Source organism: Dipodomys merriami, unplaced genomic scaffold, assembly GCF_024711535.1.
Source record: "Dipodomys merriami isolate MVZ:Mamm:240054 unplaced genomic scaffold, mDipMer1.0.p SCAF_44, whole genome shotgun sequence".
NCBI classification, from domain to species: domain Eukaryota; kingdom Metazoa; phylum Chordata; class Mammalia; order Rodentia; family Heteromyidae; genus Dipodomys; species Dipodomys merriami.
In genome coordinates this window covers 6,292,481-6,363,010 of record NW_027206002.1, presented here as the reverse complement: position 1 = coordinate 6,363,010, position 70,530 = coordinate 6,292,481, and the positions used below count along the sequence as shown (strand labels likewise).

The following is a 70,530-nucleotide window of genomic DNA, read 5'->3' as shown; positions in this document are numbered from 1 at the left end:
AAATCAACAATCAGTGGCTCCCACTCTGCTTCCCCTCTGAGAGGCTCTGGAAGCCCAGCTCTATCTGCACACGAAGGCCCTGGCAAGTAAACCGGAACACCCCGTTAACTTGCGTGGAATTTTCTACCCAGATTAGTTATTAGATGACCCCCCCCCCGTCGATACTACAGGACTGTGTAATGAATAAGCCCCAAGTTAGGGTTACTGTGATTGGGTTATCAGTCATTGCACAGATTAATTATTTAGGAAAGCACTTTTTACAGTGGGGTTTCATTGAAGTTTTGCCCCTTGATGTATGGATATAAAAATGCCTCATCCATTGGACACTGCTATTGTACCAATGCATCTATTACTGGTGGGCCTTTTTCCCCCCTTAATTGGTTTATTAATTATAACCTCTTAATGATCTGTTTAAAATAAATAAACCATTTGCACCATTTCAAAGGTATTTTGTGAGGCTCAGCTGATATTAAAATAGCACCAGCCGTATGTGCTCTTTCAGCAAGTGACCTAATTAGTTAATAAAGTAATTGAATATTAAAAAGGATGTTGCAAGTGATTAAAATTTAAGAGCCTTCAGAATGTTATTAAAGCTATAAATCATACATCACTGTTTTAATTTGCATAGCTACGGAATTACTAATGGTCCCACATGCACACGGAGCTTGGCAATTAGTCCTTTAACAAAATGTTGGTGATGTAGAGGTACTGAGTTCTTTCAACCTCTTTTGATAGCTACACAGAATCCTGGCTTTTGCCATATTAAATATCTTGCTTGCTGGCCATGACAAACGAATATGTGCATCCATCCAACAAATATTTATGAAAGCCTGCTGGGGTGCACTGGGTACCTGCGTGGGCCTAACAGGGAGCAAAACATGTAGGGTCTCTTAATCATGGAGGTTATATTCTGGAGCTAGACAGACACCAGTCCTGCACAGCCCAGATTTACATATAATTACAGCAAGGGATCACGTCTGTGAAGGGAAAGGGTCAGAGGCTGTAGGAGAATTTTGCTGGCAATATGTGACCCTGTTTTGCCAGAAGAGAGACTGAGCACCTCACTGCAGGTGAAAGGGACTGAAGCTTTACCCTGTTGGCTGTGTAGGAGTCTTGTTCAATCAGGAAATGCAGCCGCGAGGATCTGCCAACGTGTGTAAGAACTGAACTTGCTGGCTGTCTACCCTATAGCCATCATATCTTCTTGGCTATGGAATCCCATAGCCAGGAAGTGGGTATAAGGCTAAGTACTATGTTCAAAGAATGCTGGTCCAGGTGTAGAGCTAAGCAATGAAGCACATCAATCAATTGTAATCCCATTATTACGCCTGTGCTTTAGATGAAAGGAGATGCATTCTGAGAACGTCTACGGGGCTTCTGGAATAATTTTCCTCTCTGAGAGATACAAGGAGATGCTGTTCTCCTCCATGCCCTTGCCTGTCATCATGAGGAGAGGTGATATTTGGAGCTATAGCAGCCATACTGAGACCAATGGGGGGAGGGCAGAACAAAGATAATCTCTGTCTCTGTATCTCTCTTTCTCTCCTCTCTCTTTCTCATAACACTTGGTTACTGCCAACCATGAAAACTTTGTAGGTGCTAATGTGTGAAACATTTTTTAGCGTGGGCCTTGCGACTTGAAGTCTACAGCACCTTAATTGGCCCAGATGAGTCAGTAATGAAGAAGCGGGAGGTTAACTAGTTCATACAATTGTCCAGGTGAGCTATGGCGTCGAGTAGGACTGAGACCTTGTGGACACAGACTGTCACCATTTTGGTCTCCAAACACTGGGTAACAGGGATAATCATTCGCGGCGTATTTCCTGTGAGCCAGAAGTCTTTGTTTGGGGTGCTTTTCATGCAGTATCTCATGTCATCCTTCCCACAGCTCACTGAAGTGCTGCCGGTTGACCGCATGATGGATTTTTTTTCAGTCAAGGTTTGCTTTCCCAAGTAAACCCCCAGCCACTTGACCAACGCCCAGGAGTCTCCCCACAGGCTCCAAGCTCTGAGAGCTGCTGCCTAGCTTGCCTCCAACACTTGGCTGCAGAGGAAGCGTGGAAAGCGATAATATTTATAGTTCAACCCGGGGTAAGTTGGAGGGAACTTGAAGTACCTACAGGAAACTTGGCAGAAGCCGTCATTACTCTTTGCATTACATAGAAAATAAAATAGCCAGATGTGGTGGTTCATGCCTGTCATCCTAGCTCTTGGGAGTCAGGAAGAAGATTGTGAGTTCAAAGCTAGCCTAGACCGCATAAACAAAACCCAAAACCCAAACCTCAATTTCCATTGGCTCAGATAGGTCTATTGCTAAAGTAGGATGCACTGTTTTTTCTTTTCAGGAGTATTGGGGTATGAACTTAAATTAGCTTTTAAAACGAAGAGTAAGCCTGGTGCTGTGATTCAAGCCTGTAATGCTAGCTACTTGGGAGTAGAGAAGGGAGACAGAGAAGTCAACCACAGAAAAAAAAAGTTTGAGACATTGCATCTCAACCAATGGCTAGGTGCAGTGGCACAGATGTTATCCCAGCCGCAGGCAAAGCATAATGGCTGGGTGCTGTAGCACACGCCTATCACCCCAGTGATAAGGGGATGCACAAATAGGAGGATCACAGTCCAGGCTTGCCTATGCATAAGAACCTACCTCAAAAATAACCACAGCAAAGGTGGGGTGGGAGGGCTACCAAATGAACTCAAGTGACAGAGCCTCCTGTACGTGTGAGGCCCTGGATTCAAAAAAACAAAAATAAGATTAAAGTATAAAATCAATCATAGGGACTGGGTCTTGAGTACCTGCTCTGTAAGAGGCTGGATCACTGAGGGCTGTATCTGAAGGGGCAGGCAGAGCTGAAAGCAATCACTGAATCCTTCTGGATTCTTCTTCTGAGCATGTAAGGCTTAAAGTCAACTTTTTTTTTTTTAAGTGGAATCGCTACTGTTTTACTGTTGTTGGTTGGGTGTCATTCACATTGCTCTTTATTAAGATCACACACACACACACACACACACACACACACATGTCCTTACAGACTTTAAAGGAGAATAGTTCTAAGCAAGAACAGTTCTAAGCTATTAGCGGACAGGTGAGTGCTGGCCCAAGGGAAGGCCTGGCATCCCTGCTCTGCATCATCTTCACAGGGCTCTGCGACAAGGAGACGGCAGGAGAAGACTGGGGCTGAGGCGTAAGTGAACCTGGCCAAGGGTGGAGATGGCAAGAGCAGCAAACCTCCCTCACAGCTCCCGTAAGCACCGTATACCTTCGGAGACTGGAATCAGCGTTGGCAGCCATCTTGCCACAAGACCACACTGGCAAGACCCCCACAGATTTGGCCAGTAAGCTTTATTTTATTTATCTATTTATATTTTTTGGTCAGTCATGGGGCTTGAACTGAGGGCCTGGGCACTGTCCCAGAGCTCTTTTTGCTCAAGGCTAGCACTCTACCACTTTGAGCCACAGCACCACTTCTGGTTTTCTGGTGGTTTATTAGAAATCAAAGTCTCACGGACTTTCTTGCCCAGGCTGGCTTTGAACGGTGATCCTCAGATCTCATCGTCCTGAGTAGCCAGGATTACAGGCATGAGCCACCAGTACCCGGCCAGTAAACTTTATTTTAAATACAAAAAACTCCACAATTGCACAGTCTTGTTCCAGGAAGTATTGCACAAAGAAAACTTGGTAGCTACTAAGATTGTGGAGTCCTTTGCCTGTTCTGTGTGTGTGTGTGTGTGTGTGTGTGTGTGTGTGTGTGTGTACATGTAAATTTCCATAATTGGATTAGATGTAACTCAGCTATCCTGTTTATTGTGAACACCATTGTCTCACTCAGGATTTGCACAAGAAACTGGCCAGCCAGAGCGCAGAAACTGGTCTGCTGAGAGGGAACAAAGATCACAGGCCACCAGCACCTCCACTTTGCATATTAGTGCTTTGTTTATTTTGAGGCAGGAGATGAGTTACCGAAGTACTTTTAGTGATAGCTACTTGGTGGCCCATGAAAACAAAGCCCTGACTCTAGAGCACAAAGGTAGATGTAAATTAAGGCCTGGATCTGCTCACTTTAAATTTAATAGCTGTGCCTTTATGGCTGCTAGAAAGGTCCTCTCCACGGAAATTCCTCTAAGAATAATTAAGTTGCTTCAAGTATGAACCTTCCCAGCCATTGATCAAGACTCTTCCCACTGAAGGAATTGTTTTATATAATTGCTCTTGCTGATGGGTGGCCATTTTAGAACAGTGTGTGTTACCTAATCCCACACAACCTGCAACATTTATTAACACATAGTATACTGATCACTGTTTGTAGATGTCAGGAGGACAGATGTTTTAATTTCAATAGCTACACCATTTGTTTTAGGTGTTACTAGGTTTGAAGTCAGACTACTGGTTCACCTGGTTGGTGTGTTACCATGTGAACCAAGCCTCCCGCCTGGTTTTTATTCATCATTGTAGACATGGAATGCCATAGACTTTTCTACCTGGGTTGGCTTTGAATCCTGATCCTTTCAGATCTCAGCCTCTTGACTAGCTAGCATTTATAGACATGAGCCATCAAAACCCAGCCTTATTTTATTCCATTTTTTATTTATTATTTTCCCCCGTTGTGTGGCCTGAACTCTGTGCCTGGTGCTGTCCCTCAGCTCCAGCTCAAGGCTGGCACTCTACCACTTGAGCCACAATGCCACTTCTGACCTTTTCTGCTTATGTGGTGCTGAGGAATCGAACCCAGGGCCTCATGCATGCAAGGCAAGCACTCTACCACTGAGCCACCTTCCCAGCCCCTTACTTATTTTTTAAATGTTATTTTTATTTTCTTTTTGAAAGCTTGAGCAAGGGTCTATTTTAGTATTTGAGGGAGAGAAACATTTTCTTCTCCCCATGCAGGAAGTGGGAAATAAAGATTCAAAATGGCAGCTGCTCTCTGCTGCCTTTATTCCCTCTGAGCTGGTAGGATAGTCATGGTTGTGTCATGGTCGTACTGGCTAGTAACCCCAGCCACTAACATTGGTTCTGTTGCCCTAAATGGGAGAGGCCCAGCCCACAACAGGACTTCCATTGGTGTCAGGTGTACCTTTAGTTCTTTCTGTTTTTACATGTCTGAGGAAGAGTTCCCGGCTCTTGACCATTTCAAAGAAAGCAGATTTAGTTAGTCGCCCCTATGCCTTCCTCTCTCGGAGTGTGGCATTACAAAGGAGGTGCGGTGGGAGAGGAGTGTGATTTATTTGTGGTCATATATTTTAATGTCTTCTGACGGAGGGCAAATCTCTCGATTTTTCTACTGATGGTAGCGAAGTACAGCTTCCTTTTGAAGTGTGGAGTTTGGAAGTGAGTCAATTCATGGGAAAAATACTAAATGAACCGACGCGTTCAAGGTACGGTCACAAAAAACCAAATGTGGCAAAAGTACCATTCTACATAGAGGACTGGCGAGCCCCGGGACACACAATCCTAGAAAAGAAGAGCCAGGTTTCGTGCTGGCTTGTCTGAGCGTGAACACAGCCGCAGTGACCGGGCCACCGTAGCAACCCAGTGACACACACGTGTGCGAGGTGCCGCCTGCCAGCTCAGGAGTGAACTTCCCACCTGACACTAATTGGCCCACACAGGAGGCAAACCGTGACCTCTCCCTCATTAGCCACGAGCTCCGACCAGCTGAGCCGCTGCTCTGGGTGGCTGAGGTCCCTTGTAGGAAATTACCATCCCCGTGCTCCGTGGCCCTGGTGTAACCCCAACTAATGAATGTCCCGTGGAGCCCGGCATCCTTCCTAGGGAACACGCGGCCGTGAAGATGATCTGTTGAAATGTTAACCCAGGCCCAGCCAACTGAGAGAGCACGGGGAACATGGAAGGCCAAGGGACTGGCCATTTTCTTGACAGATCTGGTCTCAGAGCCCAGAAGGGAAACACGGGGTGGTTAAGGAAGCCGCTGCGCATCACACAGGAGTTCACCAAGCACCAAGGACACCCAGGGTGCGCCGTATGGACGGAGGCATGTGGAGCAGTTCCTCTGAGAGATCCGGAAACTGAGGCTCAGAGGTGCGAGGGACGGAGGGAGCGCCCCCTCCCATGGCTGCTTCTCTCCCCACGCCACACCCCGTCCCCATTTGTTTCCTGGCCTTGAGCTGAGTGGCTTCATGCACACTTCACCACAGGCCTAAAGCAACAGGGCCAGCCGATGGTAGAAGGAACCTCCCCAGTGTGAATCCAAATAACCCTTTTCTCTTTATAAGTTGATCATGTCAAGTGTTTCATTATTGTGCTGGAAAGATGATGAGCACACGTGCTCTTCATGTTCAGTTATCCCTTTGAAGATGAGCTTTGTTGCTTTCCATACTGCATCCCTCTTCACCCTAGGATGATGGGAAACGATGCTTCAGAAAAGGAGGGGAAGGCCTCTTGTTTTATTTTTCATGCCAGAACTAGGGCTCGAACTCAGGGCTCTTGTGCGTTTGCTTGGCATTTTTGCGCATCAGGTCATGTAGCCACGGGGCTGACTCAAGCTGAGTTTTCTTCAATGGCAGCAGGAACTGGAGCCGAAGCTCAGAGCCTTCAGGGAACCGCTAGGTGAGCAGTATTCTTTAACCTACTGCCACCTAGTGGTCACGGGGCAGACAACAACGCTTCACCCTATCCCAGAAGGACACACGGAAGAAATAGACATGTCCCACTCCCTTGGCCCTATCACTGGGCGTTCTAAATCAAGCGAGCCCATTCTTGTGCCTTTATTTTGGTCACTGAGGACCTTCTTTAATCCTAAATATCTGAGATTCGAGACAAACAAGTGAAGATCAGATCTAGGGCCTGTGTAATCTGGCCTCTCCCTCCACATGGTTAGAAACTTCACGGATGTGGGCTGCGCCCGGTCTTCCTCCCTAGAGAGTCACTGTAGTTGCTTGTTTTCATGGTCCTGGGGATCAAACGCAGGGCTCTGTGCACCCTAGGGAAGCACTCCACTTCCTGACTGCAGCCCCAGTCCTCTGTGTTCTGAAACACAGACTTGCTACGTTAGCCCAGGCCGTCCTGGAACTTGGGGTGCTCCTGCCTCTGCTGGGATTACAGGCATGCCCCACCACACCAGATGTGGTTGTCTCCCCAGGTACCTTAGTTCTAGAATCACACGAATGAGATCAAGTAATAAACGTGGCAGCTCCTCGGGTGGGTCAGCTTCCTGTCTACACGGAGGGGCAATGCTGGGGACAGACTGCATTACTCCTGGAAGCAGGTGCGGATGGCAGATGAGTGTCGTGACCACAGACTCAGAATATAACTAGTGCAGATCTCAGCAGAGGGAAGAGGATGGGTTCCACAAAATGGGACATAAGGCAGAATAATTACATGGGACAAATACTCTTGTTTGGGGCTTGGGTGAGAGAAGTCGCAATAGGAACTAGTTCCTTTGCTAAGCATAAACTGCAAATAAACCTGGGCAGGAAAAGTAACCTCAAAAATGAGATCTAGACAGGCACCGGTGGCTCACGCCTGTAATCCTAGCTACTCAGGAGGCTGAGATTTGAGGATTGAGGTTCAAAGCCAGCCAGGACAGGAAAATCCGTGAGACTCTTATTCCCAATAAACCACTAGAAAACCGGAAGTGGCGCTGTGGCTCAACTGGTAGAGTACTCGCCTTGAGCTGAAGAGCGCAGGGACAGCGCCCAGGCCCAGAGTTCAAGCCCCACGACCAACCCCCCTTCTCCCCCGCCTCCCCCCCCCAGCCAAAAAAAAAAAAAAAAAGAGATCTAGATGTGTGTGTGCGGTGAGTGCTTTGGTACTCAAAAGAATCACCAAAGTAATCACAATAAGGAGACTGGACATAGCAATTGGCTTGCACTTCCTTTTTTTTTTTTTTCCCAATACTGGGGCCTGGGACTTGAACTCAGGGACTTGTGCTTGCTCGGCTTGTTTGCTCAGTTGATGCTGTACCACTTGGGCCAAGCCTCCAGCCCAGCCTTTGCTGGTTATTTTGGAGATGGAATCTCATGGACTTTTCTGCTGGGTTGGCTGCAAACCAGAGATCCTCTAGATCTCAGGCTCCTGAGTGGTTAGGATGATAGGCACGAGCGACTGGTACCCAGCAGACGTTTGAACTTTTTACACAGGTGTCCTCTCTTGGTAATGGACTCCTCAGATTCTTCCTGGACACTTCCCCCAAATCAGCAGAGACAAAGAGGTCAGTACATGGATACAGTTTATTACAGTTTCCAGACTTCCGTAAGACACATATCTACAAGCAGAACAACACAGATGGAAGTTACTAGCAGCAGTCTTCCCTGAACAGGAAGTTCGGTTACAATTAGGAGGAAGATAAAGATGAGTTACAGTCATAGTTTTTCATTCAGCAGCTGGTGTACGAATACAGAAACTCCGGATACACAGTCACCCAGCGTGAGCCCCGTCTGAGAAAACATAAGCAAGTCACGGCGTGGCAGGGTCTCCCCAGGGTGGCCAGGCTAATGTCTTCGATGACTGTTTAAGACATGGCATACGATCTGCTTTACTGTCAGGACAAAAGGGAGAAGGGGACCTTGCCCTAGCGCCGAGCTCGACGCAACGCAGCCAGTCACCATTTAAACTATAATGCTGGAAAATTTCAAGACATTTCCTTCCCAGCTCCCCAAAACAGAACGTCAGACACAACATCAGACATTGACACCAAAGGACTAAGAATCAGAAGCAATTGCCACGTACTGCCGAGCATTCACCGCTTTCCTGAGGGAGAGGGCCCGGGATTTCGGAGTTGTTTTAAAGAAGCACTAACCCTGGCAGCTTACCAAACTACTTTTTATTCTCAATAAATAAAAGACCCACTGGCGGTCTCAGGTGTACTTATTTTTCTTTCCCCAGATCTTCAAACCATCTGAAGCCATTTTTCTAAACAGAAAGCTTTCGTGTTTATTCTGAGTGTGGAGAACTAAGGGAAATTTGTGAAGTGCTCGAACCCCGGAGAGTAAAGGAGGCCCAACCTTGCTTCAGAGCCACGGAACCTGACGGGAAGCCAAAGGCTCAGCTCAAACTCATCAGCTCAGTGTGCCCGAAGTTAGGGACAAACTATGTATTTTTGCAGTGCAGGCCAGAAAAGATCTTTTTGTTTTGCAAATGGCTAAGAAAAGCCTTCAGGAGGGCAAGAATCCCGGGCCAGTGAACCTAAGACCCTGAATTGGAGCTGGATATACTTCATCTGGGTCAGGAAAAGAGAAAACAGTGGCAAACCAATACATCCTGCTTATCCCATGATCCCATGATCCTCTTCTATGAACTTTGACCTCAAAGCAACCATTCTTTAAAAAAAAAAAAAAGACAATTGCCCATGAAATTGTAACCCCTCTATATGGTATTTTCACAATTAAAAAAAAAAAAAGACAAGAGAATTGAATGCTTTTAGAAGCACCAGTAATAGCTAGCTCACTTTAAATAGTTTTGATTTTTTTCTCCCAAAGGCAAAATGTAGAGAAAATACCAAGAAGCAATTCATGAAACCAGTTCTTTTTTTTGCTGGTCGTGGGGCCTGAACTCTGGACCTGGGCACTGTCCCTCAGCTCTTCAGCTCAAGGCTAGCACTCTACCACTTGAGCCATAGCGCCACTTCCAGCTTTTTCTGCTTATGTGGTGCTGAGGAATCGAACCCAGGGCCTCATGCGTGCAAGGCAAGCTCTCTACCACTGAGCCACCTTCCCAGCCCCTCATGAAACCAGTTCTATCCCACATTTTTTGCCCATCCCTGCAGTGGAGACAGAAATACTACTGTCCATTGGAAGTAGTGCTGTGGCTCAAGTGGTGGAGTGCTAGCCTTGAGTAAAAGCTCAGGGACAGTGTCCAGGCCCTGAGTTCAAGTCCCAGGACTGGCAAAAAAAAAGAAAAAAGAAATACCACAGTCCATTTTACAACCAGGCAGGTTTCTATTTCCTGTGGCGGGGGGGGGGGGGGGGGGACAGACCCCGGCTCATGGCTTATGACCAGAAAACCGCTGGGTGTTTCTTCAGGATCCACCAGCGACTCCCAGCGGGGGATGTGCCGGGCTCTCCCGCTGGCGTTGTGCAGCGTCCTGCCTGGACACCCACCATGCCCAGCCAGCTGGGTGCCGGCTGCTGCGCCAGTGACCCTGGATCCCCTGCCTCCACAATGCACCTGTGGAGAATCGCTTTGCACACGGCCCCCTCCGCTCCTGCCTGGGCCTCTGAGAAGCAAGCGGTGTAGAGGCTTTGTGGACACTACCACAGATAGGCTAAGCTTGAGCTGTATTTAGGGAGCAGGCGAATCACTCCCCTGTACAAATGGCAGGCGATCCTGCGGATGAGCCTGCTTCGCTGGGCACCTGGGCCGCACCGCCAGGCCTCTGTGCTCCAGCGTTGTTCTGTAGAGGGCTCCCCGGCCCTTTGTGCGGGTGGCCTGGGATCTCCTACCTCTCCCGCCCTCCCAGATGGCGTTCCAGGCCCGGCCTGAGCTTCCATTTCTGAAGAAGGCCTTGAGGCGCAGCTGGGAGCGCCTTCGGGTCCGCCCACCACCCAGCCTTCCCACCCAGGACAGGCTGCTTCCGAAAATCACATTTCCATCCTAGACCTCGGGGACCCTCCTGGGATGGCGGTGCGAGTCCTTGGGGTCTTCTGTGCGCTGAGCACAGATAAACCCAGCCACGGAAGCAGCAGCTCACGTCAGCCGAGCAGGGACGGGACGGGGGTGTGCGTGGCCGGCCGTGGGCCTGCACGCCACCCTGAGCGCTCAGACAGCAGCCCCTGCCTCCAGCCTCTGCTCACAAAAGCCTACTTCGGCTGGTCCTGCTTGCCCCCGGGATTTCCATCACACACTGAGCCAAAGAACCCAAGGCTGGGCTGGGAAGGTGGCTCAGTGGTAGAGTGCTTGCCTTGCATGCATGAGGCCCTGGGTTCGATTCCTCAGCACCACACATAAGCAGAAAAAGCCGGAAATGGTACTGTGGCTCAAGTGGTAGAGTGCTAGCCTTGAGCTGAAGAGCTGAGGGACAACCTCCAGGCCCAGAGTTCAGGCCCCATGACTGACCAAAAACAAAAAACAAAAAAAAAACACCAAAAACCCAAGGCTGAGCTGCTGAGAGCGAAGGGCTGAGAGCTGGCGTGGCTGGCAACATTCTCATCTGACAAAGCCAGGTTCTTCCAGGGCCGCCATGTTCCTGTGCCTAGAGGTGATGCTGAAGAACCCAAGCTGCATGCTCAGAGCAAGTCCTATTCACAGCTTCCCCGGCCTGAGGCCCTGGATGCCTCCACTCATCTGCAGCTGCTCCTCCGGGAAGGGGGCCCCCAAATCTCTACTATCCCTCCCCCCTTCCCTCCCTTCTCCCCAAGAAATCTCCAGCTACTTCCACTGCGGCTTGCCGTTCATTTACTCATTCATTTGTTTCTCTATTGTTGACCTAATTCTCAGCCACTGCAGCCAACAATCAAAAAATGTTTTTCTGTGCAACAATATATTATTAGGACCTGTATTCTCATTCTTTTTGAAAATTTTCTCCAATAACAAAAGGCAATAATTTTTTAAGTTTTACTTCTCTGAAATAATTATCATTCTTCTTTAGAAAAAAAAAAAAAGAACATTTACTAGATGGTATTCATTCCAGGATCATTATGCAAACCAAACAAGGAAGCAAACCAAACAAGGAAATGGGGGGCATAAGACAGATCACATACAGCCTAAAAATAATTTTTGTGGCCAGAATTGTCACATTAGAGAGAGAATTGCCAACTGATCCCTGAAGGAGAACAGAGTATGTGAAAGTTGTATGTAAACCTGAATATGGCACGGGTGTAAAATCAGTCAGGCCAGAGTTCACCAGGCACTGGCTTGAATGGAAATTCACTGAATTCCTGATTGCACAGGTCTGTATTATTGGGAGAATTCAGCATCTGTTACAGCTTCTGGCTGAGGGACAACTGGACAGACATAAGGACAGACACAAAGGGAGACTGGTAAAGGGATGTAGGCACTGCCTGACTATCAAACAACTATTCGTCTGAGAACTGAGATTTTCGGGGCACACCAGACAGAAGAGACTTAAGACTGGCAGATTCCCAAGCTAATTTGCCAACCTGGGCTTGTAGCCTAGAACCCCTTCAACTGTAGTGCATTGGCGCGTGCTCGCTCTCTTTCTCTCTCTCTCCAGTAGACTTTGAAATTAATCTTAAATAAAAAAAACAAGTAAACAGAAAACAAAATGAACTCAACAAATTCCCCCATAGGGATAATGCCATTGTACTCGCCCTTTGGTGCTATCGTATAAACCCGTGGAAAAGTTCAAGGCAGTTCCTTCTGGTACGTACTAGAAAAAGGTGGGGATTAGGAGATAGAGGGATCAGCGAAAAAATGTCACTCTCCTCTTATTGAAGATTTGTTTTTTCTGGGAACTTGCACAGTCCCTTTAGAGGAAGAAATCGATATGGAATATTGATCCTGAAGTTTCCACCAGTTTCTGATGATAGTTACACGGCAATGAGACGCCCAGGGACATGCCTGTCCGAATAGCACCAGCCCTGTTCGTGAGACAGATTCACATAGAGCTATGAAATCGAGTAGTAAACGGTACTCGTGGCACTTAAATATGTCTAGGCTGCACGATGCCTTCCGAGAGTTCTGTGACAGGCCACTGTGAGGTAGGCGTATCACGGGGGAACAGAGGCACAGAGGGGTTCATCTGCTCAACCTCCACCGGCTGATGAGCCAGAGTCCCAGGTCCCGAAACCTGGCTCACCCCGCTTCTCAGAGGCCTATCCACGTCACCCCACCCATGCAGCAGGAGAAAGTTTTCAGATGTTTTGGTCATATATATTTCTTATTCTCCCTTTGAAAATAAGGTATGGAAAACAAACAGAAAGGAACAAAAACAAGTCACCAATGCTGCCTAACAGTCTGTGTCACGACGCAGCCGATGCTATATGAGAGCCGTCTAAGAGGATTCAAGTAGGAGTGTGCGGGTTCCAGGCTGTGGGCGAAGCGGCCATTCCGGCCCCCCAGTCCACTTGCTAAGAAACCACTTTGGCCTGACCCAAGGGACATAGAACGACCACCCGTTTCCTGGTGAAGCCATTCTGAGAAAGACACAGGTCAGGCCTGCCACGGGGACTCCCCGCCGTGGGATGTACACATCATGGAGTTCCACAGGACTCCTAAGACATGACGCTCACAGGACGGTTCACGCCACACACGGAGGGTTCGCACCACAGATCCATGCACTAGCACCATGCCACACAAGCCAGAGAGGACAAGGAGCCGCCCCGCAGCGCGGGCCAGGCCCACCCGTCCGCGTCCAGCAGAGGACACCTCGGGAGAGGGAGAGACGGGCCAGGTCCCGCCTTCCTGCCAACCAGAGCAGGCCGCTGCTCTCTTTTCCCCCCAGGGAAGTTGGCAACTTTCCTATACTTTAGTCACAGGGAGGTTCCAAGACAAATTCCATTTCCTCAGCAAGACAGAACACTATAGAGCAAACTCCAAGGTGATGCAGGCCCCAGGGCACAGCAGCTACATTATTATCGCATGCATGCATGCAGGTACTGGGGCTTGAACTCAGAACCTTGTGCTCTTGCTTAGGTTTTTTTTGTTGTTGTTTGCTTAAGGCTGGTGCGCTACCATTTGAGCCACACCTCCAGTGCTGCCTTTTTTTTGGTGGTTAATTGGGTTTGTCTCCCTTGGCTGGCTTTGAACTATGATCCTCAGATCTCAGCCTCCTGAGTAGCTAGGATGACAGGCGTGAGCGACCAGCGCTAGAGCTTTTTTACTCTTGGAATCAAATTCAGGGTACTTCTGCAAGCTAGTGCTTTCGGAAATACAATGATTCCTATTGAGACTTTTTTTTCCTGTAGTCTCAGAGAAATAAATTCCACACAAATGGAAGAACTTATTTTGGCTGGAGAGTCTGAAGCAGCCAGGGACACCCAATTTGATACAGGGACCTAGCAATTGTTTTTGCCTTGGAACTGACTCCACTGCGCATGCTCCCAGGGCCTGGCCTCGCTCGAGCTCCTCTTCCAGAGGCCCGAGCCTGCTCTGTCCTCTGCACGTGCAGGACCAGAGGGGAACATTCAGGTTTCATCGGGGTACTAGGATGTGGTAGAGGAGAGACACATGCACTTTATCTCTAACACCCAAAGCTCAGGCAGAGGCTGAGCTGTGGTCACTGTGCGAGGTGAACGAGCAGGACGTTCTCGCCCCGAATGAAGATCTGATTGATGTGTCGGGTGAACACCTGCTGGTAATCCACCTTGGGCTTTCGCTTTTTCTTCCGGGACTGGCCCCGGGACAGGGTGGTGGCCCTGGAGACCGTACCTCCGGCACTGGACCCTTCGGTCCGGGTAGTCCTCGCTGACAGCTCCGACCTCGACTCCTCCCTCCCAGAAGCCTGCAGGGAGGAAGGGACGGAGCGTGACCGCCTGCGGGCGCTCCGGTCGGTGTCTCCTCGGCCCCACACCGACGCCACCTTCCAGGTGGACGTCTGTGAGTGCCTAGACAGCGTGGAGTCTTCCACCGCAGACTTGGAATCAGCGTCCTTCTTGGAGGAATCCTGGAGCTTCAGCCGGTCAAACAGCTGGGAGGAAAGTGAGAAAGCATCAGCCTTCTCATTCACCCCTCTTTCAACACCCCCTACCCCCCAAAAGAAGACCGGAATCCTCCACAAGCCTGTATTACCACCTCTGAAAAGTCAGCAATGGCTTGTGTATTTCTAGCCCAAACTCAGGAATCCGTCAGCACCATGCCAAGGGAAAAGGCACCCGCTTGTTTCTGTGGTGTAGAACTGGAAGACGTTCAGAGCCTTCTAAGAGGTAATCTGGCCAGGTGCCAGTGGCTCACACCTGTAATCCTAGCTACTCAGGAGGCTGAGATCTGAGGTTGGAGGTTCAAAGCCAACCTGGGCAGGAAAGTCTGTGAGACTCTTATTTTCAATTAACCAGCAAAAAGCTGGAAGTAGAGCTGTGGCTCAAGTGGTAGAGCACTAGCCTTGAGCACAAAGCCAGGTGAGAGAGCTCAAAGTCCGAGTTCAGGCCACAGTACTGGCACCACACACACACACACACACACACACACACACACACACACACACACACACACAAACACACACACACAAAGATTATCTTGCACGAATTTGCAGGTGAAGATTCACACATGCATTTGAGATCAACTGGACACAGACGGAGACCAGTGAAGGGCCTTTGCGGGCACACTGGCGTAACAGGGCCGGGCCAGCCTGGGCAGTAGCTCAGTGACCCCTGACCTTGCAAGGTGGAAAGTGCACCCAGGAGGGCAGGGGACACTGCTTACCCTCGTGAGAGTCAGCGAAGAATCCCGCTCGTATGCCCTGCCCAGAGCAGGTTTGCGGTAGGTCTCATCCACATCTGTAAGTGCCTAGAGGAAGAGCCCAAAGGGGGAAAAAAGAAGAATTGAAAACATTATTGTAATAGCATTTGTAATACCCAGCAGAACTAACCATAAAGATAACTCAGCTCTTGGGCAGGAGAAAAACGGTGAAGGAAAGGATGGTTGGGAGAAAATAAATGTACTAAATAGATAGGATAATTATTCTTCAAGGCTCAGTGTTTTCCCCTTAGTAAAATTAATACACAACAAGCAGTTCTCTAAATGAATGACAGGAAAGTAAAACCGACTCAATTGCGTGTGGGAGGGAAACCCCAGGGAAGAGGCGGGTGTACGGGAGAGAGTGAATGAAGGTGAATATGGTTGAAGTGGTTCATTTTCACGTATGAAAATACAATAATGCAGCCTGATGAAATTGGTTTTTAAGAATGAAGACTGAAACCAGGCGCCGGTGGCTCACGCCTGTAATCCTACTCAGAAGGCCGAGATCTGAGGGTCATGGTTCAGAGCCAGCCGTGAGACTCTTATCTCCAATAATACGCCAGAAAAACCAGAAGAGGCGCTGTGGCTCAAGTGGTAGAGCGCTTGCCTTGAGCTGAAGAGCTGAAGGACAGTGCCCAGGCCCAGGGTTCAAGCTCCATGATGAACAAAAAAAAAAAAAAAAAAAATGAAGACAGAGGTAAGGGAGGGAGGGAGTTTGACTGGCTACAGAATAAGATATATGGAAATGCCACAATGAATTAATGTGTGCTAATAAACAACATGTATTTGTAGAAAGGGCTGTTTCTCAATCTTGGCACAGGTGACATCTGGACTGCGTAATTTTTGCGTTACTGGACATTGCCCTTTACCTGGGGAGGCCAGCAGCCCTGCCTCCCAGATGTGACAGAAGAGAAACCCTCAGACATTGCCAGATGTTTGTTGGAGGGGGCGGGGCAGAGCAAGACTGCACTGGCTGATTGATGTCTGCTCTAAGAAAGCCCGGAAGTAGTAACTTATTGGTGTTCTTGCCCAAGACTGCATACAAATTCCGGTTCTTCTGAGAAGCTACTCTACAGGTTTTCATGAATAAAAATGGCTCAGGCGCTTTCACCGTACAGAAGCCGAAATATCAAGCGAGGTTAGTTACCATATTCCAGAACTTGTCGAAGGCCACGAGGAAGCCAGTGCAGACGCCCCGGAGCCCCTTGAAAGTGCGGATGTGAACGTTGACCTTCACCCCCTCCCGGATGCAGCGGTGGAGCTCACCCAGGGGGCTGCCCTCGTGCACTGCAACGAGAAGACGCCAGAACACCGTGAATGTCCGCCCAAACGCCCGCAGGCAGCGCTGGAGACGCAGGAGCAACACCCCGATGGTGGAGAACCTGCGCCGTCTTCACGGTCCCCCACCTGCACCCCACCACGGGGGAATGTGCCTTTAAACCTTCTGCAGGCAAAAATATCACACGCAGTGTATGCGTAACAGAACAGCTAGCTTCCTGTGTGGGCCTTAAACCAACTTTAATCACCGTAATTCTCATGCGCCACAGACTGAACGGGAGCATCCCCGGGTGGCCTTCCCCTCGGCCACACCCACCGGCTACTTCAGCCCAGTTTGCAGTTGCTGGGTCAACAAGCAGCAGCCTCTCTGCACAGGGAGGAGAAGGGCCAGGGACTCCAATGCAGATTCTGAAGTGCACCTGCTGAGCACCAGGCTCCCGAGGATGCTTTAAAGCATCTTGTGCAAAGAGCAGCAAGACAACTTCTAGTAAGAGCCAGGGCCAGACCGCCAGCCTTCACTGGGAGAGCCACTTTCCCTCAGTGCTTGCCAGCAGTGCTGGAATCTTCCCTCATCTCCTGTTAACGGTCCCTCTCCCAACAGAGATCCTTCCGGAAGAACCGGACACAGCCACAGACATAACCTGATTTTCGCTCTCCAATTTGCTCTGGAGACTTTGTCATAAATAACAAATCTTTGGCTGCCTGGGCATGGGTGACTTGCGTCTGTAATCCTAGCTACTCAGGAGGTAGAGAGCTGAGGAAAATCCCAAGTCTTTCTCTTCAATTAGCCAGCAAAAGAAAAGTTGGAAGCAGAGGTGTTGCTCAATGGGGCTAGGCCAACCTTGGAGCAAAAAACCCCCGAACATCTAAAGTAGAGACTCCATACCAGTGCATGCATACACACACACACACACACACACACACACACACACACACACACACACACACACACACACACACACACACACACACACACACACACACATCTGTCTCCGGGTAAGTAAGCTTGTTATTCTTGACTTCCATATCCCTCCTTCATGAGCTGGTGCGGACACAACTCATGGAAGAGAATGCCCTTGGAGGAAGAGGAATGGGCAGATGAGAAGTAGGAGTTTATGTCAGATGGGGAAATGGCAGGAAGGCAGAGTGGGAGGAAAATGGCAGGAACAGTGGACTTAGGAAGGAACAGGAGGTTCCTTGGTCTGACCACTCCATTTAACTCTCTTCTAGCCATCTTCCAAAGTCCTTTGATAGATAACTACGTGTCCATATTCCTGCATATCTGTTATAGGCTATGCTAAACAAAGAGCTGGAAACAACTTATAGGTCATTACAACTAGAACAGAACGTCAGTGAGTGACTACACATCCAGCTTCCTCATTCATAAAGTAAGGTTGGAATAGTTTGGTTCTAAGTTAAGCTCAGGGATAAGCTGCTATAATCCTCTCACAGGAACCGATGACAATGTTTTGAATCACTCCTTTTGCCTGTACATTACACTGCTGCCTGCCTCTCAGACACATGTTTCTACAGAGTAGACCAACCATTCTCTTTCCAACTATGGGGACGGGGGGGGGGGGAGGGGGAGGTAAGGGCATTACTATATTCCTCCCCTTACACCCGTAAAATGGAGAACAGGGCCAAACAGGTAGTATCTTAACAACAGCTCCTTAAATAAATGGCAAGCTAAATCATTTCAACTCTCACGTCTGTCATTTTTCTCTTGATCTTTTTTTTTTTGCTTCCAAAGATTGAACCAAGTGCAATTCAAGTGAGTATTTCTTGCCTGGAGGGATCAAAATACAAACTCTAGTATGGGTTACTACACAAGTGGTAGAGAGCCCGCCTAATGAGCTCAAGGCCATGAGTTCAAATCCCAGTACAGCCAAAATAATAACCTATAACAATAATAGCAATTATAACAATAATTGTTATTGTAATAACAATAACAATAGTGTACTAGTACCATCCATAAGTGTCAAGGTATCGAGGGGAAAATGAGGTTCCCACTCAAAATGAGCACATGAACTCCTCCGGCCACCTTGGTTACCTCAGTGACCTCGGTGACCTCGGTGACAGGCTCCAGTGGCAGAGAGCCACGTTTCTAAACCACAGTGACAAAAAGCCTTGTCCCTGTCCTTGCAGAAAGCCGTTCTTCCAGACCCCGGCCTCGGCTGTTCCCAGGCCACGCGGACCAAATCCAGGTCAGCGCCATCTCCTCTCCCTTTCTCCGAGGTCTAACAATAGCTGCTCGGGAGGGAAGAGCGCTCCGGGCCTTTCTTCTTCCACAGCCCAAGTCAGTCCTGAGCCCGGTCAGACAGCTGGCTCGCTCTCTGCGAGTCCCTGGGTCCCCTTCACACATCCACGGCCGTCACCACTGCCAGCGTCACCACCATCGCCAGGATTCTCCAAGGAGCGGGGCCCTCTGGTAAGTTTAACTTCACCCTCATCCCTGACATGGCGCCATCCGAGTGGAAATGGTGGCTGAGCCTAGTGCACCTCCCTTGGCACCAGCAGCTCCAGGCTGCAAGGCCGAGGCCCCAGCACCCAGCAGCTGGCAGGTGCACGGCGTGGAGACCCTTAGCTCTCAGTGGCACTGCCCCTCGGCAGCCAGGCCCAGGAGCTTTGGAACATCTGGAAAACTCTTAACTTGGCCATCAGAGATTTGCAGCCCAGGCTCTTCCCAGCCTTCACTTGAGCCACAGATTCACACCTGTGGCTTTTAGGTGGTTAACTGAAGGTAAGAGTCTCACAGACTTTCCTACCCTGGCTGGCTTTGAACCCAAATCCTCAAATCTCAGCCTCCTGAGAAACTAGGATTTTAGGTGTGAGTCGGTGATACCTGGTTTTTTGTTTTTGCTTTTGTCAGTCCTGGGGCTGAACTCTGGGCCTGGGCGCTGTCCCTCGGCTCTTCAGCTCCAGGCGAGCGCTCGACCACTTGAGCCAAACAGTGCTTCCAGCTTTTTGGTGGTTAATTGGAGGTAAGAGTCTAATGGAGGGGCTGGAAAAGTGGCTCAGTGGTAGAGCACTTGCCTTGGGGCTCTGGGTTCGATTCCTCAGTACCACATACACAGAAAAAAAAAAGTGTCTCATGGACTTTCTTGCGCAGGCTGGCTTTGAACGGCGATCCTTAGATCTCAGCCTCCTGAGTAGCTAGATGACAAAGCGTGAACCACCAGCACCTGGCTCTGGCTTTCTTTTTAAGCTCTTTTTAAGCTCTCTCTCTCTCTCTCTCTCTCTCTCTCTCTCTCTCTCTCTCTCTCTCTCTCTGTCTCCTTCCTTCTTTCTTTTTCTTTTCTGTGCTGGGGTTTGGTCCTGGCGCCCTGAGCTGTCTGGGCACGCTGTCTACCGATTGAGCTACACCTCCAGCCATTCCCCGCTTTCTGAAGGTCACCAACGCTCTGTAATGTCAACTCACCTCAGTCATGGAGCCCTCAACTTGTTTCCTCTGCCACAAGCAACATGCCCAGTGACAAGGGCACATGGAAAGTCTGTGACCAACACAATAAAGCCACGGTCGCCCACCCACAAAGTAACTGATAAAAATATCAGACTCGGAGTGCATTTCAACAACCGCATTAGGATAAAGACATATAGGCAACATGGGCCCTCCCTTCCCCGCCCATGCTCTTATTTTAGGAACATTCACACTTTGTGTTTCTGCAGGGCAAGCAAGCGGGCCCTTGCCTGGGCAGTGGTGCCCCAGGACAGTAAATCACCCGGCCAACAGAGGCACCCACACCTGCCCAGGGCTTTTCAGGATCTCTCTCTTAATAAATACATTGTAAAAATGAAATAAAATAACCTCTTGCTCCGTGCACCCTCCCGCTGGAAAGGGAGTCATCTGACAATGTAACAAGGTAATGACCAGGCTATAGATTCTTTGTAAGCTAAGTAGGTCACTGCCATCGCCGGGCAGATGTTAGGACTGTTGCTATCTATGACAGAAGATAGAAGCCTGGGCTGCTTGGCTTTTCTTTTCTTTTTTAGATAAAATTCCATTTATACAAGACCTGCCTCACCCATCAGAACCTCCGCCGTTTTCAGCTTTACTCCAAGTCTATTAAGAAGCTCTAAGAATCTCCCTCGAGCCATTCACAACCTTCAGATCTTAAAATAACCCGCATTTAGGGTAACAGGGAGCGTGACAGACACGGTCCTCCGCAGCCCCTGGGTGCCTGAGACCCGGCCCGCGCCGGTGCCACCTCGCGCCCGCTCCATTCCAACACTAGTGAGTTAGTTAATTCTGGGGACCCAGTCCCTGCAGCCGGCTTGGGGAACCCCAGAGACCCACCTATATCACACACACACGCACCCTCCTCCCCACCCAGCCGGGGTTATGAGAGGATGTCTCGCTCTGCCTCAAAGAACCGAATCCTCAAAATCCCGTTACCCAGACCCTCCCCGCCTCCCACGTCCTCCCCGCTGACACCCAACTTCTCCTGCCCCCCCCTCCCCGCCCCAGACACCTCATCCATCACCTCCGCTTCCAAATCCTACCATCTCTCCAGACCCCGCCCCTCCTGCAGACCCTCTGCAGGGCGCACAGGCCCCTCTCTGCGGATCTACCCGTCCCCCCACCCCCCGCAGGGCTCCTGCGTGCCAGCAAAACCCAGCCACTCGGGGCCTTCCGCCAGGTGGCCGAGCACCCCTGCAGTGCTCCTCTCCCCGATCCGCGCCCCCCTCCCCAGTCCGCGCCCCCCTTCCCGCTCTGCGCACCCCCCGATCCGCGCCCCCCTCCCCAGTCCGCGCCCCCCTTCCCGCTCTGCGCACCCCCCGATCCGCGCCCCCTCCCCAGTCCGCGTCCCCCTTCCCGCTCCGGGCACCCCCCGATCCGCGCCCCCTCCCCAGTCCGCGTCCCCCTTCCCGCTCCGGGCACCCCCCGATCCGCGCCCCCCTCCCCAGTCCGCGCCCCCCTTCCCGCTCCGGGCACCCCCCGATCCGCGCCCCCTCCCCAGTCCGCGCCCCCCTTCCCGCTCCGGGCACCCCCCCGCTCCGCGCCCCGCAGCCCCCCGCCCGCGCCCCACTCACAGGGCATCCGCGTGAGCACGTTGCGCGGCGCCTTCCGGCCCCGGCCCGGCCCCGGCCGGCGCGCCCCGGCCGCCTCCTCCCCGCCCTCCTTCACCACCATCAGGCGGCGGAGGCGCTGGATGCGCTCGGGGTCCGGGGCGGGGGCGGCGGGGCGGCGGCGGGCCCGGGGCCCCGCGGCGGCGGCGGCGGCGGGGACGGGCGCGGCGGGGTCCCCCGAGCCCGCGCCCCGCGCCCGCGCCCCGCGCCCGCCCGCCCGCACCCCGGTCCTCAGGAAGCTCTCGTACTCCGCCACGTTGTTGAAGCAGGGCGCGTTGGGGTAGGGGATGGGCGGCAGGGAGGGCGCGTAGAGGGCCAGCAGCGGGTCGAAGCTGTCCGAGCTGACATCCAGCCGCGGGCTCGGCGGGTTCGCGGGGCTCCCCGCCAGCGCCGACCTCGCCCCCCACTCGCGCTCCTCCATGTTTGAAAGGCCCGCAAGCCGAGGCCGATGGGAGGAAGGCGCGGGGCCGCCAGAGGGCGGCACTGCGCAGCCGCGGCACCGGGCCGCACGGCGCAGGCGCGGCCGCCAGAGGGCAGCAGGGGTCCGCGCGGGGACCCGGACGGTGTGGGCGTGGCCACGATGGGCGTGTGGGGGCGTGGCCTGAGACTGCTACCTGCCCCTTCTGGCTCCGCCCCCAATCCCACTGACAGGTGCGCGCGCCGCTGATGCTGAGACTCTAACACTGACGATGAGGCTGGCCTTTAACATCCTCTACTCCCTAAAACTGCAACCGATGCCTAAGCTTGAGCTGCAGGGTAGGGGCCGGAAGAGGACGACGGAAGAGGTCAGGGAGGGCAAACCTACCTAGGCCCAAGTTATTTGGCCTCTCTGGGCTCTGACTGCCCCGTCTGAAGTACGATCCACTTCGTGGAGCTGTACAGAGCTACCGCACGCAGAACATTCGGTAACCTTCTGTTTGCCAGTACTGTCTAAGTGTGTAGTGGAACCATTCAAGGCTGGGAGATCCAAGTCCCCATTTCCTTTATGTGTGCGTGGAGGAAATCTGTACTAAGACCCGACGATTTTCAGTAGCAAAGGAAATTCGTTTTATCACTATTTCCTGAACATTGTTGAACATCTAGAAGAAACCAGGACTCCCAAGAACGAACCCATACCGCTTGCTACCTAATAGCCTCCTCGATGCAGTGAAACTGCTTTTCTACTAAAGCGAGTCTCCTCTAGACATTACCACCTCCTCTAGAACTGCTTCTAGTCCCCTGCAGGCTCACTGCTCCCACTCTGACTCTCAGTGGTTGCTGGTGTGTAGATTCTAGTTCCTCTCTAGAGTGTCTTCCAAAGCAAGATGAAGATCGATACACATCTGTGAAATGCATATCGGAAAAGATACAAACCACCACAGATTAAAAACTATCTCACTCCCCCCTCCCCCCACTGGCATCCTGATGCTTCTGGTGTTAAACCAGCGTACTGTTGCTTTAAACCACCTTAACAAAAACTCCAAGCTGTAAAAAAAAATTACTGGCAATCTGAGCAGACAGACAAAAGAGTGCTCAGTCCAGAATTTTAGGACAAAAATCCATCGATGTGCTTTATAGTGTTTCCTGACCCCCAAAGGAGAAAAAGCCCGAAGGTGGTTTTATCTAGAAAACGTCTACCTTAATGCCTTATTTTTTTGGTACATAAAATACTGTCAATTTACCATTAAGTTAATTTGCCTGCCAAGAGCCACACTAGTTTATTTTGCCAGGTAGTCTATCAGGAGACTTTCTGGCTCAAGAGTGGCATTGGCTTTCAAACATATTTCAGAAGCCAGAATCAGATTGCTGAGCCCCAAGTTTTCGTGAGCCTAAACTTAGCATTTTAAAAATAAGCAGTTCAGGGTTTATTTGTTGATGTTTTTTACTTTTACAGTACTGGGGATTGAGCCTAGAGCCTGGTACATGCTGGGAAGCACTCTCTCATGCCATGCCCTTACCACACACACACACACACACACACACATACACACACAGCTTTTGTTACATGTTTTTGACACACACACACACACACACACACACACACACACACACACACACACACACACACACACACACACACACACACACACACTGCTTTTGTTACATGTTGTTTTTGAGGCAAAGCCTTGCTACCTTTGCTGGCCTAGAACCCATGATCCTTCTGGCCTACCAGAGTTGCTGCGATTATAGGTATTCCTCTCTGAGTAATTTTTGTTCATACTGAAGTCTATAAAAGCCTGGTTTGCCCAGAGACTTATACAAAAGTTAGACTCACTTACTGTAAGAAATCAATAAGTAGGCCAAGAAAGTTTAAATCTTTTATTTTTAAATTTTTTTTTTCCTTGAAGAGATCTGAGCAATTACCAAACATGAGCTGCATCTCTTCTTCCTGTGTGTGGGAGAACAGGAAGAGGAAAAAAAAAACTGGCATGGACAGATGGGGTGTCAATTAAGAGAAGGATGAGGCCAGGCATTGCTCTTTCAAAAATACATTTTCTTCTTGGCTGCAGTTCTGTAATGTGAGACCAGGCACTGGGACGTGGACTGTCTCTTAATTAATTCTTAATGGAAGCAAATAACCCTTTTCCTCTAAAATATGAGAGGAGGACAGGAGGAAATGTGCGTCACCTCACCATCCACCCTGTGATCCCCACCCTTCAAGATCATCAACTTGCCTTGGTTTAATGCTGCGGCCAGCGCATCTCTGCTGGCCCACCAGCAGGGAGACCTATTGAGTCCTTCAAGGACACAGGCTACTGGGGCCTCAAGGGGCACACATGCCCACCAGGCTCTTTTCACATAGGATCTCTCACACTGGCACTCGTCTGGCCTCAGCCTGTGGCTGAGATTAAAGGTGTGCACCTCCACACCTGGCCCCTCTGCTCTTGAATTCTGTTACTGCTTCGATTATATAGAGGCTCCCTAAGAATCTTTTTCAGGAAAATCCAACCAGAAAGCAACTTTAACTGAAGTATCTACAGGACATGGAGTACCTGCTCATCCTCATTTCTTCTCATGTTGCCTATCTCTGAATACACGTCTCTTCTTCAGAACCTCTAAGTCAGTGGCTTTGGAAACCACATCCCGGCAAGGCGACGAAGATCATGACATCAACATAAAATCCACTGCTGCCCTGTGTACTCATTAACTCAGCCAATCCTGCCCACTTCAGAGACTGGCACAGAGCCCTGCATCTCCCTGGGATTCCTGAATCCAGGGGTGCCATGCCGGCACGCACCCGTGTGACCTCAGACCTGACGAAGACGGGTGCAGGCGCGGGGTGGCGCAGCGGGCTGCCCGTCACCGGGGCCTCCTGTGGGTGAGAGCCAGGTTTGAGCTCCTCTTCTATCGCAGGTGAAAAGAACTTTTTTATAAGTCTTTCGGCCACAATCTAAAAATGACTCGTCCTGAAAGGCGTGAATACAGTTCTTTCTTTATAAAAATAGTACTGAAATGTTGAAAAAAAAAAAAAAAGTCATGCTCTAACATGGCAGGCAAGCGAGACCTGCCGCCCCCTGCCCACCCCTCCCGGGGCCTTCCCTGCCCGAGCCGTGTCTCACCAGGCCACGCTTGGCAGCGTCTGGCTGGAAAGGCAGCGAGGGCCATCCGAGGCAGGGGGCCGTGGGGGCACCATGGGGAGCCTTGGTGAGTGAGCCTGCCCGGGCAGAAGCAAGCGCCCAGGGTCAGCTGTCCTCCTCCAGGATCTCGGGATGCTCCTTCCAGAAGGCGTCCCCAATGATGTCACAGTGCAGCGCCAAGGGCCTGGCCCGGACCTGGCTCACTTTCATCTTCTGTCCTTCTATCTCCGCGGGCAGCTTAACCTCCTTCGTCGTCACTTCCTCTACCTGTGGGTGAAAGTAAAATGGCGACACTGTGAGCCTGACAGCAGCACTGGGAGAGAAAGAAGATGGCACAGCTCACTTTACACTTGGGGTCACTTCTGCCTGCCCTATTGTGTATTCTGACATGTATGGACTTTGTTACAATTAAAAGTACATTAGGGCCGGATGTCAGTGGCTCACGCCTGTAATCCTAGCTATTCAAGAGGCTGAGATCTGAAGATGGAGGTTTGAAGCCAGCCCAGGCAGGAAAGTCAGGGAGAGTCTTATCTCCATGAACTACCAAAAAAGCCAGAAGTGAAGATGTGGCTCAAGTTGTAGAGCACTAGCCTTGATCAAAAGAAACTCAGGGACAAAGCCTAGGCCCTGCCTGAGTTCAAGCCCCAGGATCAGCACCAAAAAAAAAAAAAAGAAAAAAAAAAAGGAGCTGGGAGAGTGTCTCAGTGGCAGACTGCTTGCCTTGCATGCCTGAGGCCCTGGGTTCGATTCCTTAGCACCACATAAGCAGAAAAAGCTGGTGCTGTGGCTCAAGTGGCGCTGTGGCTCCTACCAGCTAGCCTTGAGCTGAAGAGCTGAGGGACAGCGCCCAGGCCCAGAGTTCAGGCCCCAAGACTGGCAAAAAAAAAAAAAAAGAAAAGAAAAAAGAAAAAGTGCATTAGGGCTGTAGATGTAGCTCCACGGTATAGAGCCTGCCTAGAATGAACCCAGAAGGCCCTGGGTTTGATAGCACCACAAAACAACCGAAAAGTAAATAAACATTTAAAAAATGTTACGTTACTATATTCCCAAAGGTCACCATAGTAAGAACAAAGAAAGGACTGCACCTTTTCTCACAAGCACTGAAAATGTTATTAAAAGTATTTCTCCTCTCCCACCAGCATGAAGAAGTGGTCAGGCCGTCCCAGAGAACAAACGAGTTCTGCAAATATCAGTCACAAAGCTGACATGGGGGGGAGGGGGAATGATGAGCAGCTTGAGCAGCTCTTACAGCGTCCTTTACTACCTGAACCACGTTCACAGCAGGGAACTGTGAGATATGGAAGAAAGCAGAGTTACAGAACTGTGACTGAGAACTGAGGAGAGAAAACAGCAAGACGATGGAGGGCGTAAGCCAATGTAGAGATGCATCAGGAAGCACAGAAGTGATTGTCAACGCCCACAGTTTCATGGACTTTCTTTTTTTTTCTACCACTTGAGCCACAGTGCCACTTCCAGTTTTCTGAGTGGTTTATTGGAGAGTCTCATGGAATTTCTTGCCCGGGCTGGCTTTGAACCTCAATCCTCAGATCTCAGCCTCCTGAGTAGCTAGGATTACAGGCGTGAGCCACCAGTGCTCGGCTTCACAGAATTTCTGAAAGTTACAAAAGTGTAAATATTTATTTCAAATATGGTTTAAAATGTTCTACAAATGCAAACATCTTTCTATTTGTATTGTGCCCCCAGGGAGGGGCTTGAAATGGGAGAGTTCCCTACAAAGAAAAATCAGCACGTGAGAATGGGAATGTGGCTTAGTGGTAGTGTGCGTGCCTAGCATGCATGAAGCCCTCACTAACACAGAAACAGAAAAAGCCAGAAGTGGCGCTGTGGCTCATGTGGCAGGGTGCTAGCCTTGAGCATATGAAGCTCAGGAACAGTGCCCAGGCCCTGAGTTCAAACCTCAGAGAGGGAGGGGAAAGAAAAAAAGGAAGAAAGAAAGATAAGCATGTGAATGTAAAACTTCCATGATTTTACCAACATATGGGGAGATGGCAGGGCATCGCAGACGACCAAATGAGCACTTTCACCAACGATCTATGGCACCACCCAGGGGAAGGATCTGGTGTGTACCCCTAGCGTCAGGCTAGCACAGGGGCAGGCCAGCAAAGCCCAAGAGGTCCACAGTTACTTGTCCTAACACAGCATAGCAGCATTACCTTCTGCCACATCAACACCGTCCCTTTCTTGTACATCAGCGGCTCATTGTTGTAGTTGATGTTGAACTCAGAAAACAGAATCTCCTGCTTGTCTGCTGCGACCGTTCCCTGCGGGAAACACAGAAAGCTGTATGGAAAACCGCATGTCCTCTCTCTTCCCCAGCACGCGCCGTCCACACTGAGTGGAAAGATTTGATTAAATACTGGTTTGGGTTTCTGCGCCAGTACTGGGACTAGAACTCAAGACTTTGAACTCCTGCTCAGCCTGCTTGCTGTGGGCTGGTGCTCTACCACTGAAGACATTCCTCTAGTCCAGCTTTTTGCTGGTGAAGTTGAAGACAAAGTCTCTCAGCCTTTTCTGCCTGGGCTGGCTTTGAATCATGATCCTCTAGTTCTGGCCTCCTGAGTAGCTAGGATTACAGGTGTGAGCCACCAGTGCAGGCTCATTAATAAATGAGTATTATCTTAAGAGCAATTCAACTCTTATCTCCATGTCCACATGGAAAAAACTCTTTTCTGTAGCAAACACTGGCTTTGCCAGTGATGCTCCAAGGGGAGGAAGACTCAATTGTTCGTGAACATGTGGTGCAATATATCACTGGTGTAATCTTTGTGTTTCTTTTTACTATTCCGCCACCGTGCCGCTTCCGCTTTAGAGACAAGAACACTGGGGCTTGGCGAAGACTGTGCAAACTGCCTGAGGTTGACGGTTATCTCCATTCTTCTGAGAGTCAGGATCTAATGAGGTTCCTCCACCTGCACACACCTTCGAGTCTTCCTACGCCATAGAGAAATCTTCACCCGTAGTATATTTGACAATCACAACCACCACATTATGCTCAAGGCGAAACCAGGAGCGGTGGCGGCCATGTCACTTGGTGTCAGAGTCAGACAGCCTGCTGTGACCTGTTCCCTAGCAAGAAAAGCCAGGCTCTATCACACGCTGACAGTGTGCTTCATAGTCTGTGTGACAGGTGCTGTGCCTTTTAATTTATACAAGAAACCTGCGGGGTTGGAACTATGTTTTCTACAGATCATTGTGGAAGAACTGAGGCGGGGGTGAGAGCCTGGCAGAAGCGTGGTTCCCGTGTGGCTGGTTACCCAGAGCCCAGACTATTACTACACGCTGCGATGCCCACGAGGGCCCTGCGTGAAGCTGGGCTGCTGGTCTCACTCCTGCCATCCTAGCTACTCAGGAGGCTGAGATCTGAGGATCACAGTTAGAAGCCAGCCCAGGCAGGGAAGTGCGCAAGATTCTGATCTCCAAAAACAAGCAAAAAGCTGGAAGTGGAGCTGTGGCTCAAGTGGTAGAAAGTGCTATCCCTGAGCACAAAAGCTCCGGATCAAATGCTCAGGCATTCATTCAAGCCTCAGTATTGACACAAAACAACAACAACCAACAAAGCTATAAAGGGAGCTAAAGAACATAAAGGGAACCTAAAATAATGTTAGGGAAAGAGGGCAGCACACTGTCCGGCTCGGCACTCTGCAGTGAAATCTCTCTTACCTTGAGTCTCTCTTGGGCTTGTACAGGTGTGAGTCCAGCTTGCTGTACAAGTGCCCAGAAAACTGTGTTATAAAGATTATTGATGTGACCTGTAAGAACAACACGATGCTCTTTATATTTGCAAGATCTTTAATACCTATTCCTCCAGAAATATAAGAAATATAAGAGGCCTGCCCCTCTCTTTAAGTGGAAAGCTCAGTAACATTTGCTGGCTTCTTTTTTTTTTTTTTTTGGTTGGTCGTGGGGCTTGAACTCTGGGCCTGAGTGCTGTCCCTCAGCTCCGCAGCTCAAGGTGAGCGCTCTACCACTTGAGCTACAGCGCCACTTCCGGTTTTCTGGTGGTTTACTGGAGATAGGAGTTTCACGGGCTGGGCACCAGTGGCTCATGCCTGTAATCCTAGCTACTCAGGAGGCTAAGATCTGAGGAACACAGTTCAAAGCCAACCTGGGCAGGAAAGGCCAGGAGACTCACCTCCAATAAACCACTACAAAACCGGAAGTAGTGCTGTGGCTCACACAGTAGAGCATTTGCCTTGAGCTGAAGAACACAGGGACAGTGCCCAAGTCCAAAGTTCAGGCCCCAAAACCAACCAAAAAAAACAAGTTTAACGGACTTTCCTACCCAGGCTGGCTTTGAACTGCGATCCTGAGATCTCAGCCTCCTGAGTAGCTAGGATTACAGGTGCGAGCCACCAATGTCTGGCTACATTTGGTGGCTTCTAAGAGAAGGGGAAGGCAGAAAGAACTAACTTCCTGACCACAGCTCTGCTGGGTGATTTCAGTAATATCTTACCCAAACCTGCGAACCTGGGAGTTCATGTTCTGATATCTGCAAAGTCATTGGTATTATCCCAATCTCTTTCCCAGTTCTGACAAAAGCAGACTACACCAAACGAGTGAAAGTCTCACAGACACCAGTCACACACGGCAGATGTCAGGATTCAAATACCCACATATGTGCATGGCAGGTGAGCAAATGCAGCAGTGGGGCTCACTGGACAGCACGCTGAAAATGAACTTGCACAACTTGTGGGTGGGATAGGAGGGAAAAACTGGGAGAGAGATCGAGGAAAGGGGTGACACTGTCCAAAAAGAAATGTACTCTTCACCTGACTTATATAACTGTACCCCATTTGTACATCACCTTTATAATAACATTAAACGCACACACACACACACACACACACACACACACACACACACACACACACACACACACACACACACACACACACACACACACACACACACACACACACACACACACACACACACACACACACACACACACACACAGCTCAGGGACAGAGCCTAGGCCCTGAATTCTTCAAGCCCTAGGATCAGTATCAGAAGAAAAAAAAAAAAAAAAAAAGAAAATGAGTTTAGTAATGAGCGAGGATGCATAGTGTGAACTTTAAAATATTTACCTCTCTCTATCCTAAGTTCTGATTGCAAACTCAAAGGCTGAATTTTTCACCTTTTGTTTCCCCCGGTCATGGGGCTTGAACTCTGCTGTCCCTCAGCTCTTCAACTCAAAGCTAGCATTCTACCACTTGAGCCATGGCACCACTTCCGGTTTTCTGGTGGTTTATTGGAGATAAGAGTTTCATGGCTTTTCCTGCCTGGGCTGGCTTTGAACGGTGATCCTCAGATCTCAGCCTCCTGAGTAGCTAGGATTACACAAGTGAGCCACCGGCGCCTGGCTTAATTTTTCATCTTGTACAATTTTTTTTTTTTAAATGTGCACAGCAGTGGGTGACCCCCAGGGAACAAAAGGAGGTGGCAGAGACTGTGTGACACACTGCCATTCTAGTGTCACAGCAAGAAGGCAGCTGCCAGTGCAAAGGCTCAAGAATACGGCCCCAGCATTACACACAAAAAAAACAACCAAACAACAACAAAACCAGACAGTTTTCATAAGAAATCTCCCTAATTTGTCAAACATTTTTCACTAAAGAAAATTTTTTTTTAGCTGGGTGTGGTAACAGACACCTATAATCACAGCACTTGGGAGACTAAGACAGGAGGATCTTGAGTTTGAGGCTAGCCTGGGCTACATAGCAAGATCTTGTCTGATAAGTTACACACACACACACACACACACACACACGTATATATATGTGGATCATGGTTCAAAAAATCCTCTCTGTCTTAGAGAAAGAGAGAGAGAGTGTGTTTTGGTAAATATTACATTCCAAACAAAATACTTGTTAGCCTAACCTGGATCACATCAACACCTGTCACTAATTTGTGCCAAACTGTATACGGTGCCACTTACAATCGACCTGCCGCCAGCTGAGATAGTCCTTTAAGGTTTGGTTGTTTGGATAGACCACGACTCTTCCATCAAAGCCTGGGGGATACAGAAGCGGCTGGTCCTCAAAGTACTCCCGCCAATAAAACACGTAACTGGAGGCGAACTGCGAGGCCACAAGAGTCATGAACTTACTTGCAAATGGAAAGCATGAAGGGTGGAGCAAGAGAAGAAAACAATGTGAGACATTCATTCCGTGCTGACCGGACCTCTGGTGCACAACAGAGAGGTTACACAAACTGCCCGTGAATGGGGAGATAATATACCTTCAGCTAAGCCAAACTGTTTTAGTACTTCAGTTACGTTATTTTAAAGGTAGCCTATCTCTCCCTCCAGATCTATCTAGTTACTAACACCAACTTTTCTCTGTAGGATGTGATGTAAATTTGTGGTTTGTTGTTTTTTTTTTAATTTAGATGCACTGTACTCATAAACTGACATGTTGAATTGATATTCTTTTATATACCTACTTAAAAGATAATAAGTTTTAAAAGAGTTTTGTTTATCCTTTTGGAGTCTTGGGTAGAAATGAACCATTGCTTTAAAAACACACCAATTCATTATATGACTTTTTTTCTTGTAAAAGTTCCAAAATACTGCCAAATTAAATCCTAGATTTGTCTATTTTACACGTAGACCCTCCTTAACTGAAAGTTTAAATAGAGGGGAAAAAAAGAGTGCTGGAAGGGGTAAGAGCAATCGGAATATACTGTAAAAGTAACAATGAAATCTCCCTCTGCATAACTATGTAAACCATTTTTTAAAAAGGTTTAAATAATAGTGCAATGCATGCAGGATTTACACTGGCTAAAGCTAACCCACAGACCATTAATATGTGTCTACATGATTTTTTGTGTGTGTTTTGAGGAAGGGTCTCATCATGTACCGAGGCTAGCCTTGAACTCATAATCAGCCTCCTGAGTGGGGTATTATAGACATGAGCCACCATGCTCAGCTTTGTTTCTAGTTTAAAAATACCAGACCAGTCTAGAACCTAATCTGATGGGATACAGAGGGGAAGGAATCAGACAAAGAACACATATAAACACTCAGATGGAAGGACAATAGTCTAAACAGGAAATATGCCTGGTGCTGGTGACTCATGTCTACAATCCTGGCAACTCAGGAGGCTGAGATCTGTGGATCATGGTTCAAAAACCGTCTGGAAACAAAAATCCTCAAGACATTCATCTCCAATTAGCCAGCAAAAAGCTGAAGGTGTGGCTCAAGTGGCAGAGTGCCAGTTATTAATGGGGAAAAGCCAAGGAGAAACACAAGGTCCTGAGTGCTGGCACAAATGTATATATGTACAGGTAATATGCAGACACTCTGCCAGTACAAATCCTGCAGACATCATCTGTACTTTGTGAGGTCTCAGCTACAGCCAAAGCAACAGAAAAAACAGGTGCTGGAAGAAAGGTTCTGCAGAAAGAAGGCAGCTGTGGGAGTACCTGGCTCTTCGTTTAAACCAATTGCTCTTCCGCCTGAACACAAAGCTGTACTCATCGCTCTGTCCATATGCCAGTACAATGTCCTCCAATTCTTCCATGACAGTCTGGGCACATCTGGTCATCAGGTGGAGAGCTCGTTTGTCATTAGGTTTGGCAAAGTTGTGTCTTTCAGCAAACCTTCATAGAAGGAGAGAAGAGGGAAAAGGGCAGGGATAGACAAGTTTGCCATTGTTCACACAGGTTTGCCATTTACTACACAGAACACTGATGCAGGTCAAAGAAGATACTGTAACAGTGTAGCTAGCTAGCTACAATACAATACATTTCCTTACCAAAAGGGACATAATTTCTAAGCCTCAGTTCCCTTTTCTGTGAAAGGCAGATAAGAGAATTTACTTCATTGAGGGGCCCAGAAGATTTTAGGCCTGCCTCCTATTAGTGCTCTATAAATATTGGTTACAAAGATAACTATTAACAAGGTAACCTTTTAAAAAACTAAATTCCAATCTTTGTTATATTTTCTCCCTTTTTCTGACTCTCCGCTGTTCCTGATAACCATAAAGCCAGGCCCAGGTCTCTGAGCAGCACAGAAAAAGACAAATACACAGGATAGCTGGAAAGTCGGCTTACCAGCCTAAATAATGATTTTTTAAAATACAGATCTGTATTATCTTTAAGTTGTACAAAGCCGTTGCCATTCAACAAATCGGTTTTTGAATGCATCTCGATCGATGTCGTCCCTTTCATCATTCTGACCCCTCCCAGCCCAACCCCTCCCCTCAATTTTCTTAATTTCACAGGCTATGCATTGACTAATATGACTGCATCCTCCCCCTCTTCTTCCTCTCTTCAATAATGATGCTTTCCCCCCAATCACGTTCTTGTTAGGAGGCTATGTTCACTTAACACGAACACTCCAGACCAGCTGCTCACTTGCCGAGTACCTTGTCCCCATTTAACACCTTTAGTCAAGCCAGCACCGGAAGCCCAGTCCCAGACGGCAGGCCAGGCCGCGCGCTCATTGGCTGCCGCGTTGCCGTGGAAACCGTAACTCTCCCGGAAGTGCCGGCCGGGCACGCGGTCCCGCGCCCAGCTAGCTCACCGGTGGAAGCTCCGGCCGTCCAGCCGCACGACCACCCAGCAGTGAGGTAGGCAGGTGTCGTCGGTCTCGAAGTCCCGCACGTACGCAAACTTGCTCTTTGCCATGGTCGCCCCCAGTCTCAGGCGCCGTCTCAGATTGACGGAAGACGCGGCCAAGCAGTGGCGAAACTTAGCGGTGCGGGCGGCCCACATTCCCCGTGCGGAAGAGAGAGAGGGCCGCTTAGCCCCGCCCCGGAAGTTGCTGTTGCTCTCCGTGGCCGCTCTAGCCACCGTGGAGGTCTGTATCTCGTTCTCCTCTCCTGGCGTACCAGCTTTCTTTCGCCTTCCCCCCCACCTGCAAGGACTCATGAAAGTCTTAAAACGTTCTTCGATGGCTACTTTGAGAGTGTATTTGGAATTTTTTTGCCCCTCTTAAGTAGCATTTATTAATGCATTGTAGACAAGGTTGAATATTCGGAATGAACGCTTTGCCCCCTCCCATAAAATAATTGTGGGCGGGACTTGGAGGAAGCGATGATCACTGATCCCGTACTGAGCCTAGCCTAGACGACTCCTGATAGGAGTTGCCTGCAAGGTTACTGGGCAAGGAGAGAGCTGGTTGGGCCAGATTGAGCTGTGGGCTGTGTCTCTCCAAGGAAGCTGAGTGACAGGGAAGGCTCAGCGTGATGCTTGGATGTCTCAGGAGAGCCATGCAACATGCCAAAACAACGAGAGAGAGAGAGAGAGAGAGAGAGAGAGAGAGAGAGAGAGAGAGAGAGAGAGAGAGAGAGAGAGAGAGAGAGAGAGAGAGAGAGAGAGAGAGAGAGAGAGAGAGAGAGAGAGAGAGAGAGAGAGAGAGAGAGAGAGAGAGAGAGAGAGAGAGAGAGAGAGAGAGAGAGAGAGAGAGAGAAATTCCTAGTACCAGGCTGAAGGTCATGTACATGAGAGACCTCTGTTCCCCCTTCACCTCAACCCAGTTCTCCAGAGGAATGAAAACCTTCGGAGACGGTGCTGCAGAGGATCTCAGGACCAGACTGTGTCTTCCCCTCTGTTTGTGATCCCTATTGCTGCCTGTGGAGCTCAGTGAAAACCTGCGGCAGAAAGTCTGGTCTGTGCTAGGACAGGATGAGGAGAAGGAGGAGAAGTAAGGCTTAAGTAGTGTTGAGATCATACATCAAGACTGCAGAAACAGAGCTTCAAGTTATCAAAGTGACTAAAAGATGAGGGGTCCACTCAAAATATTGATTGAAGATAAATCAGAGTAGCCAGGGCATCAGTGGTTTGCAGCTACTCAGGAGGTTGAGATCTGAGGATTGAGGTTCAAAGCCAGCCTAGGCAGGAAAGTCCAGTGAACCAACAAAAAGCTGTTAGTGGAGTTGTGACTCAAATGGCAGAGCACCAGCGTTGAACAAAAAAACTGAGCAAGAATTCAAGACCTTGAGTTCAAACCTCAGAACCAGCACAAAAGGAAATGTGATATGTATGTACAGTAGGGTGCTATTCAGCCTTAAAAAGGAAGGAAATGGACAGATGTTACAAGAATGACCTTTGAGAACATAATGACATGTGAAATAAGCTGTCACAAAAACACAATGTGCCATTATATTCATATGAGGTGCCTGAAGTAGTCAAATCCATAGACAGAAAGTAGAAAGATGGATGCAAGGGAAAGCAGGTTGATAAGAATGTAATTAGCAGTAATCGTACAACTAAATATGGGTAAGATGGCAGGTTTTTTGTCTGGTTTTTCATTATTAAAACCAGGTAGATAAATTCTATACTCAAGTGTTGATGACCCAGCTGAATACTGGCCTCTATTTCTACTCCTTAGATGATGACTTGCTCACTGTGGTTAAGAAAATAAAAATGGATTGCTGTGGGGATGGATGTCCCCTGTAATTTCTCTTCCTCAGAGCTGACTCAGTGATTTGTGCTAAGAGCTGCATTAAGTGAATGAGACTAGGGGTGGAAGGAGGTAAGAAGGAATAATTTGTTTTTGTAATCTCCTTCCCTCTCTGAACCTGTCTAACCCTGGCTGTGAGTCACTGATCTGCTTTCAGGAATGGTGTCTAGTTCTGTCATAACTAAGGCATTTAAAAGCAGTAGAGTGTACAAAGATACCAAAAACAAAAAACAAAATCCCACAACTAGTGACTGTAGGGCTCTGAGATGTCTGTGTTTTCCTGCTTACATAACTCAGTGTGAGTGGATTTTATTTCTAAATAATAGACATTGGCTGTATGGGCTTAAATGGATACATTCTTTTACTGCTTAGCAAAAGTCCAGACATTTCTGTATGGCTTCAAAAAAGAGAGGTTAGGAGAAGAAATATAGGAGATTAGATGTATATTTCTTAGTCTCCCCAAGAATTTCCAAGATGTAACTTGAAAGTAATCTTCCCTGACAGCTAGGAAGCAGCCAGTAAATGTTCGTCAAATGACTCAGACACTAATTTCTCTGTGTGTGTGTGTGTGTGTGTGTGTGTGTGTGTGTGTGTGTGTGTGTGTGTGTGTGTGTGTGTGTGTGTGTGTGTGTGTGTGTGTGTGTGTGTGTGTGTTGTGTGTGTGTGTGACGGTACTAGGGCTTGAACTCAGGCACTGTTCCTTAGATTATTTACTAATGAATAGAACTCTACCACTTGAACCACAGCTCTACTTCCATCTTTTTGCTGGGTAGAGATAAGAGTCTCACAGACTTTCCTGCCTGCACTGGCTTTGAACTGCAATCCTCAGATCTCAGCCTTCTTAGTAGCTAGGATTACAGTTGCGAGCCACCAGCACCCAGCTAATGAATTCCTTTTTTGCATAGGTAACTGGTTTAAATATATATATATTAGTTTCAATTCAATTAATAAATTTAATACAAATGTTCATAGTAGCTGTGCTTTTGTGTTCTTTTTCTTGCTAGTTAGTAATTCCATTTAAAAAATCTTGGCCAGCAAAAAAAGGGGTCTTACTATCACAAACTTTGATCTGACATGTTTGTCACCGTCCCTCCTCCCCCCCCCCCCCCCAACGTGGATCTGTTTAACTGGGACATCTATTCCAGAAACAAAGAAAAGCCTATTGATGAAAGAGAAGACCCCTGTAAGCTTCAATAAAAACTTGTGGGATTAAAAGTCATTGTCATTCTCTCCCTAGAGATGATTCACTTTCAGTCCAAAGTGAAACAGTCATGGTGAGGTTATTTTATTCAGCAGGCGCTTTAAGAAAGTAACTGTCTCTAACTACACAGCAACCACCAGGGTCTCTGAACTTAGAAACTAAAGGTTATCTTACTTTCTCAGCTATAACCCTTTCATGTACTTTTTAGACAGGAGGAAAACTTTTAATTCAGACATCTTGTTCAACATCCTGCTTTGGTTTGGAGTGGAGTCAAGCCATTCATATAGATGCGATGAACTTCAAAGAGAATAGGATGACATTTTGAGTAAATTCAGGAGTGTGAATGATGCATACCAAATGGATTGTGGGACATGCAAAGATACAAAAAAGAGATGGAAAATGGGACGAAGGAGAAAGAATAATGAGCAAAACCTAAAGATTTGGGCCTTGACAGCGCTGCTGATGGCTTAAGAAAATCAAAAAATCCAGCCAAGATATAGAGTGAAAGAGACTGGAAGTGTCTGTGCCAGCTGGGTGTCTTTTGATACTTTAGATGTTCAGTGTGATCAAAAGGAAGAGATTAGCTTGGTGGCTCATGCCTGTAATCATAACTACTCAAGGAGTCTGAGATCTGAGGATAGCAGTTTGCAGCCAGTGTAATCAGGAAAGTCTGTTACTCTTACTTCTAATTAACCAGCAAAAAGCCAGAAATGGTGCTGTGTCTCAATGGTAGAGTGCTAGCCTTGAGTGGAGAAAGCAAAAGGACATCACTCAGGCACTGAGTTCAAGCCCCAATACAGGGGAAGGAAGGAAGGAAGGAAGGAAGGAAGGGAGGGAAGGAGGGAGGGAGGGAGGGAGGGAGGGAGAAAGAAAGGAAGAGATTATTTAAGTAAAACAGTAAAAAATATTTTTAAGTAAAATCAGGATTTGCTTTTTTTTTTTTTGTCGGTCATGGGGCTTGAACTTTGGGCCTGGGCGCTGTCCCTTAGCTCTTCAGCTCAAGGTAAGTGCTCTACCACTTGAGCTACAGCACCACTCCCTGCTTTTTTTTTTAGAAAGAGCAAAGCACTGAGATATTTTTAAATAATACATAGAATGTTATTAATACAGAGTAGTCATGTTTAATTAAATATATAGACTACCACAGAACTAGGAGCTTTTTATAGGGCTGCATATTGAATGCTAGGTAATAATTTAGCTCTGAACAGAATGAAACAGGCAGATGTGTTTCCATTCAATATTTTCCAATGACTGAACTGTTCCATTGAATAAGTTGATTTGAAATCCTCATGCTCAATGCAAAATGGAATCTGGAATATGAACTGGCTTTTCTCTTTAGCCTATATTGTTACCCATTATCATGCCATGGAAATTAAAGATGGAAGAAAACCCAAAAAGAATTTGAAGAATGGGAAGAATTATGTCCTAATCTAAACTTAATAAGATCATCTTTTACTTTAATAATGGGGAGGGGGGACATGAATGATAACTACTTCCCTAGCCTGATTTTGATGACTTTTTTTGGATAATTGGGGGAAAACTGTCTCCTTGAACACTAGTACACAGAACTTCTTAGTATTTCTGGCATAGTTTGCCACAGATCCTGTGCAGATCTTGAACAGCTGTGAAGGTGGGCAGAGATGTAGAAGGATTCGAGAGCCAGTGGAGAATACTATCACGGACACCACATCTATGCACACCATTAAGGGAATTTTTTTCTCTCCAAGATGTTTTCGTTTTCAAGAGCAGTCAGCAGTTCTACTCCCTTGGATTTCACTCATCACCAGGGCATGCTCGATGTGCTTACAGCTGCCATGTAAGTCAGAAGATTTATCTCCATATTCCTAGTTCACCAGGCTTGATGATTCTCAACCAGGCAGAGAGATCCTTGAGATTTATGTCCAATTAATGAGCAACAAGGTGGAAGTGGAAGTCATGCCTGTCATCTTAGTTACTCAGGAGCCTGAGCTATGAAGATTGCAGTTCCAAGCCGGCCCAGGCAGAGAAATCCTCAAGACTCTTATCTCCAACTAGCCGGTGGAATTGGCGTCATGGCTTAAGTGATAGAATGCTTGCCAGGGGTGAAATAACTAAGCAAGAATGTGAGACCCCGAGTTGAAGCTCCATTACCAGCTCATACACATATACACGCAGACTGCTGTTCAACATAGGATCACAGAAGCAAATAAATGATGAGTCACAGACAGTATTATGACATCATTTTAGCCACTCAAAGAGTTAGAGATCATAAACCTTAACAATCATAAAAAAGAACCACTGTTAGGAGAGAAGAGAAAAAAGGGAATATATGAGTTTTCTAGGGATGCTGGAACAAAGTACTACATACTGGGTGGCTTAAAATAAAAAATGTATTTTGTCACAGTTTCAAAATTAAACTGCGGTAGAAAAGCATTTTCTCTGAGGGAGAAATCTGTTAAATGCCTCTTTCTTCTGTTAGCTCCTAACCATTCTTGGCATTCCTCAGCATGTAAATATCTAACTCTAATCTCTGTCTACATCTTTACATTTTTCTTGTTTCCTCCTTATAAGGACACTTGTCACTGATTTAGAGTTCACCAAAATCCAGTGTGATCTCATCTGAATCCTTAAGGGATTACATCTCTAGACACCCTATTTCCAAATAAAGTCACACTCCAAGGTTCTGAGCACAGACATATTACACTACTTAACATACTGGCAAGAAAGTTGAACAGAGTCTTTAACTCCCATTTCCTGCTTGAGGAGCAGGAAATGTTTCTCTTCTCCATGTCTCCTACTTTAATCCTGTTTTACTAAAATAAATCTCTGTTAAAACTTTAAAAAGGGAGAAAGAAATATAGAAAGGAAGGAAAGAAAGGAGAGGAAGGGACAGAAAGAAAGAAGGAAACTGACTTGTAATCCTAGCTCATTAGGAGAATCTTAGCTTGAAAACAGCCGAGGCAGAAAAGTCTGAGCCAGTCCATCTCCAAAATAACAAGCAAAATACTGCACTGGAGGCAAGGCTCAAGTGGTATAATGACAGCTGAGCAAGCAAGCCAACCAAACTAAAGGCCCTGAGTCAAACCCAAATAGACCATCAAACAAAACCCCAGAAGAAATCTGATAGAAATGGCCACTGGAGGTAGAGCTCTGATATTAAATAGACACTACTTCCTGCTGGGTCTTATATCATCAAAGAGCCAACTACTGAAATTAGTAACTTACACTGATACTGATTGATACCCTTCTTTGAGAGATGAGAAAAGAGAACAAAAATCTATCAAACTCATTACAAAATCAAAAGCATTCATTAATAGAAACATTCTGAGTGGAGCCAAGATATTAGTTATGACAAAAACTTCAAAAGAAAACTTAAAAATCATTTTGAAGCTGGGCAGCAGTGGCCCACGCCTGTAATCCTAGCTATTCAGAAAGCTGAGATCTGAGGATCATGGTTCAAAGCCAGCCCTGGTAGGAAAGTCTGTGAGACTCTTATCTCTAAAAAACCACTCACAAAACCGAAAGTGGTGCTTTGGCTCAAATGGTAGAGCACTAGCCTTGAGCTGAAGAAAGGTGGGATAGCGTCCAGGCCGAGTTCAAGCCCCATGACTGACAAAAAGCAAAACAAAAACCTCATTTTGAAGCGTTAAATAAACTCGAACAATAACACAGTAAACATTAATAAAAATAGTAAAAGTTGAAATTTTAGAGCTGAAAAGTGCAATTAGCTGGGCACCAGTGGCTCATGCCTGTCATCCTAGCTACTCAGGAGGCTGAGATCTGAGACAGAAAAGTCCAGACAGAAAAGTCCCTGAGGGACTCTTATCTCCAATTGAACACTCAAAAACCAGAAGTGGCACCATGGCCCAAAATGGTAGAGTGCCCACCTTGAAGCAAAAAGAGCTCAGGGATAATGCCCAGGCCTTGAGTTCAAGCCCAACCACCAACCAAAATAAAAAAAAAGATTGAAATAAAATTTACAGTAGCTTAGCAACAAAACTGAGATAGTAGAAAAAGTAGAAAGCTTGAAGATAAACTGAAATTATCCAATCCGAAGAAGAGATAAGATTGAAATGAAGAGAACTGCAGAGCCTTGCAGAGTAGTAAGAAGTGATCCCAACACGTGTAAGTGGATGTCCCAGAAAGAAAGGAAAAGCAGAATGGGAAGGAAAATATTAAACATATATTCTGTCTATAGGAGAAATACATTAGATTTAAAATACATTGGACTGAAAGCAATTGTATGAGGAAAGATATATACAAAGCAACTGCAACTATAAGAAATCTAGAAAGACTACGTTGATATATGAAAAGTCATTAGAGATTGGAAAGAATATTTCATAATGACAAAAGGGTTCATCCATCAGAACGATAGTGTTTACAAACCTATCTGTATAAACACTGTCCCAAAATATGTGGAGACAACACTGACAAGAACAAAAAGGACAAAGCCTTCCCAGGATTCCATTTTGGATATTTCAAGATTTCTTTCTGATTAATTAATAATGTAACTGGTTAGTAAGTCAGAATTGATAGGCAGAATACTTGAGCATCATGGTCAATCATTATTTGACCATTATATCAATTATTATTCTAGTTGAGAACACTCTAGCCAACAACAGTAGAATATACATTCTTTTGAAGTACAGATGAAGTATTCTTCAGAATGGACAATATGCAAGGTCAATAAGTCATTCAACATTTATAAAGACTGCAGACTGGTATCGTACAAAGCATGTTCTTTGACTACAATGGAATGAAACTAGAATTTGATTAAAAAATTACAATTGCCATGTATTGAAAAATAAACATCTCTAAAGGTCAGAAAGGAAATCACCAGGAATATGAGAAAATATCTGAATGAAATAAAGCCACAACATACAACAAAATGAATGCAAAGTAGATACAGTAATACGGAGGGAAACTGAGATTTTCAATAGCAATTTTTTTTATTGTGGTTAAAAAGTCCTGACAGAAATACTGATGACTCTTGTTCTCAAAATGACATGTTTAATTGAGACTCCTTTGTATAACTGCTAAAGATAATTTAAAAAAAGAAAAAGAAAACAATGATCTAGGTATAGTGGTACATGCATGTAATCCCAGCACTCAGAAGGCTGACTCCAGAGGATCACAAGTCCACCCTGTGCTACATGAAACGCTACCAAAAAGAAAAAGGGGAAGCAGATGGCTCATGCCCATAATCCTAGCTACTCAGGAGCTTGAGATCTGATGATGACAGTTCAAAGCCAGCCTGGGCAGAAAAGGCTTTAAGATGCTTATCACCAACTAAGTATCAAAAATGTCAGAAGTGGATCTGTGGCACAAGAGGTTGAGTACTGGCCTTGAACACGCCAGTGCCTACATCTTGAGTTCAAGCCACAGGACTGGCAAAAAAAAAAAGAGAGGAAAGAAAACAGCAAAAACAACTAGCAAAATAACCAAGGGAAAAAAAGATGACAGACATGAACAAAATTAAGAATACAAATGGACACATTCCGAACACTATAGAAAGTAAAATAATTACAATTATGAAAAGTAAGCTCATGGACAGAAATGACCAAAGTGACTCAAGAAGAAATACTAAAATATGAAATCGATCGCATTTATTTATTTTTAAACATAAGTCCAGCCTAGATGACTTTTTAGGCCAAGCCTGCCCCCTCCCACCCCCTTTTTAAAAAAGGAATTAGTATCAACCTGAACTCTTTCAAAAACTAGAAGAAACTTTCTAGTTTTAAAACTACTGCCCAACAGCTTTCATGAATCAGGAGCTTAAAACAGCACCCTGGGTCCAGGGAGTGACAGCATGAAGGCATGATGCCCGGGGTCGTTTTCACTTCCAGGAATGCAGATTCACCTGGCGTCGGAATACCAATCAATGCACGTAGGAGTCCGCGAGTGATGACTCATAATTCACACCTGACAGCTCTCGATTTGTAAATAAAGTTTTATTGGAATACGGCCGATCCATTCAGAGAGGCACAGGCTTCGGGTGCAGGGACCCGGAGGCCGCGGGGGGCTGACGTCGTCCGGCCGGCCTGGGACGCCCCTTGGGTTCATCCTGGATGGCCCACCGCCCCGTTTCCTGGGCAACGCCATTGTCAGCGCTCCGGTGGGGGGGGGCGGGAGAGGTAACCAAGGACGACGAGTGGAAGAGAACTCCGGAAGAGAGCGAGAGTCGGAGGGAGGAAAATGGGCCGCACGTGCTGCGGGGCCCGGGTTGTGGCGACCAATTCGAGGGTGGTAACTCGAGGCGCGGGAGCCGGGAGGCGGGAGCAGCCCATGAACGCGCCTGTGATTGGCAGGCCGGGGGTCTCCAGCCGCTCCTGATTGGGCAAGGGTGGAGACGGAAGGCGGCGTCTTTTGAACCGCGTAGGGTTCTGGGTAATAAAGGGCTTGGAAGGGTCTTAACCGAAAGGGGGAGGGGGAGAAAAGGCCGCCAACGAACGGCTGAGCTCATAATCCGGCCGGGACCGGGCCGGGGCGCCCCCCTCCCCCTCCATGGAGAGGGTCCGGTCCGAGCCGCCGCCTCGGCCACGCCAACCGTCGCGGGCCGCCCCGCGGCGCCCCGGTCCGCCCCCGCCGCCGGTCGAGGGCACCTGTTTTCACACGGCGGCGGCCGCCGAGCCTCCGTCGTCGTCGCCACCTGCCCCGTGCACGGCCGCCATGACGACGGTGGCCTCGTCGGGCGGGGAAGGCCCGACGTCGGGCGTCCAGCCCGTGACCCGGCGGCTGCTGCAGATGAAGCCGGAACAGGTGCTGCTGCTGCCGTCGGGGCCGCTCTTGTCTCCGGTCCCGGACGACGGCCTGGTGGCCCCGTCTGCGCAGGCGCGGTTGCTGCAGTTCGGGCCCGAGCTGCTGCTGTTGCCGCCGCCACCTCCTCCCCCCCCTCCCCCGCCGCCGCCTCCTCCCCCGCCGCCGCCGCCGCCGCCCCTCCCCGACGGCGCTCCCTGCAGGCCGGAGTCCCGCCCCGGGCCGCCCCGGGCGCTGCAGGTCAAGGCCGAGAAACCCGAGCCGGGGCCCGGCGGCATGGACCTGGCGGTGTCGCTGGGACCCCGGAGGGTCATCGAGACGGGAGCTAGAGCGGTCAGGGCCGCCAGAATGGACAACGCCGGGCTGGCGCTCGACGGCCGCCGCGGAGAGGAGAAGAAGGCCAAGCTGGAGGTGGAGGAGGTCCTGAGGGATGCGAAAGGCGGGGAAGGCCGAGCCCTGGTGGCCATCGGAGAGGGCCTCATCAAAACCGAGGAGCCCGACCGGCTCCACGAGGACTTCAGGCTGGGCCCGGAGGCCTTGGCCAATGGCCTGATCCACGGCGGCAAGGAGGTCATCCTGGCACAGCCCCCCAGCGCCTTCGGGCCGCACCAGCAAGACCTCAGGCTCCCTCTGACTCTCCACACCGTCCCCCCCGGGGCCCGCATCCAGTTTCAGGGACCTCCGCCTTCAGAGCTGATCCGTCTGACCAAAGTCCCCCTCACACCGGTGCCCATTAAAATGCAGTCCCTGCTGGAGCCGTCGGTGAAAATTGAAACCAAAGACGTCCCGCTCACCGTGCTTCCCTCGGACGCAGGTACCGGGCGCCGGGCAGGGGCGCTCACGCTTTCCACACACACACACACACACACACATGCACACACACCCCGCGGTGCTCCACTTTGTCCACATCGCAGTTGAGAGCCGGAAGTAGGCCCCGCGGAGCTGGGGTGATTCGATCCAGCCAACCACTTCTGGGGGTCCAATCACTTGGTCCAGCGGACTTGGTACCCCTGCCAGCCAGACGCCTCCCAGGATCCCCACCAGGACCACCAAGCAGTGGGATTTAGTAGCATTTTGCATTTGTAGTTTTCATCGGGCAGTAGTTTGCACAAAGGTTACAGGGCCGTAGAGTGGTCAGGTTATGAGTACAGTGCATCTTCGAAGATCCATGAGGCTTCTTCCATCATTTTTCCCCATCCTACCCTCAGGTTACCCAGTTCAGTTTTTACATACCATACTTTGACTATAATGACTGCATTTGCTTACCCCTTCCCCGGTTCTCTTGTCTTAGCTGAAGAGTGTCACATACTTTCCTCTCTGGCCTGGCTTTGAACAGTGATCCTCAGATCTCAGCCTCCACTGTAGCTAGGATTACAGGCAGGAGCCACCAGTGCCTAGCTGAGATTTGGTAGCTTAAAAAATCTTTTTAATTAAAATAAAATGTTTATATTTTCTTTGGTGGGGTGCCAGTGGTTCGAACCTGTAAATCCTAGCTACTCAGGAGGCTGAGATTTGAGGATCAGTGTAAAACCAACAGGACAGGAAAGTCCATGAGACTCTCATTTCCAATGAAGCACCAAAACAATCTGAAAATAGAACTGTGGATCAAGTGGTGGAGTGCTAGCCTTGAACACAAAAGCTCAGGGATGGTGCCTAAGATCTGAGTTCAAGCCCCAGGAACAGCACAATTTTTTTTTTCACATACAGAGGGGTTTCAGTTCATGTCAATTTATGAAAGCTAATAGTTTTATAAATTTTTACATGAAAATAGAAATATTCTTGCTATAGTTGGTACAAAACCCTCAGTTTACAAGTTGTGAATACTTAAAATACCCAATTATAGCAGCTTGATATATGTCAAGAAATGTAAGAAACTTTTGTTTCATTTAAAAAAGTTAGGATTTAACAGGAAAGTTTATGCTGATTGTAGAGGATATCTTTTCAAATGACTAGTAAACAATTTGCTAGGAGAAAAGAACACATGATTCAGTATAAATTTTTTCCAAAATCTAACACTAATATTAAAAATGAAAATACTGTAGAATAAGCTAGAATTGTTTTTGCTTAAATGACTTTAGCTAACAAAATGATAACTACTACAAATGATTTGTTTCCAGCGTTTCCAAATGCACAACAGACTCTTTAAAAATTAGTTCATTATGCTAACAAAAGCCTTGGAAGATTACATTAATCTTCAGTTCATATGTTCATGTGTCTTTTTAAAATTTCTTTCCTGGCTAGTCCTTAGGACTGAACTCAAGGTCTGGGCACTGTCCCTGAGCTTTTTTTGCTCAAGGCTGTTGCTCTACCACTTGAGCCACAGCTCTACTTCTGACTGTTGGACGGTTAGTTGGAGGTAAAAGTCTCAGGGACTTACCTGTCTGGGCTGGTTTTATGTGCCCAGGATGGATAGCCCTCAATCCTCACATCTCAGCCTCCTGAGTAGCTAGGATTATGAGCATGAGCTGCTAGCTCCTGGCTTGTATGTATTTTCTTTATGGATTTTTTTTTTTTTGGGTCCGGTTGTGGGGCCTGAACTCTGGGCCTGGGTGCTGTCCCTCAGCTCTTCAGCTCAAGGCTAGTGCTCTACCACTTGAGCCACAGCGCCACTTCCAGCTTTTTTCTTTTTGCTTATGTGGTGCTGAGGAATCGAACCCAGGGCCTCATGCATGCAAGGCAAGCGCTCTACCACTGAGCCACCTTCCCAGCCCCTATGGATTTTTTTAATAGCATATATTGTTGTACAAGGGGAGAGGGATTGTGTCATTGTGAGATTTCCACACATGTATAAATAAATCCCAGTTCATCTTACTCCATCCTCCCTTACCACTCCCCAATTCTTAAAGCAATTTTAAGTTTTATTATTTTAATTTAATCCATGCACACAAACTGCTTTGACCATACTCATCCGACTCACCCCCTTCTTTGTTTTTCTTTTTTTTTTTTTTTTGCCGGCCATGGGGCCTGAACTCTGGGTCTGGGCGCTGTCCCTCAGCTCTTCAGCTCAAGGCTAGCGCTCTACCACTGGAGCCACAGCACCACTTCCAGCTTTTTCTGTTTATGTGGTGCTGAGGAATCGAACCCAGGGCCTCATGCTTGCAAGGCATGCACTCTACCTCTGAGCTATCTTCCCAGCCCCTCACCCCCTTCTTTGTTTAGTACTCTTTGCTCACCCTTCTGCCTAGCTTTTAATTTTCAGAAGTTTTTAGACTTTGTAAAAAGAAATAATAGAAAAGATTTCTTTATATTTGGTATAACAGCTTCATGTTTTAAATTTTTATGTATCCAATAATGATAAAATAAAGAGAAGCAATATTAGAAGTTTACAGGCTATATACATTTTTTCTGGTACCAGAATTTGAAATCAAGGCCTTATACTTGCTTGACTTTTCCTTACTCATCTAGTACTCTATCACTTGAGCCATACCTCCAATTCAATTTCTTTTCCTTGAACTTTTCTCCCCAATCTGGCTTTGGATATCAGCCTCTTGAATAGCTAGGATTATGGGGATAAGCCACTAGCACCTGACATAGACTGTATTTTTTATGAACTGCAGAGAGGTGTGAATTTAGCCAGTTTCCTTCCTGATCATTTCAACTAGCTCCATAGCTCTCAAAAAGTCATTTATTTTCCCCTCAGGACATGGAACTGGTGTTGGTGACTAGCTTTGGTGGGACTTTCACCTTCTTAGCAAAATAAAATTAATACAACAGCATGTAAAGGAGTTTCTTCAAGCATTTGCCTAACACCTGTTTAGAGCTTAGTTTATAGTCATAAATGGCTCCATGATGAACTGTGTTTAGTATAGAAAATAAACTAAATGTTCAACACTTATAGAGGTATTCACATTATTCCTCAATCTTCAGCAATATTTCCTTTAGGAGTCATTCTAAGCTGCGGTTCAGGAGTTATAAGGAATCCTGGGAAATTGGCAGTACTTTCACTATATTGAAGTACTTTTAGTGCTTTTAGGTACTTAATACATAAGTATAGATAAAGGTACACTTGTCTTTAGAAATAGTGTGTGTGTGTGACATTAATGTAGTCTCTTAATTTTTGTCATGTAGGAATACCAGATACTCCCTTCAGTAAGGACAGAAATGGTCATGTGAAGCGACCCATGAATGCATTCATGGTTTGGGCAAGAATCCACCGGCCAGCACTAGCCAAAGCTAACCCAGCCGCCAACAATGCAGAAATCAGTGTCCAGCTTGGGTTAGAGTGGAACAAACTTAGTGAAGAACAAAAGAAACCTTATTATGACGAAGCGCAAAAAATTAAAGAAAAGCACAGAGAGGAATTTCCTGGTAATCCGGCAAAATGAACAAAGCCCCTTCCTAATTTCCTTTCAATGTATTTTGGTAAAGATTGTTGGGTTGAGAGTGGAAGACAAAAGGATAGAGTTTTTGTTCCTAATTGGATATGTATAAGAAAGAATAATGGCTAACCTTGTAGTAATGATATGTTACAGTGAGTAATGGGGGACACGTTTCCTTAAAAAAGAACCAATTTGAAGAATATGTGGTCTCATCCCAGCCAATCTAAATCAGGGACAATCTGTTCTCAAGTTTTGAGATGGAGGGCAAATAATATCAAAATACATGGTATTGGTATAAAATAGCATAAAGAAACTCACTAAAAGCTACTTTTAAGATCGATGGATTGATCTTAAAATTAATGGACGATAGAAATGGAATGGAGGAGCTGGGCACCTGTAATCCTAGCTACTCAGGAGGCTGAGATCTGAGGATCATGGTTCAAAGCCAGCCTGGGCAAGAAAGTCCTTGAGACTCTTATCTCCAGAAAACCGGAATTGGCACTGTAGCTCAAGTGGTAGAGTGCTCGCCTTGAGCTGAAGAGCTAAGGGACAGCGCCCAGGCCCAGAGTTCAAGCCCTACAACCGACTAAAAGAAAAAAAAAATGAAGGTAAATCTTCACAATTCTAAGGTAAAAGGTATATTTGAAAAATATACTGGACATAAGAAAATCATAGCAATCAGAAAACATTAAAGAACACGCTTTAAGATAGAGCACAGAGATTACCATCGTGGTAAAATGGATTACCATGCATTTTAATACTGTGTGGTTATCAGAACATAGTCTTGCCTTCTGATTAACCTACAGAGTTTGAAATGAGTCTGATATCTTCCCAGGTAAAGACACTGAGCTTAAGCTTGGGAAAAAGGCGGTATGACTAACATAACTAGGAGTGAAGAAACAACCTTGTATTTTTCTGGAACACAAGCAGGTTTTAGGAGGGAGGATCAGAGGTAAACAATACAGGGAAGCTCTGATTCTTCTGATTCTATAGTAATATAACCCTAACTCTACCATTTGGACTTTGGGAGGAAATTGAGTTGTTTATGGTTTTGGAGATTGTAAAAGCCAATAACTTCCTGTACTAGAAAAAAAAAGTGACTGATTATTAGTGATTATTTCACTGTAAGAAATAGACAATTGTATCTTAAAGAAAGTGAGGAAACAGGAGGAGATGAATAATGTATTTTTGGGCATAGTTTTTATAAGTACAGGAAAGGGTTTGGTAGCAATGTGTTTGATGTAGACCCTACTGCAGATTCACTGTATGCCCCTGAATGTATAAGGCATTTAGCCTTCTTTTGAATTAAAGGTTATGAAGTTGACAACTAATTAGAAACTAGATAGATAGATGACATACAGACAGATAGGCTAAAATGCAGACTGGAGGAGCCATTCACAGAAATGGTATCCTAAAGCCAAAAATATAGACAATAACTTATTAAAATCCTTGAAGTGTTTTGCAGTTTTAGTAAGACATATCTAGTATGAAAAGGCTAAGAAGTCTATGTTTTTATTAAAAAGTCTATCTTTTCCTATAGGTTGGGTTTATCAGCCTCGTCCAGGGAAGCGAAAACGCTTCCCTCTAAGCGTTTCTAACGTATTTTCTGGTACCACACAGAATATTATCTCAACAAATCCTACAACAATTTATCCTTATCGGTCACCTACCTATTCTGTGGTAATTCCCAGCTTACAGAACACCATCCCTCATCCAGTTGGTGAGTTAGTTTTATTTAGATTACTATTTTTAAGTACCTGTATCTATATATTTAAAAAAATCTTCCCTATTGACTTGAAATTTGGTTTCTGTTCGACTCAGAATTTAGAACAACAAAATTAAGAGGGCAAAGTCCAGAAGAAAGTGAAAACATTAAATAGGAGGAGGAAAAAAATTTCAGCAGATATCAAGTTTACTTATCCACGTGTGAAAACTGAGCCCTTTTAAGTGGGTCAGGATGAGTCCCTAGATTAGTCAGATGCTGTAGGAAATGGCTGAGGTAATTCAATAGGAAATGGGAGTGTCTTTTGATGCTCAGCATGAAAGAATGAATGCCTTGCTAATTGGGTATGGGCCATCCTGCTCTGGAGCTTGGTGATGATATTGATCTGTCCAAGGCTCTTCCTTCAATGTTCCAGAAAAGCAATGGAAGTGACTCATTTTTTACAACAATTTAAATTACATCATGCTATCTTTAAGTGGTCCATAAAGGGATTACCAGTCCACAAATCAGCATGTAAGTACAATGCAGCTTGACACGAATGCTGCCCCTTTCATCGTTCTCCACCTTCCCTCCAACCCCTCAGGAAGAAACTCATTTTTAACCAATGCTTGTTCCATGTATTGTATTATCTATTTGTTTTAGTTCTTCACAGCCTTTCTGTTGATTATAGGAATCTGACATTGAGAACATCATATCTTGAGAATATCAATCTTACATTGAGAACATCATGTCCCTCGCTGATTTGTAGAACCTAGTTTAACCATCTCTTAGGAGAGCACTAGCATTCAATACTATTCCTACCACTTACCTTATAACTACTTAAGACAAATTTGCCTAAAATTTCTCTCATTTCTTCTATTCCCTTCTTCCAGTTAATAAAGCTTCCCTTATGAGTAGAGAGGTTTAGATACCTTAGAAATTGACTTATTGACTTTTAATATCCTATATTATGCATTTTTAGTGTTTCCTTTAAATGCATCAACTTTAGCAACAAAGGCACTTTCAAGATATCTACATGCCATCAGGATTTAAAACCCAGACCCAACATCCAGGAGTCTGAAGTTCGGTCTGGCCACTCATTCTCATATGCCAAATAGAGATGGTGAAGGCAGAGAAAGGAGATTCATTGCATGGCAGCTGTGGGAAGACAGCACGTCAGTACATCTTCAGCCGTCTTCGTGTTCAGTAGAGAGAATTGGGGGCTGGGATGAGAAAGAGCTGCAGAGTTAAAACAGTTGCAAGTTGAAGTATAGCTTTGTTGACAGTTAGCTCAGTTTTTGTCTGGGGAGGAGTTGCAGAGAAGTTACCACTTTATCCCTGGAGCAGAGGAGGAGGAGGAGCAAGATGGTTTTCTGAGTTTGGAGCTGTTTCCTTTAAGATAGTAAGTTTACATGCCACACAAGATATCTGTACTCCTGCAAATGAAGTGATAGCAAAGGAACTGCAAGGGAGAACAGCTCAGATAAACAGGTACAGACACAAAATTGGGGGACGTTTAGTTAATTCTTGGGACCCTGAAAAAGGCATTTTTAAAAAAATGTTATCCCTTACATAGGTTCAAGCAAAAGTTACAACAAGCCAAGTGTTGTTGCCTTGTTCTCTGCTCGCAATCAGGCTGTCTGCATTAACCTTCATTAACATCCTTCATTAGTGCTCTTAATCCTATGGCTTTCTAAACAAAGATAGGTAACTGGAAGTTTGTCTTCTAACATTCGTTCTTGCACAATTACATTATATTTTAAGTAGGGTAGGCATACTTACAAGAAGTTTCAAAACTTCACAACAGTAACCAAAGACATTGACTTTTTTTGTTGGCCTTTTAAAAGAACACACATAGGGCTGGGAAGTGGCTCAGTGGTAGAGCACTTGCCTTGTATACATGAGGCCAGGGTTTGATTCCTCAGCACCACATAAGCAGAAAAAAAAAGCCGGAAGTGGTGCTGTGGCGCAAGTGGTAGAGCGCTAGCCTTGAGCTGAGGAGCTGAGGGACAGCGCCCAGGCCCAGAGTTCAGGCCCCACAATCGGCGGCAAAAAAAAAAATCCACAAAACATTCCTAAAGTATTGCAAAAAATATATAATTTATTCTATTTTTAGCAAGCTTTGTGCATTAGTACAATACTGCCTAGATTTGACCAGCTGTGCAAGTGTGAAAAATAAAACTCAACAATGCCAAGGGTCACTTCCAGTAGCTAGAAGTGACACTCACTCACAAACCACCCCTCCCATAGCAGCCATTTGGATTAGCTTTATCCAGTATTTCTCAGTTTTACCTATGAGTTTCTCTACAGTTTTTAGGTGAATGCTACCGAAGATCTAATTTTTAATTCTTTGTTTTCCATTTGGCTAAAAACAACACCCTGAGAGCTTTCCATTATATCGTAGTTGATCTAACATACTTAAACTACGAAAACGAATTGAGGTGTAGGAATCGTCTCAAGTCCTTTAGAAGGAGTTTTTCTTTTCAGTTGCCTTCATAAGTGTTCAACTAAACACTTGGAGCTGTCTTCTTTCTGATAAAGTATTTTAAAAGTCATTTAGTGTGGATTTTGTAGTCTCAGGTTTGGCTGCCAACTTTTTGTTTGCACTAATTTACAACACGTGGGCTCATTTGTTTTGTACATTTGGGCAAGATTTTGATAGACATAACACCTTTCTGATTTGGAGACTTTATTTTTTTCTTTGTTTTTGTCATCATATAAAATAACCACTTCTCTTTAATTAAAAAAAAATTGGGGGGGCTGGGAAGGTGGCTCAGTGGTAGAGTGCTTGCCTTGCATGCATGAGGCCCTGGGTTCGATTCCTCAGCACCACATAAGCAAAAAGAAAAAGCCAGAAGTGGTGCTGTGGCTCAAGTGGTAGAGCGCTAGCCTTGAGCTCAAGAGCTGAGGGACAGCGCCCAGGCCCAGGGTTCAGGCCCCACGACCGGACCCCCCCCCCAAAAAAAAAAAAATTTGGAGCCAGGCACCCGTGACTCAACGTCTGTCATCCTAGCTATTCAAGAGTTTGAGATCTTGAGGATCACGGTTCATAGCCAGCCTGGGTAGGAAAGTCCATGAGACTCTTATTTCCAATAAACCATCAGAAAACCGGAAGTGGCACTGTGGCTCAAGTGGTAGAGCGCTAGCCTTGAGGGACAGCCTAATCAGCCTTTTTACCCTAGCTAGTATTTCTTTTCCAAAAGTGGAAGTGCCTCAGGGTGGACTTTTTTCTCATTGGGATGGAATGCACATCAGAGATGATGTGATTATACTGCATAATATTTCACACATTGAATTCCTGTTTTTTTTGTTTTTGTCGGTCCTGGGGCTTGAACTCTGGGCGTGGGCGCTGTCCCTCAACTCTTCAGCTCAAAGCTAGTACTCTACAACTTGCGCCACAACACCACTTCCAGTTTTCTGAGTGCTTTATTGGAGATAAGAGTCTCACGGACTTTGCTGCACACGCTGGCTTTGAACAGCAATCCTTACATCTCAGCTTACAGGGGTGAGCCACCAGCACCCGGCTCCTGAATTTTTTTTTTTTAGCACTCTTTCTCTATTATTTTACTTTCTTTTTTTAAATTTATTATTATTATTTTTATTTTTTTTATTTTTATTATTATTATTATTTTTATTATTATTATTTTACTTTCAATCAAACTTATTTTTGTTTTGCTGTGACTGTTCTACTTAGCAGTCATTTGCCCTGTAGCAGATCGCTGTACCAGCATGCTGGATCTCATTATTGACCTACACTGTCTTTGAAAACTGGAATGTATTAAGTGTTCAACTGCTTCAGTGAGGTAGTCTGTGTCCAGTGTCTTCGTGCCTGTCCCCTCTACTGTGTAACACATTACGATTATAGGCCAGTGTGTGCTGGAGATAAAATGTAAAGATGTTTTTATGGTCTTTTGATACCGAAGACTCCATGAAGAAGTTGTAAAAAAACAAAAAAGACACACATATAACTAGTTTTACTGTTTGCTTGACAGAATCTGTAATAACTTTCTTGTGTAGTATTGCGTTTATGTCTAGTCCATTATTTACTCTGTGTTTCACACTTAATGCCAGTTCCAAACTGTCCTTAGGTTCTGAAAATGCTTCTAGCGTAATCATCCAAGATTCTCTTTAGCTTGTGTTAACACATATCTCATTGCCAGTGATGCCAACAGTCTGATTGATATGAGAATTCAAATTCAATTAAAAGCTTGCCAACTTTTATTGAAGCTATAGAATTATTTTAGCCTGGGTTTTCAGAATCATTTAGCACATTTTTAATGTTCTGGTTATTCTCTACATTTTATTTCTTAATCCCAAATTGGTTTTCCTTATTTCATCTTTACTCAGTGAAAACCAGCCCCTTTTACTCTTCAGAATTCATACATTTCCTCTAAATTTTAAATTTTAAAATGTTTGCTACTATTTAAATTTGGGGCTGTAGCCATTTTAGTTTAGCCACTACTTCATAAACAGAACAAAAGAAAACAAATTTCTATAATATTGGTACTATTATAGTTCAGAAAATAGGTTAGTTTATTTCCTTAAGTTTTATGATATGTTCCAGCAAAACATGATATCCATATAAAATCAAATCTGGCTTCAAAAAATGCATTTGCTTCAGTGACACAGTTCTTTATGTATGTTTTCTTTTTTGGGTCCGGTTGTGGGGCTTGAACTCCGGGCCTGGGCGCTGTCCCTCAGCCCTTGAGCTCAAGGCTAGCACTCTACCACTTGAGCCACAGCGCCACTTCTGGCTCTTTGCTTATGTGGTGCTGAGGAATCGAACCCAGGGCCTCATGCATGCAAGGCAAGCACTCTACCACTGGGCCACCTTCCCAGCCCCTTTATGTATGTTTTCTTGACTCAGGGAAGTGAAAATCATGTGGCCCAGTACAAAACTGCGTCTGGTGGGTTCCCCTTTTCTTATCAGTGGCCAAGCTACTCCTCCCATTTCTCATCAGTCTCTGTTCCTCCTCACCTTTCACGTGCTCTTCTCCTTTCCTTATCACCTTCATAGGAAACATCCTGGTCTGTGTTCAGTTTCTGCCATTTCCCACTCTACTGTTCATCTCAGTGACTCAACAGAAGTCTGATGGGGCTGTCCCTGCTGCAGCACATGCGGTGATTTCTTCCTCTGGGAGGTGGGGGGTTGAGATATGCAGGAATTACTTAAAGCTCTGTAGTCTGGTTTCTTTTGTCTTTTTGAACTTCAGTTCTATTCCTTTCTTCATGGAACCACTAGGCAATTCTAGCTGCTGTAATAAGCTCTAAAATAGAATCCCAAATGAGAATTTCTGATAGGTAAATATAGCTCTGTTCCCAAAGATAATTCATGGGCCCAGGCTACCTCTGACTCGTAGCACTGTCATCTTTCATGAGCAGCATCTGAAGATCATGGTACCCATAGGCCCATGGGAGACATGGTGGCCATTACTTCTGCTTGTATTTGTGGGCCTTTAGTCTCATGGCCCCTCTAACCGCAAGGAAGGTTGGGAATTATAATCTAGCTGTGTGCTAGAAGGTGAACTGTTTCACAGACTCACTGCTTTCCAGATCTTATCCACAGTTTGACTAATTAGGGCTCTGGCCTTTTTATCAAGTCTTTACCATCACCACACTTCATCAGAGTTGACTATTTTCAATTTTAACCTGAATTTTGACATTCAGCACCCTGAACTCTCTTTGTATATAATTTCCGATCTTGGCACATATTAGGGTTTAATGAATTAAGTGCATGCTTGATTATCATCCCCTGCCTCAGTTCCACTCCTCCTGATGGAAAACTATTCATTGGAGAGTTGGATAAATGGTGTGCCCTTCCTTTAGTAACTGAAACTTGATCCATGGTTTTGCACAGCCCTGGTACAGTTGTGAACAACCCAGAAAAAAGTCTCTCTTTTCCTCTTTTCAAGGTAATTAGAGTCTCATTGGGAGAGAAAAAAAAAAAAAAAGCCGGGCGCCCATGGCTCACGCCTGTAATCCTACCTACTCAGGAGGCTGAGAGTACTTCAAAGCCAGCCCAGGCAGGAAAGTCTGTGAAACTCTTTTTTTTTTTTTTTGGGGTCCGGTCATGGGGCCTGTACTCGGGGCTGGGCGCTGTCCCTCAGCTCTTCAGCTCAAGGCTAGCGCTCTACCACTTGAGCTACAGCGCCACCTCCGGCTTTTTTTTCTTTTTGTTTATGTAGTGCTGAGGAATCGAACCCAGGGCCTCATGCATGCAAGGCAAGCACTCTACCACTGAGCCACCTTCTCAACCCCTCCGTGAAACTCTTATCTCCAATAAACACTCAAAACCAGAAGTAGCGCTGTAGCTCAAGTGGTAGAGTGCTAGCCTTGAGCTGAAGAGCTGAGGGACAGCGCCCAGGCCCAGAGTTCAAGCCCCATGACTGACAACAAAAAAAGAACAAGGCTAGCACCAGTAGCTCATGCTCATGCCTGTAATCATAGCTACCCTGGAGACCAAGATCTGAGAATCAAAGTTCATTGCTAACCAGGGCAATAAATCCAAGGGACTCTTCATCTCCAGCCAACTAACAAAAAGCTAGAAGTGAAGGTGTGGTTCAGCTGTTAAGAGCACCAGCCTTGAGAGAAAAATTCACACAAGAGCTTAAGGCTCTGAGTTCAAGCTCAAGTATTGGTGGGTGTGTGCAGGCACACACACACATACACATCTACACAAAACGAAATAACACAAAGGAAATACGACTGATATGGAAACATTAGGTAGGTGGTTCCTGAGAGGTTCTCGTTGAGCAGTGCATTTACTTTGACTGGAAAGTGAAAAGCATGAAGTGATCCTACTGGTGGCTGACCTATGTTCTTTTTATTTCTAAAGGTGAAACCCCACCTGCCATCCAGCTGCCCACACCTGCAGTCCAGCGCCCAAGCCCCATCACACTTTTCCAGCCCAACGTCTCCAGTACTGCCCAGGTGGCTGTCCAGGCTCCGAGTCTGCCACTCCGCCCAGCACTCCCACCCCAGCGCTTTGCTGGGCCTTCCCAAACTGACACTCATCGGCTGCCTTCTGGAGCCAATCACTCCATCAAGAGGCCCACTCCTGTGTCTCTGGACACCACCAGCAGGATTCCGACAAGTGCTAGTACCGCCCATGCCAGATTTGCAACCTCGACCATCCAGCCTCCCAAGGAGTATTCCAGCGTTGCCACTTGTCCTAGAAGCGCTCCAATTCCCCAGGCACCTTCCATCCCACATACCCATGTCTACCAGCCCGCTCCCCTCGGCCATCCAGCCACGCTGTTCGGAACACCACCACGGTTCTCCTTCCACCACCCTTATTTCCTACCTGGACCTCACTACTTCCCATCAAGGTAAATGAACATAGAGCTAATGAGTTTTTACTCCCCTCCCCACTCACTCTCTCTCACTCACTAAAAAGAAGAGTTTCTCAGTTCTATATGGAACATAAGTTAGACATTTGACTGGGAGCCAGGCAGTTAACATGGATTGGTGCAGGGGGGCGTGGAGGATCGTAGAGTCAAATCTCCTTATGTAAAACTGGGGTGCTTCTTATACTTCATTGTGTACTTAAGTTATGAGACATCTCAGTAAAGTACAGACCCCCCTTCATTAGGCTGGGGGTATGGTAGTATTCCATGCCAGGGTACCGTCGACATTCTGCATTTGTAATAAGCTCCTGTCTGATGGCAGTTCTGGTTTGTGGGCCACAAACCTCCGTCTATAACAAGGTAAAGTGAGCCGTTCAAAATTGTACTTCTTTTTAGAACTGTTTGTGCAAAGCTAGAAAATCCGGGCCGGGAATGTGACTTAGTGGTAGAGTGCTTGCCTAGCATGCTTGAAGCCCTGGGTTCAATTCCTCAGTACCACATACACAGAAAAAGCCAGAAGTGGCGCTGTGGCTCATGTAATAGAGCGCTAGCCTTGAGCAAAAGAAGCTCAGGGGCAGTGCTAGCCCCAAGACTGCCCCCCCCCAAAAAAAAGAAAGAAAAAGGAAAGAAAATCACTATATAGCCAGGTGCCAGTGGCTCATACCTGTAATCCTAGCTACTCAGGAGGCTGAGATCTGAGGATTGAGATTCAAAGCTAGCCTGGGGCAGGAAAGTCCAGGAGACTCTTATCTCCAGTAAACCACCAGAAAACCGGAAGTGGTGCTCAAGTGATAGAGCACTAGGCTTGAGCTGAAGAGCTGAAGGACAGTATTCAGGCCCAGAGTTTAAGCCCCATGACCAACAACAACAACAAAAATCTTTATGTACATTACCAATACAAGAATTGATTTTCATAGGGAAATGTCTTGGGAAAGCGTATTCTAATACCACTTTGGAGTAATAGAACTTACTCACGTTGGAAGTAATCTGATAGAGTAGTAATAGCCTGCCCCTTTCACTTGCTGTTAACCTCACAGGAAAGATGGGATCCAATGAGATTAGAGTATTAAATGTTTAGCGGCAATCATACATTGCTCTTCAGAAGATAAAGCTGCTCCCTACCTGGTATACCCACTCCTATAAGGAAACAACTCTTGATAAAGTTTGTTGGTTCAATTCATAATGGGATTGCTCTTTCAAGAATTAAACTTGGGACTGGAAGAAAGTGAAGTGGAGTATTAGAATGGGAGAGCAGAGATTTTGCAATCTTAGTCTCTTTTGTATTTTATGTACACCATTTTTATGTTTAGCAGCTTTTAGGAATTAAGAGACTTCTAAACCCAGAGGTTGATCATCTTTTTCTTACTGCTATCTGCCAAGATCCAAGATTTTCTAGGACTTTGGGATAATTCTATAAAATATTTTGTAGCTCTGGAAGAGTATTGCATGCAGACGTAGTAAAATAGATTTGGTAACAGTTGGCTTTCATTAGACCCCTGCGGTCTGTAAACTGCAGCAATTTTATTTGTTGTGTAATTTTATATGATACAGGAAGCTGTGGAGAATTTTACTGAATAAAAAAGAGAAAATGGCTGTGAAAGGCCTAGAAATACTATGCGCTGCAACCTTATGCTAATTATTGTTTTTTTGTTGTATTTTATTTTCTGTCTTGAGAATTAGGCATTTTACATGTATTTCTCATAGCTGTCCAGTGGCTTCAGCACAATACTTCCCTACTTTTGCACATATATTTATTAGATGTTGAACAGCTTTGTCAAAGTTAGATAAAATGGCAGTGCTAAAAGCTAATAAGGAGAATAGTTTTTTGTCTGATGTAGAATTCTTGGGGAGGGGGTTGTGTGTGCATCTATAGATCCTCAGTAATACTTCTTAGTGTAATGACTACTCTTTATTTGACTGTGTTTGGTTACTAGCAGAGAATCATGTGGAAAATGTATACTTTTGAACGGAAAACTCATATAGGCAAATAAACTAGGTGTAGATGATGGTTCGTTTTGTATTAAGTAGATTAAATAATAGGAAATCTGTCCTTACTCATCTTACAGAGTTTTAGTATCAGATATATTAAAAACTTTTGTCAGTCGTGGGGCTTGAACTCTGGGCCTGGGTGCTGTCCCTGCACTCTTCAGCTCAAGGCTAGCACTCTACCGCTTGAGCCACAGTTCCACTTCTGGTTTTCTAGTGCTTTATTGGAGATAAACCACGGACTTTCCTGCCCAGGCTGGCTTTGAACCGTGATCCTCAGATCTCAGCCTCCTGAGTTGCTAGGATTACAGGCATGAGCCACCAGCGCCCGGCTTAAAAACATTTTATAAGGAAACTTTTGAAAGTAAATTCTTAGAATACAAAAACTATCTTTTTCTCCTTGATCCTCTTCTTTCTAATTGTCGTTATTGAAACATATTATACATAAATTGTATTATTCTTATTAAAATTTATTTTATTTAATAATATCAGGCAGTAGTAAATATATAAATATTACATGGAGTTTTTCAGAATGGAAGATCAGTTATTTATTTATTTATTTATTTATTTATTTTTGCCAGACCTGGGGCATGAAATTTGAGCCTGGGTGCTATCCTTCAGCTTCTTTTGCTCAAGGTGAGCACTCTACCACTTGAGCCACAGAGCCAGTTCTGGCTTTTTTGTTTGTTTGTTTATTGAGTAGTTTGTTGGAGATAAGGGTCTTGTGGACTTTCCTGCTGGGGCTGACTTCAAACCTCAGTCCTCATTTTAGCCTCCTGAGTAGCTAGGATTACAGGTGTGAGCCACTGGTGCCCAGCTTGTTTTATAAATGTAAACTTGTAATACTTTACAATTGTTCCTGTCTTTTACCTATATGTGTCTGATGATGATTTTCCCAAGGTAATAATAGTGTATTTCAGTAAAATCTACTATGGATGAAAGATAAAATACACTTAATAGACATTTGAGATATAGGTATAATTCTTTTATGTATGTTTATTGATTTTGTGTATCGTATTTTATACATTTTTTTTTTTTTTTTTTTGGTGAGTAGACCATTTTCCCCTGTGTAGAAAATGTAGAGTAAAGGGCTGGGAAGGTGGCTTAGTAGTAGAGTGCTTGCCTCGCATGCATGAGGCCCTGGGTTTAATTCCTCAGTACCATATAAACAGAAAAAGTCAGAAATGGCACTGTGGCTCAAGTGGTAGAGCACTAGCCTTGAGCAAAAGGAGCTCAGGACAGTCAGTGCCCAGGCCCTGAGTTCAAGCTCCAGGGCTGGCAAAAAACCAAAACCAAAAACATACTAGATTTGACACAATTGAAAATTGGAAAGAAACTAAAAATCAGCCATTTGCATTAGAAAAAGGTTAATTGGGTAAAAAGAATGAAAAAGACCCAAATTCAAATAATGCTTTTGAGAAGCAGTGTGTAAATATGAAACTGGTTACTCCAGATCAGTTCATATGTGATGAAATATCTCTTCCTGAATGTTCTTTATGAGACCATGACAAGAAGGGAGGCAGGTGTTGGAGAGGTCTAATGAGAGTGAGGACTTGCCCTCTTTCCACTCTTCCCTTCTTCAAATGTCGGAATATCATGTTCCTTGTAAACAAATGCATATCCCCCTCTTCCTTGAAAAACAAAATCATACATATTTTAAATCATTAAAAAAAAAGATTTCCAGCCAAAGTATAGTGCTAATGACTGGATTCACCACTCAACTTCATAAGAAATCTAAAAACAAAACAACCCACTAACAGTGTTTAACAAGATCCTGAATATTGGGCAATGCAGGACAGTGCTCCAAGAAAGACAAAATTCATGAAGCAAGCCTAGAGAGAGGAGGGATTGTTATCCAGAGTGTCCAAAAATACACAGTGAAAGATTATGATACAGGAAAATGTGATCCATTCAAAGGCAAAACACACCAAAAGGCTGATGTAGTAGTGAGCACCTATAATCCCAGAAGTTGGGAGCCAGAGTCAGGAAGATTACTATTTGAGGCCAGCCTGGGTTATGTAGCAAGTACCAGACTAGCCTGAGCTGTATGGTGAGAGCCTCTCTCTAAAGAAGCAGGCAACAGAAACTGCTTGTGATTTGGGCCCTGTTTGGAATGTGACAAAGTTGACAGCTGTTATAAATACTTTCAAACACCTAAAGGAAGTCATTTAAAGACAAAAAAAAGGCGATGATGATGGTGATTCTTCAGAGAATATTAATCATGTCATATAAATTATAAAAAACAAATAGAGCCGGGCGCTGGTGGCTCACGCCTGTAATCCTAGCTACTCAGGAGGCTGAGATCTGAGGATCGCGGTTCAAAGCCAGCCCCGGCAGGAAAGACCGTGAGACTCCTATCTCCAATAAACCACCAGAAAACTGGAAGTGGCGCTGTAGCTCAAGTGGTAGAGCGCTCGCCTTGAGCTGAAGAGCTGAGGGACAGTGCCCAGGCCTAGAGTTCAAGCCCCATGACCGACAAAAAAAAAAAAAAAAAAAGAAATTCTGGAGTTGAATGATAACTAAAGTGAAATTGTATTAAATGTGCAAAGAGTAGAGATTCTTAGAGAAAAATGTTAATTAATATCACAAATGCTTATATACAACCTAAGGTACAGAGAGAAAAAAATGAAAAATAAACAGAGCTTCAGAACCACTTCATAAACAGAACCACAAATAAACACACCAACAAATATGGAACAGAAGTACCAGAAAGAAAAAAGAAAGGGGAACAAAACATTTGAAGAAAAAAATAGCTGAAAACTCCCAATCTTGTTGAGAATATAACATACTCAGGAAGCTAATGAACTCTAGGACAAATGCAGAGAGATCCACTGCTAAACACATCACAGTGAAGTTCTGAGAGCAGAAATCAAAGGAATCTTGGAAGGAGCCAGGGAAAAATGAATCCTTATGCACAAGGCAATGCAAAACCCCAGCTGCTGGCCTGCACAGAGACATGGAGTCCGAATCTGTAGTCAAAGGAGCGATGACTGACCAAAGCATTTTATATTCACTGAGGCTGTCTTCACAAAACTTGGCAAAAGAAAAATATTCTTCAGAAAATAAAAAAAATGTACTGTTACCAAAAGTAGGTTACAAGATGTATGCATACATACTTAGAGAATGGTGCTAGGGTTGAAATTAAAAGCATTTTGGGGGGGGAGGGGTCCGGTCGTGGGACCTGAACTCTGGGCTTGGGCACTGTCCCTCAGCTCTTCAGCTCAAGGCTAGCACTCCACCACTTGAGCCACAGCGCCACTTCCCGCTTTTTTCTTTTTTGCTTATGTGGTGCTGAGGAATTGAACCCAGGGCCTCAGACGTGCAAGGCAAGCGCTCTATCACTGAGCCACCTTCCCTGCCAGAAAAGCATTTTTCTGTGTTAGCAAATGCTAGTGATGGTATTTTCATACAAGCAAACAGCGTCCATTGAGCAGATTTGCCCCTTGTATTTTCTCATCCACCCTTTCTCCCACCTTAACTCATTTGTAAATAATGGGATTCACTGTTTTGTTTTCCTACAAGTGTATAAAGCATTTTATCAGATTCACGCCCTCACCTCACTCCTACCCTTCCGCTAGTCCTGCAGAGAGTCTCTGTTTCGCACATCTGTCATTCATTTTTGAGGTCTAAATTCCACGTATGAGAAATGATGGAACACTTTATCATTCTGGTGTATTTCATGTCACATGATGGTCTCTAGTTTCCTTTTGACAGAGTTATACACCATTCTTCATCCATTCAGATGTGAATGGACACATACACATCATTCCATACTTGGCTGTTAAAAATAGTGCTACCATAAGTATTAGTGTATGAGTTTGTTGTTTTTAGGTTTTGTGTGGGAACTAGGGCTTGAACTTGGAGCTCTTGCTTGGCTTGCTTGCTCACAGCTGGTCCTCTGCCACCTCAACCATATGTTCAATCTGGCATTTTCTGGTTAATTAGAGATGGGTTCTCATGGATTTTACTGCCTGGGCTGGCTGGGAACTGTGATCCTCCTAATCTTAGTCTCTTGAGAAGCTAGAATCATAGGCATGAGCCACCAACATCTGGCAGGTATATATTTTTATGCTCATTTAAATCCCTTCAGATATATGTATAGGAATAGTATCACTAGACCCTATGGCTATTATACTTTTATTTTCTTGAGGTACCTCCATACTGACTTCCATCATAGCTGTACTAATTTACATTCCCACCAAGAGTATATAAGGGTTCCTTCCCTCCCCCCCACTGCATTCTTACCAGCATTCATATTGTTTGTGTTCTTGATGTTTACAATTCTGTTTGGGGAATATAGTGTAGGTTTTTTGTTTGTGGTTTTGGTTTTAGTTTTTGTCGGTCATGGGGCTTGAACTCTGGGCCTGGGCCCTGTCCCTCAGCTCTTCAGCTCAAGGCTAGTGCTCTACCACTTGAGCCACAGTGCCACTTGTGGTTTTCTGAGTGGTTTATCGGAGATAAGATTCTCACCTGCTGGGGGGGGGGGTTAGGGGGAGGCTGGGAAGGGATGTGAAGGGTAAACAAAAGGAGGAGGCTGCAATGCTTGGTAAGAAATGTACGCATTATCCTGCCCATGTAATTGTAACCCCTCTGTACAGTATGTTCACAAATAAAAAAAAAAAAAAAGATTCTCACCTGCTTGGGCTGGCTTTGAACTATGAACCTCAGATCTCAGCCTCCTGAGTAGTGAGGATTACAGGCATGAGCCACCTGCGCCTGGCTCCTAGCGTAGTTTTGATGTGCTTTTCCTTTATGACTAAGGATATACAACAATTCTTTATACGTTGATTTGCCATGTGTGCTTTTGAGAATTATCTGTTCATTTGGCCATTTATTAATTGGATCATTTGTTCTTCTGGTGTTAATTTTTGAAGTTCTTTATATATATCCTGGATATTTATCTTTTATCTGAAAAATAGCTTGCAGTGATTTTTTTTTACAATTCTGTAGATTATCTTGATTCTGCTCATTGTGGAAATACATTATTCAAGGCTGAAATTAAATGACCCCCTAAAGTAATTGGGATTCCAACAACAAAACAAAGAGTACCTGTAAAAGTAATCATGTAAGCCCAGCGCTGGTGGCTCACACCTGTAATCCCAGCTATGCAGGAGGCTGAGATATGAAGATTTAGGTTCAAAGCCAGCCCAAGCAGGAAAGTCCATGAGACTTATTTCTAATAAACCATCAGAAAACCAGAGGTAGAGCCTGGTACAAAGTGGTAGAGTACTAGCCTTGAGCGCAAAAAAGCTCAGTGGCACCCAGGCTCTGACTTCAAGCCCTATGACCAACAAAAAAAAGTGATCATGTTATTATAAAAAAAAAGTATTGCTGTAATATTTCTTCACTGGCTTTGATTGATTTTAAAATCAATACTATAGAATAATTGTTTGGGAAGAGGATGATGTGAGAAATGTTATGTATTCACACTGAAAAGAGTTGTTTGGAGTAAGGAAGAAATGCCGTGGGTAGCATGAAGCCGCAGGGACCAGTCAGTAGTAGATTTACAGAAAGGACATGCGTGCTGTTGACCTTTCTCTGCTCAGTATATGTAGCAGACATGAAATCACATAAAGTGGCCAAGAATGGTGGGTGGCTCACGCCTGTAAATCCCAGTTCCTCCAAAGGTAGGGATCCATTGGGAGATCACAGATGAGGGTCAGCCACAGATGAGTTCACAACACTGTATTTTATTTTGGCCATCAGTTTGGAAACTCCTGCCACTTAAGAGGCCTGTGATCCTAGATGCTCGGGAAAATCCGTGAGACTTTCCAGTTAACTACCAAAGAAACCAGAAGTGGAACTGGTGGTTTCAATGGTAAAATGCTAGCCTTGACAGAAAGAGCTATGAGACTGCATCCAGGCTTGCGTTTAAGCCCCTGGTTTGGCACGGGAGGGGAGGGACGGAGAGAGGAGGAGGGAGTCTGCATCCTAGTATTCACATTTAGTGTACTGTTAGTGTTCTATCTGTTTTATTTGCTTGCTCCCTTATTTTGTGTGTGTATTGGGGCTTGAACTTAGGGCCTGAGTGCTCTCTCTTAGTTTTTTACTCAAGGCTGGTGCTCTACCCCTTGAGTCATACCTCCCCACCTCCAACTTTTTGGTGGTTAAGTGGAGATAAGAGTCTCACTCTTTCCTGTCCTCAGTCTTCATATCTTATCCTCCCAAGAAGCTACAATTAAAGGCTTAAGCCACTGGTCCACAGCTCAATTAGCTTTTAATAAATGAATGAGTTACATAAATGAATATAAGAGACCTGAGTGAAATCTAGCTTTGACTCACTCTCTCATTCCCCACCTGTCTTTTTTCCCCCTCCCTTCTTTCTTCCCCCTTTGTGTGAAAGGGTTTATTTAAAATACCTATTCTCAAGTTCAGAAATTATGTCTTCTCATTCTAGTTGGTTGTGGAAACTCTCTCTTGTTTTTCATTGATGGTAGTTTTTAGCTTCAATAATTTTTTATTGTTTTCTTTGTGATTTCTAGCTCTTTGCTGCATATCTCATTCACATCCTAAATTGTTTTTCATAGTCCTTTGCACAGTCTGCATTTGCTTTCATCTTGAGAGTGCTCAGCGTATGATTGTCAAGCATCTTGAGAGCCATTGGTGGGGCTGTGTTTCCCTCAGGCCTAATCCTGCTTCCGTTCATGTCCCCTGTTCCCACAAGTGCCATCTGTACATTTAGTATGACACTGCCCTCTTCTCATTTTTACAGCTTTTATAGGTTTTTATAGCTTTTCCTTTAGAATAAGATGCAGATCAGCCTAGTAGATTGTTTGGCTTTGGTTATAGGTAAGGTCCATAGTGTAGTCACTGATTTCATTGACTTTGATTGACATTAGCAGTGCCTATGAGTGTCTTCCCATAGATTGCATCTGCCCCTGGAGTAAGTGGGACTTACCTACAAAGAATGCGGACTGTGAAAAGTATGTCCTTGTGTCCTCCAGGCACTGAGCTGAGCTCAGCAGCGCCTGGGCAGCCGACACATCTTACAGGTTTGGATTGTGAAGGTCCCTGGGGCAAACACGGGCAACCAGAATTCCTAAAGCAGAATATGTGATGGAGAGCTTCCTGGCTCTCTAAGGAAGAAGGGAAGAGGAACCTCCTGGTCCTGTGGCACACTCAGCCACAAATGTGGACCCACAGGGGTCGGACCTTCCCAGGGTCCTGGGGATGAATGGCAGTGGTGCTGGGGTTGGAGGCCGCAGCAATGGTGAGCTTGTGGAACAGCAAGGCTCTGGGGGTGGGGAGGGCATTGTGCATGGGTTGGGCTCATGGTGCTGGCAGCTACTTCTGAGTGATGAGACCCAAAGGGTACCTTCTCTTGGTACCCTGTAGGGACAAGCTCGGGTGACTTGAGCTGTGACTGTTGGCTCTCTAGGCTGATTTCCAATTCTCCATGCTTTTTACAGTTGACCCCTTGCTGATTTTTCTCTCAAGCACTCCTCAAAGTATAGCATGTTTTGCTATACTTTGTGTTATCCGTCACTAGATGGCATCCGTGAGCCCAATTCCTGCGTACACTTCTCCACACCTCTTGTCACAGTTTATGTTCTGCACTTTTGAAGAAGAGAAATCACTAGCCTTTAAACAAAACATGAGTTTCTCATTCTCCCTTTTCTAGGATGAGTGCACATGCCTAGTATTTTGTTTAGTATTAGAAACACCTTCGGCGAGAGGGGACGGGGGGGGGCAGGGAGATGGGAAGGGATGGGAAGGGGAAACAAAGGAGGAGGCAACAATGCTTGATAAGAAATGTACTCATTACCTTGCTCATGTAATTGTAACCCCTCTGTACAGTATTTTCACAATTTTAAAAAAAAACACCTTCAGACATGGTATAATAAAAAGTGAGGTCTTTATTCCAATCCTCTCTACCTCCTTCTCTCTACCCTTCCTTCAACTCAGCTTGGATCTAATTTTACAAAGCAATTATAAACATAAAGAAAAATGTAGAAAATGCATGAAATAACATGCATACCTTCTAGGTTAAATACATCGTGTCAAAAAAAAAAAACCCCACACAACTCATGCCTGCAATCCTAGCTACTCAGGAGGCTGAGAGCTGATGATCGCAGTTCAAAGCCAGTCCAGACAGGAAAGTCCATGAGACTCTATCTCCAATAAATCACCAGAAAACTGAAAGTGATGCTGTGGCTCAAGTGGTAGAGTGCTGGCCTTGAGCTGAAGAGCTGAGGGACTTCATTCAGGCCAAAAGTTCAAGCCCCATGACCAACAAAACATTCCTCAGTTGATAAAATGCAAGAAAACCTTTTCTAAACATCTGCCCTCTAAAAATTGATGGCAGAAAAAAGATCTTTTCAACTGTAGTACAATATCAGTTCTAGATCTTCTGATAGTAAGAGTACTCTCTATTATTAATTTTATTATTGTCATTTAATATCCTTTAAAATCCTACAACCCTTGATTTCACCCCCTGTCCTAGTAGGCTTCCTTGTAATAGCAGTGAGAGCAATTGTCATGGTGGAGTTTACTGTTCATTTCTTTGCATAGCTCAGGGCAGGTCTGGTGTGAGGTATCCTAAGAGGAAGGACAGGTTAAGCCATTTTCTCTCTTAAGGTCCCTGCTGGGTAAGAGGCAGAAGCGGAGAGATGAGGGATGGTGGATGCTGTGATTACTTCAGCCTTCTTGGCTATAAGCCTTGGATGGGGACAAGTCAGGGAGTGGGAGCCGGAGCTAGTTACAGGAAAGACCTGGGGGATTCTCTAGGCCCCAAAGAGAATGCGCCACCTACTCAGTCCCCACACAGGGCACCCTGTGGCAGGATCTGTTCTAATCCCTTGTTTATGTCTTTCTGTCACAGCACGTGCCCTTATAGTCGGCCTCCCTTTGGCTATGGAAATTTTCCAAGTTCAATGCCAGAATGCCTCGGTTACTATGAAGACAGGTACCAAAAACACGAGGCTATGTTTTCAGCTTTAAATAGAGACTATCCTTTTAGAGACTACCCAGACGAACGCGCCCACAGCGAAGATTCTAGGGGCTGTGAGAACATGGACGGGCCCCCATACTATAACAGTCACAGCCACTGCGGGGACGGCTACTTGAGCCCCATGCCCCCGCTGGACATGGGGGCCCTGGAGAACGTCTTCACAGCCCCCACCTCCACCCCCTCCAGCATCCAGCAAGTCAACGTGACTGACAGCGACGAGGAGGAAGAAGAAAAAGTGCTCCGGAATTTATAACTTGAAAACCAATAGCGCGGAAAATAAACATTTCTTAAACCATAGACTGGGTCAGTTGGTGTAACAGCCCAGAATGCCTTGCTCCGTGTCCAGCCGTTATCCGAGGAGTCAAAACCAAATGCAAGTCACAGCTCTCTAACGTTTTCATTAGTGAAAAGGGAGGCCTGCTGTTCCATCAGAGGAATTTGTCCAAAGCCTTTTTTTTCATGGCTGTATTTTGCACCAGCGTGCGTTATTCATTCCTTTATCGTGGAATATGCATGATAGGAAAGCCTGCCCGGCAGCCTGTGAGGAGGAAGAGAGTATGTCCCTGCTCTGAAAAGTGTGATTTCCATTTGATCTCAGGATACTTTTTATTTTTTCTGAAATACTTTGTTTTAGTGTTTATCTACTATTTGTGAATTCTGTCAGTTTTAATGTAACATTTGAAAGTATTTTGATAACTTTTGTAAGTGAACTGGGACTCAGTTACTCCATTTAATTTCCACTAATAACCAATTATATGTTGCAAATGTGTTTTAATGACACCTGGGAAACTCCTCCCACTCCAGTTAGTCATTTCTGTTACTGAACATTGTTACCATCATTCTTGAATACCGTTTCCATTGGTACACACTGTTGTATTTCTATTATAATTAAATAAACACAGACAAAATTCTTCTTGTTGGATGTGTTCCTTGTGGAGGACAGAAATAAGAACAATGAGTGTTGCTCATGTGAGAGTATTTTTCATATCACATGCAGAAGTTGACTTTGGCCTAACACTTCCAGAATTGCACTGCATTCTGTTAGCTTTTGTGAGCTCATGTTGCATCCACTTACAGGTGCACATGTTCTGATGTTATTCTGAAACGCTCTTCATGTGTGTATGTGACTGGAGCACTTCCCCAAAGGGAGGAGTTCTTCCAGATTTGGGTCAGCACCTGTCTTGAAAACCTTCATTTACAAACTTCATTTACAAACATAGAACAAAAGCCTTACTTTGTAATACAGTCTTTTGGCAAGCACACATTTACAGAGCCATTTTTAGAACAGTCTGAGGGCCACCAGATTTGGGAAAATATCTACAAAGCACTAAATGAGTTGATGTTGGGAAATTGCCACAGATCAGTATACTTGTCCCTCCATGATCTGTATACTTTACGTCAGTTGTGAAGCCTTGTTACTGAAAACTGCTTGGCAAGTGTGAGGGAAGTCCATTTCTGAGCTTCCATTTTCTTCCTCCACTAAATCTTCATCTGTTCCTTAAAGATGGTTAATAGAGCTCATCCATCTTATGCTTACCATATGCCATATTTTCACTGCCAGGGCAGTTTTGGATCCACTTTTATACCCAGCACAATGCTGTTGAGATGTAGCTAAAAAGCAAAACTTGAATTTCTTGACTGACAGGGAACAAACATGGCACTTCCCATCAGAACGAAAGCAACATCTGGTTGTCTACACATCTAATGCCTGTAGCACCAAAGACAAATCTTTGACCTGTTTTACTCCATCTCATTTGTGGCCTAGCTAGGTTTTCATCATGTACCTCAAATCTTCCAGGTGAACTGGTTGAGAGACTTATCTCTGGGTAAAGCAGCAAAAAGACAGAAGGCGTCACCCAGTGTCTCCTAACTTTTCACACTATCCTTGCACCTCTGATTTTTTCCCCCAACCTTTTCCCTTGACTAAAGCTGGGTAACTTGATTTTTTTTTTTTGTTTGTTTAAAAATTTGGTGGTGATCACCAGGGTCTCACTAGGCACCCTGGGCTAGCCTTAAACCCATGATCCTTCTGCCTCCTAAGTGCTGGAATTAGAAGTATGTCCCACTACCATGTACCTAACTATTTAATCTTCCTCTTCCTCTACTGCAATGCTGGGATTGAAAGCTGGAAGTTTAGATTGTGAATAGTTCTACAGTATAATTTGAATTGGATCTCTCTCTCTCTCTCTCTCTCTCTCTCTCTCTCTCTCTCTCTCTCTCTCTCTCTCTCTCTCTCTCTCTCTCTCTCTGTCTTGAACTCAAGGCCTTGATGCTGTCCCTGAGCTCTTTTGCCCAAAGCTAGCACTCTACTATTTTGAGCCATAGGACCACTTCCGGTTTTCTGGTGGCTAATTGGAGATGAGTCTTACAGACTTTCCTGCCTGGGGCTGGCATCAAACCTCAATCCTTAGATCTCAGCCTCCAGAGTAGCTAGGATTACAGGTGTGAACCACTCTGCTGGGCACCCGTTAATCTCTCTCTCTTTTTGGTAAGTACCCAGTTGCAGATAAGCATGCCTATATTTGCTCATTTGTAGCTCTTCAAACCATTGACTACAGGTGTACAAAGTCCTTCTCAGTTGACAATACTACATCCAGCTTTCAGAAAATGAAAATTCCCTAAGCCCCAGTGCACAAGTAGTTCTTAACAG

At 45.8% G+C, this 70,530-nt stretch overlaps 3 protein-coding genes across 8 annotated transcripts; 1 reads left to right on the top strand and 2 right to left on the bottom strand.

Moving 5' to 3' along the window:
• Positions 1–9,925: 9,925 nt before the first annotated feature.
• Lsm11 (LSM11, U7 small nuclear RNA associated) lies at positions 9,926–22,076 on the bottom strand. The gene is made up of 4 exons (XM_069993918.1): positions 21,620–22,076; positions 16,458–16,597; positions 15,275–15,358; positions 9,926–14,543 (listed from the first exon to the last, which is right to left on the bottom strand). The coding sequence occupies exons 1-4, from the start codon at positions 22,074–22,076 to the stop codon at positions 14,133–14,135; spliced, it is 1,092 nt and encodes a 363-aa protein (XP_069850019.1). The 3' UTR covers positions 9,926–14,132.
• A 1,863-nt stretch (positions 22,077–23,939) lies between these two features.
• On the bottom strand, positions 23,940–33,974 carry Thg1l (tRNA-histidine guanylyltransferase 1 like). Of its 6 annotated transcripts, XR_011366360.1 has the most exons (7): positions 33,761–33,974; positions 32,659–32,835; positions 31,172–31,341; positions 28,894–28,982; positions 27,387–27,494; positions 25,195–25,479; positions 23,940–25,082 (listed from the first exon to the last, which is right to left on the bottom strand). XR_011366360.1 is itself a non-coding variant. In XM_069993913.1 (6 exons), the coding sequence occupies exons 1-6, from the start codon at positions 33,949–33,951 to the stop codon at positions 25,318–25,320; spliced, it is 897 nt and encodes a 298-aa protein (XP_069850014.1). In that variant the 5' UTR covers positions 33,952–33,974; the 3' UTR covers positions 23,940–25,317. The 6 variants fall into 6 exon arrangements, 5 of the variants coding, with proteins under 5 accessions (XP_069850014.1, XP_069850016.1, XP_069850017.1 ...); XM_069993913.1 differs by having other exon boundaries at positions 23,940–25,479; XM_069993915.1 differs by lacking the exon at positions 33,761–33,974 and adding an exon at positions 33,603–33,650 and having other exon boundaries at positions 23,940–25,479.
• Positions 33,975–42,983: 9,009 nt separating this feature from the next.
• Sox30 (SRY-box transcription factor 30) lies at positions 42,984–68,793 on the top strand. Its single transcript, XM_069993912.1, has 5 exons — positions 42,984–44,391; positions 47,646–47,885; positions 49,437–49,616; positions 56,434–56,926; positions 67,752–68,793. Exons 1-5 carry the CDS (start codon positions 43,326–43,328, stop codon positions 68,131–68,133), a joined length of 2,361 nt encoding a protein of 786 aa, XP_069850013.1. The 5' UTR covers positions 42,984–43,325; the 3' UTR covers positions 68,134–68,793.
• Positions 68,794–70,530: the final 1,737 nt, after the last annotated feature.

Bases quoted from the DNA above. Each gene is read 5' to 3' on its own strand.
- Lsm11 (XM_069993918.1), bottom strand. From the start codon at position 22,076: ATGGAGGAGCGCGAGTGGGGGGCGAGGTCGGCGCTGGCGGGGAGCCCC. The intron at 16,598-21,619 runs GTGAGTGGGGCG...TTCTCGTTGCAG, and splicing joins CGTGCTCACGCGGATGCCCT to TGCACGAGGGCAGCCCCCTG. The intron at 15,359-16,457 runs GTAACTAACCTC...CTCTTCCTCTAG, and splicing joins TCGACAAGTTCTGGAATATG to GCACTTACAGATGTGGATGA.
- Thg1l (XM_069993913.1), bottom strand. From the start codon at position 33,951: ATGTGGGCCGCCCGCACCGCTAAGTTTCGCCACTGCTTGGCCGCGTCT. The intron at 31,342-32,658 runs GTACTCCCACAG...TCCATTTGCAAG, and splicing joins TGGTTTAAACGAAGAGCCAG to TAAGTTCATGACTCTTGTGG. The intron at 25,480-27,386 runs GTAATGCTGCTA...TTTCACCCACAG, and splicing joins CGGTGTTGATGTGGCAGAAG to GTAGAGGAAGTGACGACGAA.
- Sox30 (XM_069993912.1), top strand. From the start codon at position 43,326: ATGGAGAGGGTCCGGTCCGAGCCGCCGCCTCGGCCACGCCAACCGTCG. The intron at 44,392-47,645 runs GTACCGGGCGCC...TTTGTCATGTAG, and splicing joins CGTGCTTCCCTCGGACGCAG to GAATACCAGATACTCCCTTC. The intron at 47,886-49,436 runs GTAATCCGGCAA...CTTTTCCTATAG, and splicing joins GCACAGAGAGGAATTTCCTG to GTTGGGTTTATCAGCCTCGT.